The sequence below is a fragment of the Papaver somniferum genome, chromosome 1 (genome assembly GCF_003573695.1).
Source record: "Papaver somniferum cultivar HN1 chromosome 1, ASM357369v1, whole genome shotgun sequence".
Classification (NCBI taxonomy): domain Eukaryota; kingdom Viridiplantae; phylum Streptophyta; class Magnoliopsida; order Ranunculales; family Papaveraceae; genus Papaver; species Papaver somniferum.
In genome coordinates, this window is record NC_039358.1 from 136,860,489 (window position 1) to 136,932,577 (window position 72,089).

The 72,089-nt window shown below is 38.4% G+C and overlaps 1 protein-coding gene and 1 long non-coding RNA gene across 6 annotated transcripts; one reads left to right on the forward strand and one right to left on the reverse strand.

The window, feature by feature from the left end:
* Positions 1–3,068: 3,068 nt before the first annotated feature.
* Positions 3,069–17,422, reverse strand: LOC113301975 (E3 ubiquitin-protein ligase UPL1-like). 5 transcript variants are annotated; one of them, XM_026550822.1, is made up of 18 exons: positions 17,223–17,422; positions 17,047–17,126; positions 16,663–16,821; positions 16,456–16,551; positions 16,167–16,373; positions 7,961–15,952; positions 7,572–7,892; positions 7,224–7,425; positions 6,841–7,124; positions 6,465–6,757; positions 5,234–6,359; positions 4,985–5,131; positions 4,809–4,889; positions 4,448–4,673; positions 4,192–4,331; positions 4,006–4,112; positions 3,720–3,889; positions 3,069–3,555 (listed from the first exon to the last, which is right to left on the reverse strand). In XM_026550822.1, exons 6-17 carry the CDS (start codon positions 15,863–15,865, stop codon positions 3,787–3,789), a joined length of 10,935 nt encoding a protein of 3,644 aa, XP_026406607.1. In that variant the 5' UTR covers positions 15,866–15,952; positions 16,167–16,373; positions 16,456–16,551; positions 16,663–16,821; positions 17,047–17,126; positions 17,223–17,422; the 3' UTR covers positions 3,069–3,555; positions 3,720–3,786. The 5 variants fall into 5 exon arrangements, with proteins under 5 accessions (XP_026406607.1, XP_026406594.1, XP_026406601.1 ...); XM_026550809.1 differs by lacking the exon at positions 16,663–16,821; XM_026550816.1 differs by lacking the exon at positions 16,663–16,821 and having other exon boundaries at positions 7,961–15,949; positions 16,167–16,376.
* A 1,673-nt stretch (positions 17,423–19,095) lies between these two features.
* Positions 19,096–37,248, forward strand: LOC113333003. The gene is made up of 3 exons (XR_003351763.1): positions 19,096–19,225; positions 25,484–25,486; positions 37,239–37,248. It is a non-coding gene; the product is annotated as an uncharacterized LOC113333003 (long non-coding RNA).
* The last annotated feature ends 34,841 nt before the right edge of the window (positions 37,249–72,089 follow it).

Sequence of the window (72,089 nt, forward strand, 5' to 3'; positions counted from 1 at the left end):
GAACCGCTTGTTCACTTCTTCAAGCTGTTAATGTTTTTAAAAACACTTAAGTACATGGGCGCTTATTAAATATTAGAAAATAATTGTTCAAAAAATCAAGAATGCTTACCTTCTTTTCAGGACCCCATCCAGTATGATACTCACCTTCCACTTCTGCCTCTTTTGCCGAAAATAACGCCACATCTTTACTTATTCCCTGATATCGTTTTTGCCAGGAACTCCAAGACCACTCTGGATTATTAGATAAATGAAGTTCAATATCATCCTTGATACGAGTCCACAGCGTCGCCTCTGATTGATCAGCTCCAACACTAGAATCTTGAGATATAGATAAATGAATTTTACACATTGTTACATCTTCAATTGTCGTAAAATTTGGACCTCGTGCTGTTCTTGGTGCCATTGTAAGCGAAATGCAGAAAAATTTCCAAATGATTTGAAAGCAGAAATAATATTTCTTCTTATTGGTGTGATAGATAGTTTGAAGTATTAGTTGTGGGAAAATGTTACAGCCTTTCATGTGTATATATAGGTGTTTCCTCAGTAAATTTCCAACGTTCGAAAATGTCTTCCAAACTTTCCAACGTTCCAAATTGCCAAACGTTCGATTTTCTTCAACGTTCGATTTTCTTCAACGTTCGAATTACCAACGGTATAAAAAAATTTCAAAAACAAATTTGTCTAATAACGTTTTAAAATTTTCTGAAGCTTTAAATGGGGCGGAGCTATTAAGTCCGCTCAACAACAGGCGTTAACTATACATACGCCGGGCTGGGGCGTTGATATAATCTTCGTCTCATTGGGGCGTAAAGTTTATGAACGCCTGGCGTGGGGCGTAAACTTTACCAACGTCCCATCGGGCGAACATTTCAGCAACGCCTCATTCAGGCGTAAATTATATACACGCCTCTTTGTGGGGCGGTGTCTTTACGTACGTTTCACAACAGGCGTAGTTTATATACACGCCCGATGACAAACGATGATTATACATCCGCTCCACTATATATAGTTTTGGTCTTGGTCCCAGACCAAATATGGTCCGGAATTTGGTTATGGTCCAGCTTTTAATCTTTACTCCGTCCCGCTGCGTCTCGTCCCTGGACCATAATTATAGGTTTGGTCGTCCACTGTAGTTGCTCTTAGAGCAACTGCGGTGCGATCAAAACCAAAGACTAAAGACCAAATAAAACGACCAAATTTGAGTTTAATCCGTGGTGTTACACTAGGATGGAAGAGTAAATTTGGTCAGGATCACATATAATGTTCGCCCCATCACAAGGATCACATATAATGTCCGTCCCATTTGGTCAGGATCACATATAATGTCCGCCCCATCACAAGGATCACATATAGTGTCCGCCCCATCACAAGGATCACTTTATACGTTCGCCCCATCACAGGATCACTTTATACGTTCGCTCGACTATATTTGGGTTTGGTCTTGGTCTCAGACCAAAATATAGTTTGGGATTTGATTTTGGTCCAGCTTTTACTCGATAATCTGTCCCGCTGTTTCTCGTTTTTTGACCAAATATATAGATTTGATCGTCCATTGTGGATGCCCTTAGATGTTACGTTTCAACCTGTGACGTGTTTATGAATGAAATATCGGAACTTAACTAATGGATTTTGATCATAGCGTATTGGTTGGTTTTGGGAGTCACTTTTCTCATCTACCACAGTTTTTTTTTACCCCGCCACGCACTTGACTGGATTACTGCATCGGCCGGTAACTGAAAAACCCTTTACATATAAATGCCGCAGACCGTAAGATCGTCATTTGATTCGCGAAACTACTCTAGTCAAACATATAATGAATGAGGTTTTAGAGGCAGTTTAGCAACTCTGGCTGCTAGTTCACGGTTGTTCATTGAGCTTTTGACCAGAAGGAAAAGATCATAGGCAATATTTGGTGTCTTTTTGGTGAGTGTCAATACCTGCCATGGTTGGTAGGGGCAGCATCCCTTTTTTTTATTACGAGCTTCATTTGCATGAATATGACCGTTGCTGGTTCAGACTGCTGCTGGTCGACTAATCATCCGAGATTATGATATCATGAGCTATATCTGTGTTTTTAGCCACATGTAATCTGATGACGAAGTAAGTATATCTGTCTTGAGTCGTATATCTCCAGATGCCGACTATCACTGAATCCACCACGTTTTGACAAACAACAGCTTTCATCGCTAATACTTTATTAACTCCCAGAGAATACCAAAAAAAAGAAGAAAAAAGAAAACAGCCAACCCCCAGAGGGAAGCGTGCAGCAGCAGCAACAAACCAAAAACAACATATAAAAATCAAAAACAACTTGTTCGCTCATTACCAACTTTGGTCTGGATCTGCAGTGTGTTCGAACTCACCAGCCCTCATTAATTGGAAGATGCTATATTCTGTCTGCCAATCCCGACCGGCCACTATAAGATAAGCAGGAAAAGACAGTTTCTCGCCACTGATGACGGCTCACATCGAGGAAAGCTTGACAAACAGAACGCACGCTGACAAACCATTTTTCATTTAGGCAGCCCCAAAAACACATCTGTTCAGATGATTGTAAAAATATTGAAGAAAGCTATTGTATTCAAATGTTGGATTAAATAGAAGACAAGTGTACACCATATTTCCACTCATCTCCGTTTTTTTTTAATAGGCCAGTTTCTATAAATAAAAGTTTCAAAAAAATAGGCCAGTTTCCTAATTGGGAAAGTCAAATGTTATTTTAATTTTTTGGGACCACTTTTCTCTTTTAACTTCTTTTGATGACAAGTGTCATGTGGACCACTTCACTTTACTTCTTTTGCTAACAAGTATCGTGGGGACCATTTCACTTCATTTCTTTTATTGACAAGTGTCATGAGGACCACTTTCAATGATTAGTTCTCTTAATTTCCTTAAATTTCGCTAAAAACAAAACTGGTCTATTAAAAAAGAACGGAGGGAGTAGTATTTAGCTATTAACATCACATTAATTAATTACTTACCAGGAGCAACTATTAAAAAGCTGCTCCTACTGCAGTTACTTATCCAGGGTGGATGGATCCCATCTAGAGACAAACTGGAGAGGAATATAAAACCAAATAAACCCGCCTTTTTATTCATTATATAGAGAAAGTAATTCAGCATTCACAATAAAATAAAAAAGGTAGATAACCCCCCCGAATAAGGAAAAAAAAAGCGAGAGAAACTGCCGATAGATGGATTATGCCACAGCGATATAAACAAGGTTGCGGCAGATATATATGGTTTGCTAGGTTATACTAGTATTCAGGAAAACAAAGAATTTGAGTTAGATAAGAACGACTTCTCAATGCAACTTGCAAATTGTTGCTGCCGCTGCTATGCCATCACAACTCCCTCCGAACGCAGAATAATAAAATCTGCCGCTCAATAGAAAGTGAGGAAATTATCTATTGTAAATAGTACCCACAGTCTATATAAGCTTCCAAACTTAAATAAACTTCTGATCCAGTTGACACTTAATCGCCACAGTGTTCACGAGCCTTTTGGTGAAAGTTATATCTCTTCTCTGTCAACCTCAATGGGTCACCTCTGTATCTGCAGAAAGCCACGCTTTTAGAGATCGGGACTCCAATGAAGTATACATGATAAGAACAACTCCTAACAAACAAGGTGCTAATAAACAAAAAGACTATCCTAATGCTGAAGCTCATTGATTACACAGTCTAGAGAGTGGTGGGAGGTATTTGAAGGTAGCTTACATGTACATAGCAACACATGAAGAACTTGCTGGCTTCTCTGGCTTAACCTCATTTTTTATCAACTTTGTTAACCGAAGCCAAAACCCTCACTAGCTTCATGAATTGCAAGCAACAAGCGTTCTTGAAGCTGTTCCTTGGAGGAATACTCGGGGAGGTCCAGTTGGTTAAAGCTGAAGAAACAGAAGATCATTAGGGCTACAATATACTTCAAGGCCAGCAACAAAAAAGATGAATTAAGGAGAAAAAACAATTTGTGTGATCAACTAGAAAGCAAGTCAACACTAACCAGGTATGAGCTGATGGTAACCTCTCTGGTGCCCCATACGCCTTGTGAATCTGAAATCGCTGAGGACCAGATATTCCTTGCAAAGCTTTAAAACCATCCAAAGGGACCTGAAAGAACCAAGTAGAGCTTTAAACAAGCCGTGGAGAGTAGTATCCTTTATCAGCAATCTCAATTACTGGCACGTACCTTGGATGTCCCAGTGACAAACTGAAGCAACCTTGCCATGTCTTCTTTGCTGAACGCTTTGACAACTTCCCAGAACCACTGAACCACATTAGAAGCAGCACTGTAACCAGTATACTCAGCATTGGCCTGTAGGTCATCCACTGAACAAGTAGACTTTTCAATAAGAACACAAATCAAACTAAAAAAAGGAGTTACAAGTGTAACCGGTTTAACATGCACAATACATGATTTATAGTTTTACTTTAAGCAAACTTACAGTCAATTTCTGGAAGCCCACTAATAAGCAGTTCAAGCTCTTTATCGTTAAAAATTGAAATAAGCTCTCGGGGTACCAATTCATTGAAACCTTCCAGGAAAGAATTGATCTGAGGGCGAATGGCATTTGTCAAGATGTGGCCAGCCACAAGATCTACATACTCATGCTTTGTCTCTTCTGTGACCCTGCAGTTTCTTCCTCCAGGTTTAAGCTCATAATCGGTAACCTTTTCAAAAGTGTAAGAAAATAAAAAGATCAGCCAATGCTAGAATGTGATATGTAAGTCGAAAAAATAGACAGATGCTAGGTGCATGGGAAAATGCGAAAAGCTCGCTCTGTTTATGCTAGGCATATCTTATACCTCAGTTTTCTCGTAAAGAATGTGCTTCTCCTCATCAGCATCCATGCTAAAGGTCAAATCAGGTATTTCACTCACGTCATTCTGTGAACAAGACAAACAGTGATTTATATTTTACAATCTTGTGGGACTTTAGAGTAAAAACAAAGATGAGCAATATCACCAATGAACTAACTAACCTCCAGCATCCACTTTAAGTTCTTATAATAATCAGGATCAACAGCCTCTATGTCATGGTAAGTCACCTTTACACCAAGAATGTGCTTGTAGAAGGAGCGCGTGAAATAAACGTCCAAAAGTTGACCATCAAATAGAGCCTTAGCAACCTGATAAGAGATATCACGTGCGGATATTGGAAAAGGTTTGAAACCACAATTAATGAAAATGAGAATTCATGATGATACAATGTAGTTCAGGCAGAATATTACCACACGGCCCACGAATTTGAAGTAAGAAAGATGCTCAGTTTGGTACACCGAATTAGGATTTGGTTGAAATGTTGCATTGTTTCCCACAGTGGTGAAAAGCAAAGCTCCCTTGTCAAATATGACCCTGGACAACAATTGATACCATTCTCTAGTTAACCCACCAGCATCAATTCCCTCCTCACCTTGAAATTGCACAGTTAGGCGCCCCTTCAAGTCCTGAGTGGGGCGCATCCGTAACTGATTATAGGAATCTTCCAAAACATATGCACGGCGAACGCTAATGCGTAATGGGGCAGATGGGTGTTGCTCATGGTGTTGCCTGATTCTAGAGCGGAAATACGCTCTCTTATTGTCAAAATCAATTAGTCTTGGTGCCTTCAGCATCATACAAAGTGATTTCTCCAGCAAGCCTGGATTTTGTCTGATGAAAGCATTCAAAAGCCTCCGATGTTTCTCAGAAAACCGAGCAAATGTAACAGCACCATCAGGTCGCCTTTGGACAACCCCATCAAATTTCTCTAACGCAAATGAAGTCCATGCACCATCTTTAACTTCGCTGGCAGTAACATTGACTTGATCTTGCTGTCCAGTTGCATTTGTTTGTAGCTTCTCACACAAAACAAAAAATGCCTCGATAAAAGGTAAGAGTCTCTGGGTTCCAGGAGGAAGTGGTGGAGACAAAGAAGGGTTACCTCCCACAGGGTCCCTGGGATTTGGATTTGATATGGGAGAAGACACCAGGCTCTGACCTAGTTTTACCTCAGTCGTGCTTATGCAGTCGCTCAGTTCTTGCCATAGTGGCTCAAGCGCTACATTTAAGTTCAATACATCAGTTAGCTTTTCCTGCTCCGCATCGTTCTCTTGACCTTTACTCCCTTCCGGAATCGGTGAAGTGAGGTTACTAAGTGCTTGTAGAACACGTAAGATAGCAGCCCCAGCCATAGAACCAGCACTCAGCCCTAACATGTTTGTGCTCCTCAGGGTAACAAGTTCACTCACCGCTGAGCTACTCAAACTATGAGCTAAACCTGCTAATTCTGCTGTAAACAGCTTCCGATGTGGCTTTGCAGTGGAAGCCAATTTCTTTACCAGCTCAGCAGCAAGCAAATGTACTTTGTCTGAAAGCCTAATCATTTAGAAGCCCAGATTAGAAAGAGAATGGAGATAAACTAACAAAGAGCAGACTTAAACAATTGATATCTTTGAATTAATATTAGTTGATGGAAGTTACCCCTCGCGAGCCAGAAGGCCACAAATGTTGCGCAAATCAGACTCTGGAATCTGCAAGAAAATATCATAAAGATTGGTGGTTCTCTTTGGCTCCAGTGTGGATATATTAGCACTGGTATCTTTTATCAACTCTTGGTTGGAATCTGGTTCTACTATAGGAGATTCATGTTGAATGTCCTCTGCTCCTTCATTAACAGGCTCAGCCTGGGAAGTGGCCGCAGGTTGTTCAGATTGGGTCTCACACTCTAACCTCAAGGCTGCCTTAAAAACAACTACCTGGAGCAGCCCCATAACCTGTATATAATATTTAAGTCAAGTCACTACAACTGTTTTAGATAACCGAGAAAATGTCTCTACTCAAGGAGTCAGAATCATACCTGTTCAAGGTGAGCATTACTGCGTAAAAACAGTGGTCGACTCAAGAGCTTCAGTAAAAGGATTAGAGGTATATCCCCGACTTGAGATGCTTCGAGCTGGTTGGGCACGTCTGTTCCTTCAATTAATTTCCCTTTTCCTTTATCATTCTTATCGTCCACGGAAATTGGTGAATCAGTGACCAATCGATGATCAAAATAGAAAAGGATATGTGCCACTTCTGGATGATTTGTTGCTAGATATGTCAATATCTCAAGGATTCTGCGAGATACCAGGGGTGGAAGACCTACACAAAAAGACAGTTAAAATACAAAACCCAATACTATATATATATAAAAATACACACTACAAATAAATGAAAGATCGGAACAGGGAAGAGTAGTACCATCCAAATGCTGTGACCGACCATATACAACATTCCATCGGCAGCCATAAAGCCGCTGAGCAGAAACTGATGCTGGACCACTGACTAAACCTTCAGCTTCAGGTTTTATCATACTTAGCAAGAGGCGGAGAAGATTCGCTCTCGTAATACTATGTGAACAAAGATTCAACAACAGTCTCTGAAGAAGGCCTTTTCCAAGGGGCTTTCCATGCAAAGGAAAAATGAGAGGTGAGAATAAATTTTAAAAGAAAATATCACATGTAAGCTGAATATTCTAGTTATAAAAGTGAAATGACCAATAACAACTTGAAATCTATCCAAACTGAAAATACTCAAACAGAACGCTACCTGTGCTAGCCTCAGGAGCCGGACCAAAGCTTTCAAGGAATCTGCATCCAGAAGAGGTGCACCTTCAATTTCTTTCACCTTCAGACGGTCTGCATAAGCTGAAGCCGTCCTTCGACCAATTGAAACACCAACACCCCTATCCATCAATGTCTGCCTATCGAATCCTAAACTATTCCTCCTAGCACTACTAAGCCTATGGGTGCTTCCAAAAAGGCTGCGGGCTTGATAGTGGCTCATTGCTCTATCTCTCAGCATCTGGGCTTCAGCAAGTAATGGAGAAGGTAGCGCAGATAGTACCGCTTCGGAAGAAGTCAAAAGAACCTGGAAAGGATATGATAAGATTTCATTGGCACGGCGAAATAAGAGAAACAATGTTTCAAAATACATACCTCTTCACGCAGATCAGCAGGGAATGTAGCTATAATAGAAGCATTATCCATGTCAGCTGCTTGACCTTCAGCTTGATGAGATTGTATAACTCTTTGTGCCCGTTGTTGTGCTAACACTTCTGCTTGGATATCTGGGGGAAGAGCAGCTAAAAATTCAGGATCAATGTCTTCTGCAGAAGGAGGTGTGTATGTGGTGGCTTGAACGGGTTGGGCAAGCTGGGAAGCCAGTACTTCTGCCCGCAAATCTTCTGGCAGTGCCTCCAAAAAGGTTGGATCAATAGTATTCGCACTTGAAGTTTCATTATTAGAACTGGTTTGATCACCCTGATTACCATCCTCGGCCACTGGAACGCTCGGTCCAGCAAGCGATTCATGTACCCTGACATCAGAAGCAAGAATAACACGTTCAGCCTGATTCTCTTCAGCGTGAGTACCATCCATCTCAACATCGGCAGTTAAATGAACTGAAGAAGCATGACCATCAACAGCCTCAGGAATTTCTGAGCCAGAGTCTAGACGTGCATAATTACTGGACTGGCTATCCGTCCTTGAGGATCCATAATCTAATCCACCCTGCAGAGATGAATCCCGGTTACTTGAATCCAAATTGAGAATGCCATCTGATGAGGTAACGAAATCAGGCACGGCCTGCAACTGTTCAGCAGAAGCACCACTATCCTCGCCAATTTCCATGCTTTCACTCCCATCTGGGATCCTGTTTAATGCATCCGGATGTGTTAACATACATTCCACCACTCGTAAACTTCCATCCTCGTCTCTGCCAGCAACCTGTTCACTTTCTGTTGGATTCTCTTGATTATCTGTTAATTCAATATTAACATCCTGATGTTGCACTTCACTTTGCTGACTATCAATGATATCACCAGCTATCAGTAATTGACTATCAATATGGGATGGTGGAATATCTGCTTGTGGCTTCTCCTCCGGTCTTGAGATCTCCGCCGGCCTTTGAGATAGAGGGCTGTTGGCATCAGTCACACTGCGCAACTGTGATATGAAATGATCCTCTACTGCATAAGCAATAGCAGCAGCTTGATTACTTCCCTGAGGCTGACCATCATCAGTCCACCGTCCATCACCCGGTCCTCTTCGTCCTCCTGCCAAGTGCTGCAAGGGATCCATCCCAAGAGAAAAATCTATCAGAGGTGGTGGTGGAGCACCAACAGACCGTTCACCGAAGAGAGTTGCCGATGCATGATCAGATGTAAGAACAGGAGCATCAAACATATAAAAGTGCGCTGCATCAAAACTTCCAACCTGTAAACTTTCCAAATCTCTAGATGAGTTTCCAGATGAAGACCACACTGAACTAACTGGATCCCCAGATTGGGATGGTCTCGTGAGGAGCGGATGTTGAAAACCACCAGTATCAAGACCACCAGACCGCTCAAGTAGAGTCCTATTAGCAGTTTGACGGCGTCTCTCAACACCTAGAGGCCTTCGAAGACCAAATATGTCATCCACATTTACCCCCTGGAAAGGCTCGGCAGCAACATCGATGAGGCCTCCTGCAGCTCCAGGCCGGCCAAGAACCTGCAAATGATCTAAACCATCCAAGCCTTCCCTCCACCTCACTTCTATAACACGATTTTCATGGAATTCATCATCTTCTTCATCAATGATCTCGTCATTGTACTCATCCCCGAGACCACTATCGTCATGGTCCTCCACATCAGTATCTGCTAGAGACATCAGCGCAGTACCATCTTCTGCTATATCCTCTTCCTCCTCATCCTCGTCTTCATCATCCTCGTCATCATCTCCCATATCCTCATCATCTTCATCACCCATTTCATCATCTGCCCTGTGTTCAACTCGGAAAGTCATCTCAATTCCGTCACTGTTACTGTGTAATGCACCAGTTTCTTCCATCTCCTCCCGTACGAACTCTTCCCTATGCTCCACAGGCGGGTTAGCAGTGGTTTCTTCTCCTTCTACTCTTGTATCTTGCTCCATGGACTGATCTGGACTCCCACCTTGATCCCCGTCAGTATTAGAAGTACCCTGAAGCTGATGTTGCTCAAGTTGTGGAGCATCGTTACCCTCCTGTTGATTGATCTGATTCTGGTTGTTCTCCACAGCTTCACCAGCTGAAAATGCATTTGTTTGATCTCCACTTCTCCCATTTGTTACAGCAACTTTTTTCTTGGACCCATCCGACCTGAGCTGTTCACTAGCATTAGCAACCCTTGTTAAGCTCTCTAAAGCCTTGATTATGAGATTCACAACTTTTGGAGCATCAGGATGATCCAAATCAATAATCCGTACAATACTAGTCAGTGACTGAATCATCCCTCCATCAATCATTGTCTTTGCTATGTCTGGTGAGCAACCAGGACCAGGTAAATTGCTTGAGGATGAATTCTTTGACAATATCGAATTAACCAAGTCGGCAAAAGCTAAAACACTTCTATTTGGCAATAAGATGTTCTTTGATGAATTGTTCTCCAGGTTTGAAAATGAAAATAACGCTCGAGCAATTTCATTGATGACACGTCTACGCCCTTCACTAGAACGACCAGAGAGCACCACTAAAAACCATGAGGCTTTTTCAGACAGCTTGTCACTCCATTCATCAGCTGCGCCAGCAGTTTTATCAGAAGATAGCGGGAGTAGCCGATGCAAAATATGATACAGTACTCCACCTTGCCCAAAACCATCCACTGAAGTGTATCCTCGTTGTTGGCATATTTCCAGATCCCGTTTTAAAATCACCCCGACTGCGTGTACATACATCAGAAGAATATCACTCAACAGCTTAAGGACAAACGTCACTTTTGCTAACCCAGTCGATCTTTCTGAGAGGCTATTCATTTCCACTTTCTTTGTATCATCAACTTTTGATTTACCCTTTTTCCTCATAGCAGGCTCATCTACTTCCATAGGAACCGATGAATTTGTTAACTCTTCCTGGTTTTGTGCTGAAGGGTAACTCATGACTATTTCCAGGAGCTGGTCAATCACTTGTGTGAGGTTAGCAGGAACCTTCTTGTGGCCTTTAGAACATTTGCCTGGACCATCAAGTTGCTGCTTATTTTCAGATATCCGAACACCATCATTAGAAGATAGTCCAGCTTCACCACAAGATGTTTTTGATTTGTCTTTTTCCTTCTCTTTTTCTTTTTCTTTTTCTTTAGATAAGACCACGTTTATCCGGCTTCCTGACGTCTCCAATTGACAAACTGCAGCTGTGGCTCTCATGAAGACCACTGGATCTCTAGAAATAACAGGTGCCATAGCTGACAAAAAAATTCTAGGTGAAAGACGACCCGCATGACGGCTAAGAGTACCAGAGATAGTTTGTCGAATCTCCAACTCCATAGCTGTTTGTAAGGTTTGGGGATCTTCAAGTAGGTGCCTAACGATAGCAGATGCTACACTATTGTATCCAGGGAAGAAACAACTACTTGGGAGGCTAAAAAGGGCCACCAAACCTCCATTTTCAAGAAATTGCATGGCTACAGTATGGGTTTTTGTCAAGCGAGCACATAACTGCAGAACAGCCTGCATGACCACAGCTGGGACATGCTGTTTTATAAACTCCAAAGTAACTGAAAGTACCCTTTGGCTCTCCTCAAGAGTCAAGTAACCAGTAGACTTCCCTAATGTTTTCTCAAATACATTACTACTAGCTTCTTTATCCTTGGCCTCCTCCGAAGCAGGTTTGTTCTCTTCTACACCTGTGGAGAGTGATTGTGGAGGTTGGTCTTCAGCAGACTCTGTCATAGATTCAGTAGACTCGGGTAAAACTCTGGGCTTAGATTGCAACATGTTATCCAGGATAAGTAATAAAGCACTTATACATTTTGGGACCGCAACCTCTTCTCCTGACTCATTCCTCGCCTTGAAGTTCGTCAAGATATCAATTGCAGCAGAGACGATACCATTTTCTGCAGCAGTTTCTCGAGTACCACCATCTTCAGAAAGAAGCAAGGCCAAAATATGTGATAACGTACACAAGAGACCTGTATCTTTTGAAAAATCTGAAGGACAGAGCTTCAATTGCTGAATCAGATAGGTAACAACTCTTGGACGTTCTTCGCCTTTGTTTCGATTACAGAGTGTCACAAGCAAATCTGTCAATGAGAAAGCTATCGACTCACTACTTTGGAACAACTTCATAGAAGAAGCAAGAATATCATCAACTGGAGGTGCATCTGTTACTCTCTCCTCTGTAAGCACATCTTTCGCCTTATCAGTGTTATCCTCTTTTGATGTTTCTGACGAACTTCCAAGTGACAAAGCAAGTGCCCGAGCCAACTCATCATCTTCCTGCACAGGATCTTCGGCATGACTGAACAACCACTCCATGGCCATCTCAACACTATTTGTTTCCACCCGTCGCAGTGCTTCAACTGCCCTCGTACGAGTAAATCCCATTTCAACAATCGTAGAAATAGTAGATTCATCAGGAGGTGGGGCGATGAAACGTTGAGCTGCACTTCCTGTGGTACCATTTCTTCCCCGCTTTACATCTCCTACACCGGAATATATGTGTGTAATAAGAGAAACCATTGAAGAGATGAAAGCAGAGCTGCAACTAGGAAACATGGGGTGATTCCATACAGGAAGGACTGCATCAAGAACCTGAGACTGTAACATACGCACAAAAACTTCGGGATCCCTTGGAACAGGAAACAGGCCAATTGACAATCCTGATGCAAACGGCTGAACAAGCATCTGAGCTTGATATGAAGACGTCGGGGACAAAAGGAGAGCAGAATTTACAAAATATTCTAGCATACGGCAATAACTTTGTAATGTACTAATCAACCAAGATGAGCGACACAGCTTGTCTTCTTCACCTGCCTTATCTTGGTCAGTCCCGGATAAAGGAACAGAAAAAGGTAAAGTCCAGAGCAATTGGCTTGTAGCCTCAAATGTGGTTAAAAGTTCCTTGAAGGTTCCATGAACATAAAAATTATTCACCAGGACTGTATTGCATCCACGCCGTTTGCTATCAAAAGTGAGAGCCACCATGTCATCCACAACTTTTCCAAGATAACGACACTTCACTGACAGAGACATGTCAGGATCAGCTGAAGTAGAGTGTCCAGAAAAACTCAGAGCCTCATGAAAGATTTTTGAAAGGGATGTAGCAAGGCTCTTAGAGGCAGCACTCACAGAACCAGAGTCAGCTCTACGACGGTTCGGACCTGTAAACCCCTTAACAAGAGCAGCAAAAAACAAACGCATCGTAAGAGCAAGTTTATTTAGATTTTCCAGTAAGACAACATCAGGACTTCTTGCTTTGACATCTTGGACAGAAAAACTCTCTGATGCACTTCTAGGACCTTCTATGTCAATGCTTGAAGACTCCATATGTCGAATAAGCCTTTCACCACGAATCCGTGCTAACCCATGTCGTCCATGACGATGTATGCCTTCTCCAGAACGAACCACAGACAAAAACTCCTGCTCCGCATTCCATGGTGAGCGAGAACCATTCCTCATAGTGCCATGACTCGTGTATCTTACCATCGGAAGAAGATTAGAATCATCTTCAGTTCCAAGACCACTTGATGCAGAAGCATCTTTGGATCCTGATTCTTGATCTCCTCGCTTCTCTTCCACCTTGATATCACTGGATAAAGATATTTGCCATTGTATTTCCCTGTAAACTCTCCCTAAATCTTTCACAACATCAGCATCTGCGTTTCCCAGTTCAGGCATCATACTGCTGGACAACTTCAAAAGCGAATTGGAAAAAGCCAGAAGACCTTCCAGACTAGAAAGACATCTCAAGACTTCACTTTTCTTTGCTGACTCTATCCTACCGATTTGAGATCCTGCCACAGAACTTAATAATTCATTAGTTAACTTCAAACGTTCCCTCAAGAACGAGCACACCACCCTAGCTAGAGCAGCAGAATGCTGAGGCGAAAAATTCTTGAACGCAGCAGCTACATTGTGACCAATAGAAACAAAAAGAGGCACTAATGGCAAATTAAATATCTGTAGAATAGCTTCAACACCCTTCTTCTCAATAAATATACGACATGTGTCCGCATTCTGAAGAACGGTTTCCAGAAGACGAGAAGCATTACTTATATATTCAGGCAGTATAGACTCGGTATCAGCCAATGGGCCCTCAGAAGAAGTTTCAGTAACTTGGTCAGAACTTTCCATTTTGGATGGTTCCCCATCCTCTCCTGAAACCACATTCTTTTCATCTATATCGGTTTCCATTGGAACAGGAGCGGAAGAGCACTGAGAATCAATCGCTGAAGAAGAAGCTTCCACCACACTGCCAATCTTCGAAATGGTATTCAAGATCTCAATTAACATGTCAACTCCAGGTGCTCTCAAGGAAGAAGCATGGCGCATCAACTCATCCAAACCAGTCGACAGAGAAGCAGGAGTATCGCCGGCCAGGGCATGTAGATAAGATTTAGAGGTGAATATTTTAACAAAGCACCTAAGAGCATTGCGATCCTTTACAGCCTGAAGACCGCTGTTGTTCAAACACAGTGCATCCAGGCATTGAGGGATGCATGTGACAGCTTCAGAAGAGCAAAGGATCCCATCCATAATAGCATCCAGGAAAGCAGCAGGAAGATTAGCCGCATCTAAAACAGGATAACAGGTTGGGTCTTTGTGAATGAGATCGCTCATGACAGTAGCTGCAAGAGAAAATACACCACCACCAAAACCTTTGGCTCTTCTGAAAATAATACACAAGCAATGAGGTAATAAGCTCTCTTCAGAGCCATAAATACGAGCAGCACTTCCAGGGGCATAAGTGCCAAGTGATATAGCACGCAGTAAAGCTTTCATAAGCAACCTGCGGTGATAAGCAACCAATGCATCGTTATATTGAGGATGTACATTATCTACCTCCGCTGAAAAATCTGAAACCACTTCTTTTCCCTTGCGACTACCCTGGGACTCTTCTCCAGGTTTTTTTGAACCTTTCTCCTCTACGTGAGAAACTTCAATTTTCAAACGGGCAATAGTGTCATCTAAACCTCCCAAATCTCTAAATAATGCAGCAGCCGGATTACTATAATCCATAAAGGCTTCTAGAACATGAACTGCAGTACTGACCAGGTGCAAGTGTTGGGGGTCCGTATCATTAAGAAGAGGAAGAAGAGTGGGTATGAATCCAGCTTCCTGCAAGGCCGAGCAGCCAGAAGACGATGAAACCAAAACAGTGACAAGAGATAAGAGAGATTCAGCAAAAACAACAGACCATCTTGAGACATCACTGGTAATAGAATCAATAGTCTTTTGCATGAGACTGGATAGAATTCCACGATGGCCGCCTGAAGTCACAGCACTTAATACTGTTGTCTGACGGGAACGATCTTGACAAAGAGCAACCAGAGCTTGTATACCCAGAATGCGAATCTTTTCGGGAACAGCCTCTTCGTAACTGATTAAGCTTACCAGTTCACTGACAAATTCAGGCTCATTAGTGAAAAATGCAGCCAAGTCTTCGGCATCATGGCTTGCTTGAGCAAGTATTATAAAAGCATAGAGGCGAATACATATATACTGCTGTCTTGCAGCTAAAGATCCAAAGGCCCTTGCAAACCGCAATCTTGTCAGCAAAGAGAATCTCAAACTAGGAGGTACCTTCCACTCTGATACTAGGTTATTAAGAAGCTCTAGGTCACTTTCTTCGTGGGTGTGTATGTTGGGCAAATGAATGAATTGTAACCCTTCAGTCATCTGGTTTGTTGTTGTTGCCTCATTTGATGAACCGCTTGCTGAATAGAACTCAAAGTGGAGGGTACAACCCAATTCATAAGATACTGGATCACAACCCTTCTCTACAGCACATGAGACGATGCCAAGGCCTTCATCCTTGCTCCCCCAGCCTTGTGAAAAAGTAAATAACTTTGAACCTAGTGATGCATCTCGTATAGAGCACTTCCCCATGGTTTTCTTCAAGAATGCAACCAAAGTTTGTAGACTTGCCTCGACAATGTCTGCATCAGTAGAAGCAAGCAGAGACGAAAGATGCTGCTGCATTACCAATGGCAACAAAAATAATCAGGAAAAAGAGATTAAACTTAAAGAAAAATGACAAGAGATTGATTTAATTAAGTTATGAGCAATAAATCTTGTAGTATCGAAGTATTCAATGTGGTCATGAAAAAAAAAAAAACGAGCTAGCACACGTGTTTTTTGTGATCGCCAAAAAAATAAGAATGGCAACACCAGTTCAAATTAAACATACCTCATAAGAACTATAGAAATGCTTGTTCGTGCAATTCTCCAAAACTATCCTTATAACACGGAGAATGCTGAGAACAGCTCCTCTTGGGAAGGGAAAATCGACGGCCAGAGAATCATCTTCAATATGCAAATCCTTCCTCGACTTTATGTGCTTCTCAAAGAATGAATCAAAATGATTAAAGAGATCGACCCAATGGTGAAAATCTCCCTGCTTTAAGAAAAACAAAGTGCTGTGAGTTTATTTGCAGAAACCACAAAATAAAATTAGGAAATCATACTCAGAATCCCACCTTATCATATTCCCAGGCAAACCCTTTTAGAGATTCCTCAATTTTCTCATGTGGAACAGCAGTGACGCTGTTAATGAATGATTTGATTTTAGGAGGCTGCAAACAAACACAAACAAACCTCAGCAAACCATAATTCTGCAATACAAATCAATATGCGAATGAAGAAATTAGGTAATCTCTCATGTCTTCTTAGCCATATGAGATTACCTTAAAGCTTAGTTCTATGTTGCTCTATCACAACTAATCTGCATTAGCTTCCCCTGATGACCCTTAGATGTATTTGACTTCCATATCAACCCAAACCAAGCCCTTGTAATGAACTGGATAATTCATAATTTTGCTAATTTTCTAAAACAATAGCACTCACTGAACACACTGAAGTCAGTAAATTTACAATTGATTCACTTGCTACATCAAAATCACTAAAGTCATGCATGCCAAGTAAGTAAAACTGAACTAATAAACACTCAACCCACAAAACTATTCATCATAAACCCTAATAACCCGTTTTCTTCTTACAAAACCTAAATCACAAAACGTAACAATTAAAAGAAATAAAAATCAAAACTTAAATAGGGCGTATCCACTTACCACTTCTAAAACCCTCCTTTTTTTCAACTTCATCTTTAATTAAGCATTGCCAGAGTTACAAAAACCTAAAAAAGATCGATCTTTGATGGAAAATCGATCATAATTGACAGTCAGTAACAAAACAATTTAACATATATAATTGATAACTTATGAATTAAGGAAGAAGAATTCTTTACCGAAAAGATTCTTTACAAAGATAATAGAGAGTTGATGGTGATAGAATGAGAGGGATAATATATACAAAGAGATTGAGAAGAAGATTGAATGAAAAAAATCAGAACTTTCTGACGAAATTTGGGGTTTTCAAAAGAGGGGTTTTCTTTTGATTACCGATCTGATCGAGAGAGATATATATTCTAGTTTCCAACTGAGAGAGAAGAATAGCTTACAGGAGTTTTTAGATAAAAAGTTGAAAATTTACCTCTTTTTAATTTATAATGACTAAATTGACCTTACAATTGAGGTGTATCAGTGCCTTGCTTCTCCAAAACCCTTCCCGGGACTAGTGTCCCAAAAGATTAATACCTAGGGGTGCACATATCCTACCCATACCCGCCAACCCTGCCCGCCAGTTTTTTAACTGTATTCTATCCTATCCACTATATGGAGGGTAAAGATTTTCTTAACCGCCAGTAAACGGGTAGGGTGGCGGGTAAAGCTCGAAATTATCCTACCCTACCAGCATACCCGCCTATTTATACTATTGATCTCTGTCGTTGGTCGTTTAATCTCTGACGTTGATCTTTATACTATTGATCTCTGCCGTTGGTTTTCGTTTAATCTCTGTCGTTGGTTTTCGTTTTCCTCTACCTAAAAAGTAAAAACTAAAAACTGAATTCATTTCTCAAACCAGAAGACTCTCTACGCAGAGAAACTCCCAGAACGCAGAAGCATAATCAAATCAAAATCAAATCTGTTAACAGATCTCGTTTAGGACCCTTTAATCGGTTGATTCAAGGTAAGATCTAACTTCAAAGTTGATTTTGTTTCATTTTTTTTTGTGTGTTAAATTGATTGCAAAATCATAGTGTTTCATGCATGTTGCAGGATACGAGGAATCTGAGTTTGCAAAGCTAATGAAGGGTTTAGTGAGTGGTTCTTCCTCCTAATTTAAAATCCAAACTAATTTTCAAAGGTATGAGTAAAACCCAGATTCCTTTTTTTACTTGGGGTGAAATTGGAAACCTTACACAGATAGAGCAAGAAGATAGAGAGAATGGGTATGCTTCTAACAATCCAATCCCAGTATCAGGTTTAGGGAGTAGTACGAATTCTCAAACAACCAAAAGAACAACAACAACTAATAATAAGAAGCTTAAAAAAGAAACCCCACCTTCAGTTGGAGCACCTGTCAAGGTAAAAAAATTCATCTTTGCATGTCATCAAACTCTTTGTAATTAGTCTCATTAAGGATTTAGATTTCATAAAGAGATATTTTATTAGTGATTTTGATAATGAATCGACAGGTAAGAAAGAAAAAATCGGAGAAAGAATTGCAGCATTGCAACAACTAGTCTCACCATTGGAAAGGTATAATCAATTTTTATTTTTTTCAATTTCAGTAAAAGATAATAGGAATTTTGTTTCATTTTTTATTTTTTTCAATTTCAGTAAAAGATAATACGAGGAATCTGAGTTTGCAAAGCTAATGAAGGGTTTAGTGAGTGGTTCTTCCTCCTAATTTGAAATCCAAACTAATTTTCAGGTGAAAATTCACTAAACCCAGATTTCTATTTTTGATCCTTGCAATTATTGATTTCTTTAAAATAGTGAGTTTTGTGTAGCATTTATAAACCCTAATTCACCTTCTACTTTTCTGATCTTTTTCACAGCAGTTAAGATCTAGGATACCAACACTGCTGCTCAATTTCAGGTGATTCAATGTCCCCGGTTGTTAAAAAGGTTAGAGCACATCTTGTGGAAATTACTTCAAAACTCAATCTATCTGATTGTCGAATTTAATCCTTCTCAGAGTACATCTTTGATGGCAAATTACGAGTTTTTATTTCCTTTTTGTGGCTAGTCTACTGCAAAATATAGTGTTGGTGGCAAATTTACTCACCAACAAAAGACAACAAAAATGGTTCGAAGTTTGATATACTGACTTGGTGGAAAAGCAATGCTGCAAGATTTGATATTCTATCACTTATAGCAAGAGATATACTTGTTATTCCCGTCTGTCATTATTCCTGTGTATGCTTGCACATGGTTTTGTTTGGCCATAATATGTTAAGGTTATAAGATAATGTCATGCTTATTCAGCACTTTTAGATTTAGGATAACATTATTTCTGAAATATAAAGCAACGTAAAGCACATGGTTACCAAGTCGTGTAGCATGTACCACTATGATCATGTCTGGGTTTCTGCCTTTTCTAGCTTTCCATACTGATACCGGCACATGTAACGGTGTCATTGTTACAATGTGGAATACAGTGCTCTGAGTTGCATGTTAGTTCTAAACCTATCAAAGGAGCAGTTTCTTCTTCTTCTTGTTCTGTACTTTTTTTTTTGAAGTATAGTTGCTATCTCGAACTCATAGAATTTAGCAATTTCCTAGCCTCTTATTTTGTCTTTCAAACATTAACAGATACAGAACTTGTTGTGATATTATTACTTGATGTTGGTATTATGACTGAACTTTGCATCAAATCATTCACTATTATCACTGAATCTAACAAGAGATAACTTGTATGCAGATTTATTTGGTGATCTTAGTACTTATTCCATCATCGTAGATGATGATTGAAGAAGAAGGTCAATATGAAGAGCTTTTGGTGATGATATTGTTATATGAAGAACATGGAATTGGGCTGGGATTCATCGTCTATTTCAAAAAGAATAGAACTCTTTTCTTGAGAATACTTTTGTTTGTACATTTTTTATGGTTATACTTTTGTTTCTTGAGAATAGAACTTGTTCAGAGTCTGAACTTCAGACTTCAGAAAGTCATGGAAAAAAAAACGGTTATACCCGCCACCCTACCCTACCCGACCCGCCAGAGAATTGGTTGGGTAGGATCTTACCCGTTTAATGGCGGGTAGGGTGGCGGGTAAAATTTTTCTTAACCTCCAGTAAACGGGTAGGGTGGCGGGTATAGGCCATATCCTACCCACCCTACCCGTTGTGCAGCCCTATTAATACCCGGGTCCTAATACAACTTAAGTTCATGTTGGACCAATGTAGTCGATCTCGACCTTCTCGACAAAATTATCGATGTGAAAAATACTATAACCCCTTTTCTATAGAACGATTTTTTTGGGGACCATGGTTTTATTTTGGGTAAAGACATTAGAAGTAAATCTAGGTCACCCATTATCTAGATATTTATATTAATACCTAAATTACCCTCCTGATTAATTTTGGGTGATGATTAGTGAATGATTTAGTTAAAAACAATTAGTGAGATTAAATTAAAAGATGGGTTTATTATTAGTTGAGTAGAATTATTGAGAGAGTAGAGTTAGAGAAGATGAAGGAGAAAAACATGGAAAATAGATTTTTTTTTCCAATTCACTAAGTTTGAGTATTCAAATGATGAAAACTCATCTGATTCTTCATCTCCATCCTCTCCTAGAATATTTGTTAATCTTCAAAATGATCCGGATTTGAACTGGATTTTGAACAGTTCGGTTACTTTATATGAAGAACAAGTAACCGAACTCATATGAAGTTGTAGTTCGGTTGCCCCGTGAGATGAACAAGTAACCGAACTCATCTGAAAGTGTAGTTCGGTTACTTGTTCCAAACACGCAGGTTACCGAACTCTCTAATAATAGAATTTCTAGGAGTTACAGTGTTACACCAAAGTTCGGTTGGTTCGCAAACTGCATGCACTTTTGATCTAACCGAACTTTACGTAATATAAGAGTATATAAGTTTACAAAGTTCGGTTCTTTCGCAAACTTGAACCTAACAGCTAACCAACCGAACTTTGAGTTCGGTTTCTGCGATAAAATTGTGAAGTTACCGAACTTAACAAACAAAAAAAAATGTGAAGTTCCAGTGTCTATTGGCTAAGTTTGGTTACTTTGTAGTTTTAAAATTTTTTGCGAAAAAACCGAACTCTATTGGCTAAGTTCGGTTATTTTGGAACTCAACATAGTGGCCACAACAACACAGTTCGGTTAGACTGGATTTGTTTTTTTCGGTTCTAAGGGTGGAGTTCGGTTACTTTGTAGTTTTAATATTTTTGCGAAACAACCGAACAGAGAGTTCGGTGACTTAGTTTTAAATCCAATAGAACCGAACTGTTCTTCGTGTTCTTCATTTTCAAGGAGTTCGGTTAGTAAACTAGGGTTTTTTGGAAAATCGGCCTAACCGAACATGGCTCTGTAACTCCTACTAAAACCCTATTTTGATGATTTCTATTCGATTGAAGCAATCAAAATCAAATTAAAGTGAAGGGTTTGTTGGAAAATACCTCCGGAGTGGTCCCATGACAGAATCAGGCTGCGGCTGGCGTCTTTTATACTCGATAAAATTATCATGTAACAGAACTTAATTGTGATTGCATTGATGTTGTTACATTTCTTAAATAGGCGGTGGTGGTGGTGGTGGTGGGAGGAGGTGGTGGTGGTAATCGGTGGTTGGTGGTGGTGATAATCGGAGGTGGTGGTGGTGGTAATCGGCGGTGGCGGGCGGTGGTGGTGGTAATCGGTGGTTGGTGGTGGTGATAATAGGAGGTGGTGGTAATCGGCGGTGGTGGGTGGTGGTGGTGGGAGGAGGTGGTGGTTATATATATAGGTGGTTACTAGGTTAGTTTTAAATTAAATTAGGTTAAGGGTAGGTTAGTCATTTCAACGTTTTAGGACACCCCTTATCACTATAGGGAAGGTGGCCTAATAAAACAATGGTCCCCTCAAAAAAACCATGGTCCCTAAAAAATCATTCTTTCTATATGGGTTCAACATATAGAAGCCCCACTAAATGGATCCTTCATTGTCAGCTCCATACTTTTAGATTTTGATATTACTATGCCCAAAAAATCAAAATTTCTTCAAATCTGGCCCATAATTAATTGTTACCGAATTTTAATAATGACAACACTACCCTTTTGTATTTATACAAGAGGAATATCACAAGATATTTTCATTTCATTATTCTCTTTCTCTGTCCAAACCTTTTTCTCTCCAAAATCTCAGCCTGTAATCGATCTCAAAACCTGAACCATCTGCAATCGACTCAACCTTAAAACATAAATTGAGATTAACTCAAAGCTAATCGATCCTTCAAACAATCAATCCAATCCAGAAGAAAAGGAGTTGCGACTTTAAATTTTCACTAAATCTTCAACTGTAATGGGTTACTGAGCCTGCAACGAAGATTAATTGAATAAACACGCCATCAACAAAGAAATCTGAAGATTGCATCAACAAAAACAACATAAAAGATAAGTTTCCTTTTAACTTTTTTTCATATTTCGGTTCTGAAAATTTATATTAAGATTTTGAAACCCTAAAACTTCGATTTCACTTCGATTTTATTATCTGATTCATAATTAGCCTTCAAATATACTTGCGTCTCTTATTTCTCTTCATTTTGAGTTACAAATTTCGCAAAAAATTTAGTGTTCTTCGTGGAGAATCCATTAGATCTTTCAATAATTTTATCCTGATTGAAAATCAGATTCCATATTTGTAATCCGCATGTGTAAATTTGTATTTTCAATTTGATATTTTCGAAAAGCAGTATTGATTTTTGACTAGATCAGAGTTTGTTGATTTTGTAGATTTTTTATGTGTGAGATTTGTGAAGACTAAGAGCAGAAAAGAGGAGGTGTTACTAGGGAGTAAATAGACTGTCTGCTTAGTGTTACTAGGGAGTAAGCAGAAGCCAATCTGTACAAACGCATTCATCGATGGTAAGTACTCAACACACACCTGAAAATTGTTTTCCTTGTTGTTTGAACTGAGTTTAAGTGTGTGCTTCAAAAATATTAGGAGAGTGCGCAATTTTGATGTGTTAAATGTATGTGATATATTTATCAAAACTGAGTAAACTTTGGAATTGCTTCCATATGCTATATTATCTTGGTTGTTTATTGAATGTCTAGTTCTTATTTTATTTTCTTCCAACCTTGAAACTTTTTGTTTGTCCTTTCATTGAAGCTTTAGTATAAAGACGGAAAATGTCTCTTCTTGATTATGTTTGTTATTGACTATGCTGAATTTCAGGCAGTGAAACTGATGGTGGTTGCAATTGAAGCTGCAGAATGGACTTGGTGGTGAGATTAGATGTATGCTTAGGTTGCAGTTACAAAGTTCAGGTGCAAGCTAGCAAGGCAGCAGTTTCAGCTACTATTCCAAACATGGAGAACCTCGGTAAGCTATTGCATTCAATGATAATAATTTGATGATTGTTCATTTGCAATTTGATGATTTCTGTCACTGTTTTCTAAATTCTGCAGGGTAATGGCTTATGGTTTCAGTTCAAGGACTTAAAACGTACCGTATTATGGTGGATACAATCTCTTAAAAAGATGTGGCTACAGGTGTCCAAGACAGTAAGAGTTTGAATTGTCTGAAGTTTAGATAATGTGCAATGAGCATTGTTTGATTTTGACTGATGATAAATTTTATGGTGATCTTCTTAAACAACGGATCAAATCTCTATTTCTTGGAGTTATTTGGTATTTTGGTTATTGATTTCATTTCACTGATGAAACATTTTGATGCCTTGTGTACAAGTCAAGCGTAGGAGATTCTGATACATTTTGGTACCTGGCCTCCGTGCTCGAAAACATGAGCTACCTTGTGGATTCATATGCTTTGAAGTCAGTGTTTGATTTTCCTGAGCCTTTCAAATTCAGGTGGAATGTGTAGTTTGATTGCATCTGTTGGTGCACCCAAAATAGAAGATCTCATGTTGTATTATTTATTCTTCCGCCAGTAGATATGTCGTCCTAAATTCAGTATCTGTTTGGCATATAAAGTAGCTTCCTACGTAAAAAATGTGGTAAGAGCATTCATATTCGAGATGACACTGTCACTTGAAATCACATTTAAACTGCACAAAAATGTTTCTTACAGTTACTACATTGATTGATAAACAAATTCCATTGCATGTTTCTGACAAGCAGTTAGGTTAGGGTACCCAGTGAGACTACCGTCTCGGAAAATTTCAAAATTGCGAGTCAGTTGGTCTGTTATACTTGATCACTCATTTATTCTTTCTTTTGTATATAAAGGTAGTGCGGTTTATGTTGTCACTGCCATTCTTGACTGGCTTCTTGAGTTTTACTATTTAAACTGCACGGAAGTAGCACCAAAAAAAAATTAAGTACTAAGTGGCTCGTGAGTTTTCAACTTCGGTTGTTTGCTTGATCTGAACTAGTAAGTTGTTATAATAGTTTATCTTATTCTTGCGGATGCAGGTATTTAAATTCGTTGCAGAGTGGGTGCTTTGCTGGTTGTTACTTCTCTGACATGAACATGGTCATTTCGGTGCCAACTGGAAGCGGCAAAACGGCGTTATTTGAGCTATGCATCTTAAAGCTCCTTTCCAGGTTCCTTTCTCAGGACAGAAGGTTCCTTCATATGAAGGGTACATGAAAACAGTAAGTTTCCCTACTCCTGTTACTGGTACCGATAACGCGATTTATTCTATATCATTTATGTCATACGCCTTGCACAAAATAGATCTCTCCATTTATTGATATCCGTGTTAAACTGTTAATACATATTCTTCGTGATAGCAATACTTTAGATACTTATGTCCCATATGTTGTAGTAAGACAAACTGATTAATCTCCTTTAATTGATCAGAAAAGTGTTATTTGTTTTCACTTTTTGAGTAGTTTGTGTATTACGGGTGCATGTGTAACTCACAATTACACATGTCATATGCATATGTAACTCCAAGTTACACATGCACATGGTATGTGTAACTCCCAATTACACATGCATTTTGTATGTATACCAGCTGATTACACATTTTGTATGAGTTAGGAGGTATGATTAAGTAAGACTTGAGATGATAGAGAAGAATATGAAGATCAATTGATGTTTTGGATTGGTGTCTCAATCTGTAGATGTTGATTATTATTAAGACAACAATAATAGTAATACTACCTCTCTGGTGGTGGTGGTGCTGCTGTTGTTGACAACTCTCTCTTGTATTGAAGCAAAAATTACGGCTCCTATCGAAAGTAACTACTTCTGCATAGTTGACACTAACTCATCTTCTTTACCATGATATACTAATTATGACCATAAACAATCAAGTTATAGAGGACATACCAAGCATCGTTCACAGGGAAGTAAACTATTCCATATCTCACTTTTACTAGAAGATTGTTTGGAATGTTTAATTTTGTGCTATGAAGTTATGAGTGGTGTTACAAATGCTTGCTAGTAGGAAGTAGCATATACCTTGAAAACATTGATATCTTGTTTTATGCATTCACCCTATTCTGTCATATTCTGCGTATATTATAGCTTGTTACTCATACCTGGATGCAGAATGAGGGCTCTGACTCAAGATACATTCACTTGCTTTCAAGTTTCTTTATTGTGTTGTGAAGAAACCGGTCTCTTTGCTAAACTGGTCACTTTCAAGTTTCAAGATTTTTTATGTTTAATTTAGTTTTTTAGGTAATTTTTGCATTCTAAAATTGGTACAACAAATAGGAAAGCAAGGTGTTAGGTTCAAGATACTGCAACACAATTATCGGAGGTAAAAACTAAACTCCAAGAACTTTGATTCTCTTAGTTACATTAGGAAAATGCATGTGTAACTCTTAGTTACACTTGGAAACTGCATATATAACTCTTAGATATACTAGGAAAGTGCATGTGTAACTACCAATTACATTAGGAGATGTTAATGATTTTGCTAGATTCAGTGTGTTTTCTAATGAAACTGTGGTAAAAAAAGGAAGAAGAAGTAGAAGTAGAACCAGAACCAGGAGTAGTGGTTGTTTCTGGTGCTGAAAAAGGCATGGATGTGTAACTGTTCACTACATATGCATATTGTATGTGTAACTTTTGCGTACACATCTATATGGATGTGTAACTGATGATTACACATGACGGATGCATGTGTAACTCCCAGTTACACATGCTAAGATAGGTTATCATGTGTATTTTCTGTGATCTTTGTTCTAGAATTTTGCCTTACAATTGTTCTATAATTTTTTTTTTTTTTTTGCTTTTTGTTCATCCAACCTAATCCATGGATGTTTATTTCGTTGCAGATATGCAAGCATTTTGGAGGGAGGAAGACAAGAAGGAAAGACAAAGATTTAAACTTCATAAAAGCACAAATCAGACGCATGTATAACTCTCAGTTACACTAGATAGATGCATATGTAACTCTCAATTACACTAGACAAATGTGTGTGTAAATTCTAGTTACACGTGCTAAGAAATTATTGTAAATGAATATTAAAGTGATACATGTATTTTTTGTATGCGTTCTTTTTGATGTCTATTTTTTGATGCGTAACTTTTCATTACACATGGCATAAGGATGTGTAATTTCTGGATACACATGCCATATGCATGTGTAACTTCTGTTTACACATTCACACTGTATTTTAATAATTTTGGGCCTAAATTTAAATTTTATTAATTATGGGCTTGACAATATATAAAAGGGTATGAATGTCCTTTAATAACTCGGGGCCTAGATTTAAATTTCTTTTAATTAAGGGCCTCGTATGATGGGTTATCCATGGGTTGGGCCTTAGCCTAATTTTCCCATTATCGATCTCGGATCAAGGGCGAACGAATCTTATTATCTCGCCGAAACGAGATTTTACCGGTGATTTCGACCGCATCGGTTTACTCGGATGGTATCGGCTTGATTGGCCGAGAATTTCAATTTTACAGTTTTCCAAATTAAAAAAAAAAACAATTGAACTATACATCCATGAAAGACCATATTACCAACAATTCAAGAAGGTAGCTAGATTTCAGAGCAGTATTGGTGCCTTTAAAAATGATACAAGAATTAAGACTACGCAAAAAAGATAACTTGCATGAATTTATTAAGTAGAGAAAAAAAAAATTGTGAGGATATGAAGGTGTCGTAGATCTGATCATGGGAGGTGATATTGATGACATAGTCCTGAATCTAGTGAATATAGCTTTCAGCAAGTTTGCTTTTATTATCACCCCAAAGTCGAAGACTTATAAACAAATCTGTCTCCCACATATATGACTATTCTTTATTCGGTTTTTGTTCTGTCTTTTGATAAAATCAAGGTGAACAGGAATCAATTGATAATCTGGTCTTATAATACCGAAGAGCATCCTAGAAATATCGATCACCTCGAGTCACAATAATTCAACTGATTAACAGGAAAAGTTATTGCGGAATCACAAGAGTCTGAGACGGAGAACTGTTGTGATTACTTTTTATATCTACCTATCGGAGATAAATCTCGAGTAAATCTTAGAGAAGATAAAACTCAATACAATTGAACAAGTAATATCAGAATACGCAACTACAGAGAAAATAGTTGGATCTGGCTTCACGAATCCAAATGAAGTCTTCAAGTCATTAACCTAGGTTAAAGAAGAATCGACTCTAGTACGCAACTAGGAACACACAGAAGTGTGGGGATTAGGTTTTCCCATTGCTAGAGTTCTCCGTTATATAGTCTTTCAAATCAGGGTTGCTTTCAATCAAAGCTAAGATAGGTTAGTAACAAAGCATTCAGTATTCACCTTTAGATGAAAACCTGATTTAAGATTCAATCTAAGTCTGCTTAAAAATAAAGCAATCAATCTCCACCGTTAGATGGTCTTAGCTTGTTACACACAAATGAAATATACCTTCATTTAGATATGGGTTACTGTACCTAAACGTGTATATTGAGTTGGCTCAATAATAGTTAACCGAAGTTAGCCATATGAACACTTTTGTCTTAGCCGTATTTATCAAATATAAAGACCAATCAATCATTAAAGATAATCAAATGAATCTAATTGTGTTTCAAATAGAGTTGTTCAATTGTTCACTATCTCATAGAAATATACATGAACAAATTGAATTGAAATTGGTTTGATTCGTATCGTACAAAGTACTTATACAAGAATCAATTCATGAACATTAAGCAACGGTTTGCAAGCATTCCTTAGATCATAAATGTATCAGTTCATGAGTACATGACCGATTCTAGAACTTTACCACTGTGTTCGCCAACCAGGTACGCGAACAATAGCTCCGGACCTTATCCTAGTCAAGCCGTTCGCAAACCCGGTTCGCGAACAACCGTCTCGGACCCAACTCAGGTAAAACCGTTCGCATACTAGGTACATAAACAAGGTTCCCGGACCTTCTCGGGTAAAACCGTTCGCATACTAGGTACGCAAACAAGGTTCCCAGACCTGAATCATTACAAAACAGTTCGCATACTAGGTATGCATACCGTGTTGTATCCAGACATGGGTAAACGTTCCAAACTCTCATTTCAATCATTGAAACATCCTTGGAAGACGACAATGGTTGTCTCACACAAACCATTAGCTTCAAGTAATTTTCAAGTGATCGAATGATCAATACGAAACTTCCTAAGCTAACATCAAATGATTGTCTCACACAAATCATATAAGATGTTCAAGGTAATTTTCACATGATCATCTTTTGACTTATATTTAGTTTCCAACAATAAATTGTTTCAAACTAAACTCGACAAGAATATGATGAACATAACTAAAGCAAAAAGCTTCCAACACATATTTCGAGAAAAAGATAAGCAAGATAAACTCGACTCGAAATATCAAATGTGTATAATGTAAAAGTCTATATAGCTATACGACTTAGTCTCGTTAAAAGATAGAATAGAATAGACTTCTGAGTGATAGATAAGTTTTAGTCTCCACAGACCTTTTGTTGATGAAGTTCCTCCAAGCTCCTCAGTAGATCTTCGTCTTCAATTGGTGAACGTCGTGAAGTCTAAAGCTCAACTACACATTTTATCCTAATCAGAGATGTAGCTATAAGTAGACTAGAAAACAAGTATATAGTTTTGATCAACTAAACTTGACAAACAAGCTTGAGATAGCATCGCTTGCGAGTTCGACTGAGCAGTGCTCTAACAATCTCTCCCTTTGTAAATTTTAGTGACAAAACTATCAATGCATATGGATTACAATATAAATAAACTTTGTAGCTTCTCATCCATCATGCTTGATTTCCTTGGCTCTTCAACATTCCTTGAATTCTTCGCTACTCCAAGTATTTCAGCGATTCTGAACGTGTTCAACTCAGTCCGTAGCCATAACAATAAGAAAAAAGATGTTCTTAATCATTGTTATACATTGTCATAGTATTACTATAGATAATCAAAGTCCAATTGTATCACAACTTTGAAATAATACTGTAGTGATATGTATCACTCCCCCTTAGTCAATACTTCATCTTACAATGAAAACCACCCCCCTTACATAATGATCCGTAAACCATATGTATGTAGTGTGAACTACCAAATAATTATCCCCCTTTTTGTCAATATAAATTGGCAAAGGTACGAAAACTACTAAATCATAATGAAATTTAAAAAAATAAAATACTTCATGACTAAAAGAGAACATATCAACTTTGTTTCGATGATTTCACGTAGTCGAAACTTAGTGTATTCATCAAGGAGTTTATAAAGATATAAGATAACTCCTACAATATTCCACAACCGTACTCCCCTCAAAGATATGGCAATTAATCACAAGTTCAATTAAGAACTCTCCCCCATTTGATGTCATTCCCAAGATAAAAACATGAGCGACCTTACTTTTACAAGAAAAGAAGGATTTCTTTGGACATTAACAATTCACATGGATTTGTATCCAGTAAACTAGAATAAATTAACCACAAGAAGATCTTATTGATTAATTTAATCGGAAATGCTCAATATAAGAAAACTTACGGAGCCATACAGTACTTTCACATAAAAGTGGATCAGGGAAAGATTAATATTGTGGAATATATTCACAAGTTCATTTTATCTTTCATCAATATTTGTATAATGACACAATAGACTTAACTTTTGGACATATATGAGATAAGCATAGTTCACAAACGTAAACACATATATATCTCATAAGCAATTTGCAATATATGAAATCAAAAAGATTAAATACTTCAAACATCATCTTTCAAATAACTTTAGAATTTAAATAAATAAATCTAAAAACATTGCAAGATGAAAATCGTTGAAATAGCTATGTGTAATCACAAATAATGTTATTCCAAACCCTAGTTATCCTTCTTAAACATAAGAATAAATTCTCATAAGAAGTTTCCTAGACATTAGGATTCTTGAAAAATTCTTTATCGTCTCCAAACTCCTTGTCGTCAACAGACATTGGAACATATGGTTCATGAAGAAAGGAGCCAATTCCAACAAACCTTTTTGACTGTTGTCGAACCAGGGCCTTCTGAATTTCAAGAGTTATTAGAACAACAACCTTTATTTGTTGAATCTCCATCCTTGTTTCTTTCAACTCTTCAAGAACAACAGAAAACTTCTGAAGATTTGAGGTGTTAGCCCTTGGTTTCTTCATAATCTTCCCTTTTCTCTTCATAGTTGTAGAGGAATGAGATTTTTCTTTTTCCTTCATGACGGATGGCTTAACAATCATATTAACATATTTTCCATCAGAAGAGATGGTGCTTGGAGTCTCCATAAAAATATGGGGTTTGTGAAAAAGCACACAAGAGGAATAGATCAACAAGAAACCTTTTGATGAAAAAGAGTTTCAGAGAAGGAAGGGTTACCGAACCTATATATATAGTAATAGGGCTCACATACGATCAACACACAGAACCTTAAAAAGGGTAGGAATGTCGATTCTCACCCTCCTTTTTTTATATTCAAATATTGAGCAATATTTTCAATATCATTAGTTGTTGATATGAAAAGAATAACCAGAAAATTAGAAAAGAAACTTCAAGAAAATAAAACAACCTAGAATAGCTTCTGATCATATAGCTCAACTGTGCACAACTCTTGTCTCTTTTCGAAATGTGGGTATATGAGACAAGATGCACTTTCAACACAATTAGACTGTGTTGGGGTGAACAATAATCTTTTCACCACATGGTTCATGCACCGTATTTTCTATACTCCTTTTTATAGGTCCTAGTTCTTTTCTTTAGATATCTAACATTATTCTTAGAAATCAACTTATTAGGAGATGAACTAAAAAGACATACCTCGTATGAATTTTACTTTAGCATAAGTTTGAGCTTGTTTGCTAATCGATTAGCTCTCCGGTGCAGTTTGTTGACATGTCTTACTTTATGTTTGTACTCCAACCAATTAGACAGTTGACGACCCTTAATAGTACAATAAGAACATGTCAAAGTGGAGGACGGTTCAGGCACCATAGCCGAATATGCTGCTAAACAAAGTGAAGTACCTGAAACATGTGAGGTAGAGTTTTCATTAGTCATAACAAAATCCATTTCATCCTCCAATGTGGTCGAAGATATTTCTCCAAGAAAATTATCAAGGTTGATGTGAGTATTGCTACAATTATCAAAATTAATGTTGTCGCCAATGAGTGCTACACTTAATTTTTCATCTTCAGTTGAATCATAGTGATCAGATGTTTCATCAAGAGTTGCAGCAAGACCCGTGTTCCCAATGTATTTTCTCATATTTGGACATTCATTGGCAAAATGACCAAAACCCTTACACTTAAAGCATTGTGCCATATCCTCATCATCAGTGTCGACAATATCCCTATTTTTAGGAGGGGCACAATCATGGGGTTTAACTGATAATCTAGGTTTATCTCTGGTAAATCGTTTACTTCTATTCAAAAGTGAAAAAGTGGGGGTCTAACAACACCACCCAATATTTCTTTTAGCAATCTGTATGGACTAACTCCGAAATACTTTCTAGAGAGTCAGACTCAATCTAGGTAAAATTATCTCAAGGAGTTAATATATCTCTCTCTTGTTTTGATTTACTCAAGCTAATAGAAATCAGTGATTCACAATCAAATACAAGGAATAACTCGGATGGTAAATATCCGAGGATCAATCAATGACAATCAACAACCAAAGGTTGGATTACTCTAATTGATGATCTAACACCAACCTGTATTATTTCAATTATAAAGATAAAACAATATATTGTGGAAATTGAAATAACACAGACACCAGAAATTTTGTTAACGAGGAAACCGCAAATGCAGAAAAACCTCAGGACCTAGTCCAGATTGAACACACACTGTAATAAGCCGCTACAGACACTAGCCTACTCCAAGCTAACTTCAGATTGGACTGTAGTTGAACACCAATCAGTCTCCCACTGATCCAAGGTACAGTTGAACTCCCTATGCCTCTGATCCCAGCAGGATACTGCGCACTTGATTCCCTTAGATGATCTCACCCACAACTAAGAGTTTCTACGACCCAAAGTCGAAGACTTGATGACAAACAAATCTGTCTCACACAGACAAGTCTATCGAAGGATTAATCTATCTCCCACAGATAAACCCTAAAAGGTTTTGTTCTGTCTTTTGATAGTAATCAAGGTGAACAAGAACCAATTGATAATCCGGTCTTATATTCCCAAAGAACAACCTAGAGTTTTCAATCACCTCACAACAATCTTAATCGTACGGTAGCAAAACAAGATGTTGCGGAATGACAAACGATGAGACGAAGATTTTTGTGATTACTTTTTATATCTTGCCTATCGAAGATATCAATCTCAAGCCAATCGATATGATTGTACTCGTACGATAGAAGATGCAAGATCAGATTACACAACTACGATAAAGTAGTATCGGTCTGGCTTCACAATCCCAATGAAGTCTTTAAGTCGTTAACATGGTTTTAGAAGAAGAAAACCAAAGGTTAAAGGAGAACCGACTCTAGCACGCAAACTAGTATCACACGTAAGGTGTGGGGATTAGTTTTGCATTGATACTAGATGTCCCTTATATAGTCTTTTCAAATCAGGGTTTGCCATTAAGTTACCTTGGTAAAAAAGCAATCAATATCCACCGTTAGATGAAAACCTGATTTAGATTCAAGCTAATATTTCTCAACCGTTAGATCGAAAACTTAGCTTGTTACATACAATTGAAATGCACGCTTCTAGGTTTGTTAACCGTACCCGAACGTATGCACTTGTTGGTTCAATAATAGTTAACCAAAAGGTTTGCCATATGAGCATTTTATATCAACCGTGTTCTTCTTCACCATAACTAGTTCACATGACTCAAATGAACTAGTTAGAGAGTTGTTCAATTGCAAGGAATTCTTATGTAACCACACAAGACACAATTGAAGCAAAGATGATTTGATTCACTCAAATCGTTTCATGAACTTTTATAGCCACAGTTTGCAAACTGCATTCCTTAGTCTTTTTAAGTTTAAGTTCAGAAATCATCTTCAGATATATAACCTTCTTAAGTTCGCAGACTTGGTTCGCGGACTTAAGTCATTGGGCAGAGTTTACAAACTCCAGCAGAAATTCTCGGGATGAGAACTTTGCCGGTTCGCGGACTTAGCTTCACGCACTAGTTTGTCAACTCCAGCATAAATTCTCGGGTTTGAGAACTTCGGCAGTTCGTGGAATGAGTTCGCGGACTTGGCTCACGCCATTCTTCCGGTTCTCTTGATCAACAAAGTTCGCAAACTTTGGTTCAAGGAATATGACTTATACATAAATGTGTTTCCACAACAATGCTTATGTCCACATTGGTTATGTAATCTAAACTCTCATTCAAATCATTGAAACATTCTTCGTCAAAGCAATTTTCAAAGTGATTAAAACATATCATGACTTTCGCCACTAGGTAAAGATAAACTTGGTCGAAGCGAAAAGCTTACAAACACATATTTCGAGATATAGATAGGCGAGGTATACTCGACTTGAAATACCAACTGTGTATAATCAAAGTCTATATATAGCATACGATTTTTTGTCTCAAGAAGTAGGAGATAGAATAGATAGACTTTTGAGTGATAGATAAGTTCAAGTCTTCACATACCTTTTGGTCGAGAAGTTCCACCGGTTCCTTGAGTAGTTCTTCTTCTTGTATGATGAATCGCCATGAAGTCCTTGAGCTCAACTACACTTTCGATCCTAGTCCGAGACTTAGCTATAGTAGACTAGAAATCAAGACTTATAGTTTTGATCACTAACATTGACAAACATGCTTGAGATAGCAACGCATGCGAGTTCGACCGAGCAATGATCTAACAATCTCCCCCTTTGTCAATTTTAGTAAAAAAACTATTAATACATATGGAATACAAAAAAAAATAATGAAACTTTAGTAGCTCCTATTCCACATGTCTAATCTTCAACGTTCCTCGAAATCTTCGTCATTTCCAAGTACTCCAATGATCCCAAAGGTTGTAAGTTTAGCATCACCGTTTTTGAAGATCCGTAGCTATAACAATGAGAAAAAATAATTCTCGATCATTGTTATACAGTGTCATAGTATTATTACACAGCGTCAAAGTTCAATTGTATCACAACTTCAACAATAATACTATGGTGATATGTATCACTCCCCCTTAGTCAATACTCCATCTCACATGGAAACCACTCCCCCTTACACAATGATCCGAAAACCATATGTATTTTTTAGTGTGAAATACATATTAATTCTTCCCCTTTTGTCAATAAAATTGGCATAGGTACAAGAACGGGATCATAATGAAATTTTCGTAAGAGACATTTCATGACTAAAAGAAAAAATACCTGCCAACTAATTTAGATGCAATCATAAAGCCGAAGCTAAATGCATTCATCAAGGAGTTTAAAGATACAAGATAACCCCTCTAAAATTCCACAGCCGCACACCCCTCAAGATATGACCATTAAGCACAAGTTCAAAAGAACTCTCCCCCATTTGATGTCATTCCCGAGAGAACAACAACGAGCGACCTTAATTTCAAAAGAAAAGAAGGATTTTTATTGGACACTAAAATCATAAGAATGATTTTTATATCCAAAAACTCAATCAAATTAATCACAAGTAAACCCATGATTAATTTAATCGGAATACGCAACCAAATTAAACACAAAAAGTGATCAATTTAATTGATTATGCTCAACATAAGTAAACTTACGGAGCTACGACTAAGTTTAACCATAAGGAATGATTAGCTTAACCGTTCATATACTCAACACGAGAAAAACTTATGGAGTAATAACTAAATAACCAAACAAGATGATTAATTTAGTTCATAATGCTCGACATATAGTACCTTCGGAGCAACAACAAAGTAATAAAAAATAATCAACTTGGTTGTTTAGTGCTCAACATAAGACACATTACGGAGCCTCACATTATTGCATAAAATATGGATCAGTAAAGATCAATACTGTGGAATACACAAGGATTCATTCTATCTCCCATCACTATTTGCATAACGACATTCAATAGACATAATCCTTGCAAACAAAAGATTTTAACCTATCTTCCGTCAAAGATTGACAATATAGGCTTAACTTTTGTAATTGTCAAAAGTCCATTCATTCTTTAACCAATACATGAATATCGATCACAAACGACTTTACTTTTGACAAGGTATGGGACAAACATAGTTCACGGACGTAAACACCAATATCCCGTAACAAGTTGCAATATAACAAATCATAAAGATTAAATACTGCAAAAGCACCATCCTCCAAATATTTTTAGAATTTTTTAAACCAAAACCTAAAAAAGAACATGAAGATGAACAATAATAGCTATGTGTAGTCACAATCATTGTTATTCAAGCACTAGTTATTTTTCCAACTAAACAAAAAAGAAGACATACTAGGCAAAACAAAAATAACACAAGAAACTTGATTTAAAACACCTTAAACCCTGTCAGCAACGAGAGATTGAACATGGAAGAGCTCATCAGTTGCCTTCTTTATTTTGCTTTTCAGAAAATTAAGATTCCTTGTTGCAATTCCGAGTTGTTCACGTACTACTTCAAAGTCTTGAAGCATATTTCCTACCAGTTGTGATGATATCTGAACTGGTAGTTTGTTTTCATGATCAACAACATGAAAGCATGTTATAGAAACAAGATTCACCTCAAGAAAATTTCCCTTGTCAACTTCATCAACCTTGTTGTTTCCATCCATTGTTCCCGCACAAAAAGAATCAAGTAGAATCTTTTGACCTTATGGAACACTGTATTTAAATGGTGTTCCAAGAAACCCTAGGCACAATGACGTCTGTATGGGCCTGGTACGTGTACTTGGTCAACACATATGTGAGACCCGGGAAAAGGAGAGAAACAAGAAATATATGGAAGAAAACAAAACTTAACAAAGAACTCAATACAACCCTGAAAACTTTCTCAAGATAAGCAAATCCTAAGAACAAAGAGCATCCATCTTTTGCTTAAAAGAAGGATGCAACTTTAAGCAGTCATAGTGTATTAAGATGAACATCTTGCTCATCAATATTCACTTCTTATTTTCCTTTTTCAAAGGTATTTAGAGATACATTACTCGTCGAAGCTGAAGAAGTTTTATCAAGAGAAGATTTAGGAATACCTGAGTCGACTGCTTTCCATGTTTTCTTGATGCTTCGTTTGAGTCTGTTTATGCTGATTTTCAGATCTGAGACTCGATTGTTGATATGCAAGAAGTCTGGAGCAGAAGTCTTGGATTTACAGCTTCCTTCAGGGAGAGATGAGGAACATAACCTTTCCATTTTTCTCCTATGCCTTTTTTTCTTTGCAGGGTCAGTATCCTGTCGTCACTCTTTCTTCTTTCATTGTAGGCATTTTTTGTTTTGAACACACAATTGAGAAATGACTTATCACGGTACATTTCTTGAATGTTGAAGGTGCCTTTTCTAACAATGTGTGAAATCGGTTTAATGACTTCCTTAGACATCCAAGTAAGAATGTTATGAAGCTTTTCATTCCTAAACCGAAAACGACATCTTAGCTCAGAATGTCCTTTATTCCCGCAGTAATAGCAGTTAAAGGAATTACTTTTAACCGTCCTCTTGTGAGCAAATTTAGAAGAAGTAGACTCCTGTTTTTTAGGACCATTGCAGGCTGCCAAAGGTTTTTCACATGGAGAATTATTAGTAGCTTTAATAAAATTGATCTTACTAGATTTTGGAGCGTCTATTCCTTTATAGCCCAGACCACGTGTATCACGTTGTTCTTTACATGCTCCAAGCATAGAAGATAATTTTGTAGGGATAAAATTGATCAATCTACTCAGAATCTTTTACAGTGATTTTACTTTATTAAGAGCAGTTGCAAGCTCAGTCTTCAAGGATTTTTCTTTGGAGAGAAGACTGTGCTCTTTGTCACTAAACCGTTTTTGTTGAGATTCATGTCTTGCTTCAGTTTCTGCAAGTCTTTCTTTCAACACGAAGAGATTTCGAAAAAGAGTGTCACACTTAGATTTTTTTGTGCGAATATCTTCTTCATGATCTTTAAAGGTAGATTGTAAGAGTTTATATCCACTATCATAACCTTTAAAGAGTTTTCTCAACTTTCTGTTTTCTTGACAAAGAGGACCCATATATTTTCTCAAGCAGGATGTTGACTTCTTTTCCTGCAAAGCACGGTCAAACAACTTGATATATTGAGAGACTTCCTCATCAATACTTTATCCCTCTTCTGAATCACTATCATCTGAAAGATCATCCAACTGTTCATCAATAGATTTTTTCCAGTCGAAGGTGGATTCAATTACTGGACAAGTTTTAGAGCTTTTCTCAAAAATCCTTTGAGATTCACGTGAGTGGATCTGAACTGATGTTGCGTTATCAGAGATGCTCTTGTCCATAGAGTCAGATCGCTACAAACACAGACTTGTAAGGTCTTGAACGTGTTTGCCTCCTCTGATACCAATTGAAAAAGCGGGGGTCTAACAACACCACCCAATATTTCGCTTAGCAATCTGTATGGACTAACTCCGAAATACTTTCTAGAGAATCAACTAGACAGTCAAACTCAATCTAGGTAAAAGTATCTCAAGGAGTTAATATCTCTCTCTTGTTTTGATTTACTCAAGCTAATAGAAATCAGCGAGTCCTAATCAAATACAAGGAATAACTCGGATGGTACCAAAGACCAATGTCCAAGGATCAATCAATGACAATCAACAACCAAAGGTTGGATTACTCTAATTGATGATCTAACGCACAACCTGTATTATTTCAATTATAAAGATAAAACAATATAATGAGGAAATTGAAATAACAGACACCAGAAATTTTGTTAACGAGGAAATCGCAAATGCAAAAAAACCCCGGGACCTAATCCATATTGAACACACACTGTATTAAGTCGCTACAGACACTAGCCTACTCCAAGCTAACTTCAGACTGGACTGTAGTTGAACCCCAATCAGTCTCCTACTGATCCAAGGTACAGTTGTACTCCCTACGCCTCTGATCCCAGCAGGATACTGTGCACTTGATTCCCTTAGCTGATCTCACCCACAACTAAGAGTTCCTACGACCCACAGTCGAAGACTTGATGACAAACAAATCTGTCTCACACAGACAAGTCTGTCGAAGGATTAATCTGTCTCCCACAGATAAACCCTAAAAGGTTTTGTTCCGTCTTTTGATAGTAATCAAGGTGAACAAGAACCATTTGATAATCCGGTCTTATATTCCCGAAGAACAGCCTAGAGTTATCAATCACCTCACAACAATCTTAATCTATGGTAGCGAAACAAGATGTTGCGGAATCACAAACGATGAGACGAAGATGTTTGTGATTACTTTTTATATCTTGCCTATCAGAGATATCATTCTCCAGCCAATCCATATGATTGTACTCGTACGATAGAAGATGCAAGATCAGATCACACAACTAAGATAAAGTAGTATCGATCTGGCTTCACATTCCCAATGAAGTCGTTAACCTGGTTTTAGAAGAAGAACACCAAAGGTTAAAGGAGAACCGACTCTAGCACACAAACTAGTATATCACGCGTAAGGTGTGGGGATTAGTTTTGCATTGATGCTAGATGTCCCCTCATATATTCTTTCAAATCATGGTTTGCCATTAAGTTACCTTGGTAACAAAGCAATCAACATCCACTGTTAGATGAAAACCTGATTTAGATTCAAGCTAATATTTCTCAACCGTTAGATCGAAAACTTAGCTTGTTACACACAATTGAAATGCACGCTTCTAGGTTTGTTAACCTTACCCAAACATATGCACTTGTTGGTTCAATAATAGTTAACCAAAAGGTTAGACATATGAGCATTTTATATCAACCGTGTAATTCTTCACCATAACTAGTTCACATGACTCAAATGAACTAGTTAGAGAGTTGTTAAATTGCAAGGAATTCTTATGTAACTACACAAGACACAATTGAAGCAAAGATGATTTGATTCACTCGAATCGTTTCATGAACTTTTATAGCCACAGTTTGCAAACTGCATTCCTTAGTCTTTTTAAGTTTAAGTTCAGAAATCATTTTCAGATATATAACCTTCTTAAGTTCGCAGACTTGGTTCGCGGACTTAAGTCATCGGGCAGAGTTTACAAACTCCAACATAAATTCTCGGGATGAGAACTTTGCCGGTTTGCGAACTGGGTTCGCGGACTGAGTTCGCAGACTTAGCTTCACGCACTAGTTTGTCAACTCCAGCATAAATTCTCGGGTTTGAGAACTTCGGCAGTTCGCGGACTTGGCTTACGCCATTCTTCCGGTTCTCTTGATCAACAAAGTTCGCAAACTTTGGTTTAAGGAATAACACTTATACATAAATGTGTTTCCACAACAATGCGTATGTCCACATTGGTTATGTAATCTAAACTTTCATTCCAATCATTGAAACATTCTTCGTCGAAGCAATTTTCAAAGTGATTGAAACATATCATTACTTTAGTCACTTGGTAAAGATAAACTTGGTCGAAGCGAAAAGCTTACCAACACATATTTCGAGATATAGATAGGCGAGGTATACTCGGCTCGAAATACCAACTGTGTATAATCAAAGTCTATATATAGCATACGAATTTTTGTCTCAAGAAGTAGGAGATAGAATAGATAGACTTTTGAGTGATAGATAAGTTCAAGTCTTCACATACCTTTTTGTCGAGAAGTTCCATCGGTTCCTTGAGTAGTTATTCTTCTTGTATGATGAATCGCCATGAAGTCCTTGAGCTCAACTACACTTTTTATCCTAGTCTGAGACTTGGCTAGAGTAGACTAGAAATCAAGACTTATAGTTTTGATCACTAACATTGACAAACATGCTTGAGATAGCAACGCATGCGAGTTCGACCGAGCAATGCTCTAACAAAAAGAACATCTCTAAACTGTCTTGTGATCAATGAAACTGAGTTATCAAGATCTTCATATGATGACTCAGTCTCAATAGGATCATCCACAGAGTTGCCAGCACTTTTACCTTTATCAAGTAGTTTAGTGTTATTTTGTGCTTTAAAAGGAACATCCTTTCCAGATTTTGATGAATGCTCATGATCAAAGATATTTAACTTTCCAACAAGTGTATTTCTAGAAAGTGTTTCAAGGTTATTTCCCTCAACGATGACATGTTTCTTAGAATCGCATCTAGCTGGTAGAGATCTGAGAATTTTCATCACAATGTTCTTTTCAGGAATTGTCTTACCCAATGCAAAAGATGCATTAACAATTTCAGACACTTTATGATTAAACTCATCAAATGGCTCTTCATCAGCCATACGAAGGTTTTCCCAATCAGAATTTAGGTTTTGAATCCTAGTTTCTTTCTCAGAGGTATTCCCTTCAGATACGGTTTCTAAGATATCCCAAGCATCTAAGGTTTTAGGTATTTTTCTAGTACAAGAACCATTATTGTCCTAAAACCCTGCATGGTAAATATCTTCTTCATTAAGACTCATATCTTTTTCACAATAATTTTACTTGTTTGAGCAACATATTCGTGTTTCCATAAATCTATTTTATTCTTACGAATTATGGAGACTCAAAGCATGACATCTTCTATTGAAGTATATACTCCTATGGTTGTTGTAGAAAGGAAAAAGAGATATTTATCCTTATGATTCATCTCTTAAAAGGAAAAGTAAGAAAATGAAAAAACCTAGAGCCAACCTCTCCAATCATCAAAGGTTTGAAACTCTTCTTGAAGAACTTAAGAAAACCAAGAGGGAGATGCAGGGACTGAAAGTGATTCTACAAAAATCTCTTGAGCTACAAGAAGCACTTGTCAAACTAAATCCTAACATGTTTGAAGGAGTTAACTCTCTTATTCATGAATCATATGTTCATATGCCTATTATTGATAAGGAATTCAGAGATGATAAAGAATTTTTTTAGGATTTTAAGTACTAGAAAACTTCTTGTGAGAATTTATTCTTGTATTCAACAAGGATAACTAGGGTTTGGTATAACATATATTTTGAGTACACAAGCTATTTCCAACTATTTTCATCTTGCATGTTTTTAGGTTTATTTATTTAAATTATATAGTTTTTGGTAGATGAACTTGGGGCATGGTGCCCTTCCATATATCATGCGCCGAAAAATTCCATTTTATCTCGCGTAACCCGCTTGTTAAGTAGTCACCAGCCTTCATAAGAAAAATTTACGAAAAAACGGCAAAAAAAACAAAAAGGCAATCAACAAGAGGACTTCCCAAGATATCGGTTTTATGTATTACAAAGTCTTATGAGATATATGTGTCATTTACTTTTTGTGAATTGGACTGATATTTCATATATGCTCAAAAGTTAAATCTATTAAGTTTTGTGAACTAAAAATAAAATAAGCTTTGTGAGATTTTTCGAAGTATTGATATACTTGTGGTCACACTCTTGTGTAATTACTGCATTATCAAACTCCGTAAGATTTTCTTATGTTGAGTCATACCGATTGAATTGTCTCCTTGTTCGTAACTAGCGCTGAGATTAATTTATGTCGAGGTTTAGGATACAAATTCGTGTGATTTGTTAATTTCTGACAAAATCCTTTTTCTTCATTAAAATAAGGTCACTCATGTTGTTCTCCTGGGAATGACATCAAATGGGGGAAAGTTCTTTTTGAAATTGTGCTTAATTGATATATCTTTATGGGAAGAGTGGATATGGAATATATAGGGGATGCTTGTATCTTAAATCTCCTAGATGAGACACTAAGTATTTTATAATTTGTGATATATCCAAATTAAAGTTGATATAAGCTTCTTTAGTCTTTAAATATCTTTTGTTAGTATTCATTACGATCCCATTGTTTTCGTACCTTTGCCAATTTTTATTGATAAAAAGGGGAGAATTAATTAGTAGTTTCGCACTACATCATATGTGTTAGAGCATTGCTCGGTCGAACTCGCATGCGTTTCTATCTCAAGCATGTTTTTCAATGTTAGTGATCAAAACTATAAGTCTTGATTTCTAGTCTACTATAGCTAAGGTCTCGAACTAGGATAGAAAGTGTAGTTGAGCTCAAGAACTCCATGGAAATCATCATACAAGACGAAGGACTACTCAAGGAACCGGTGGATCTTCATCGACTAAAAGGTATGTGGAGACTTGAACTTATCTATCACTCAAAAGTCTATTTATCTCCTATCTTGAGACAAAAGTCGTTTTACTATAGACTTAGATTATACACATTTTCTATTTCGAGTCGAGTTTATCTCGTCTATCTATTTATCTAAATATGTGTTGGTAAGATTTTGCTTTAACCAAGCTCATCTTTACGTAGTGACGAAAGTCATGACAAGTTTCAATCACTTTGAAAATTGCTTACTTTGACGAAAAATAGTTTGTGAATAACAACTATATAATATCAACATCCTCTAAGAATGTTTCAATGATTGAAATGAGAGTTTAGATTATATAATCATTGGAGGATATAAACATTATTTTGGAAACACATATATGTATAAGTCTTTATTCCTTGAACCGAAGTTTGCGAACTTTGTTGATCAAGAGAACCGAAATGGTGGCGTGATCCAAGTCCGTGAACTGGTGGAAGTTCTCGTCCCGAGAAATTCTGCTGGAGTTTGTGAACACCGTCCGGGAACTTAAGTCCACGAACCCAGTCCGCGAACTTGAGTAGGTTATATCTAAAAACGATGTTTGTGAACTTATTCTTATATAAACTAAGGAATGCAAATTGCAAACCGTGGCTATATAGTTCATGAACCTATTCGAGTGAATCAAATCGTTTTTGCTTCAATTGTGTCTTGTGTAGTTACATAAGATTTCTTTGCAATTGAACAACTCTCTAACTAGAGCATTTGAGTCACTTGAACTAGTTATGGTGAAGAAGAATATGGTTGATATGAAAATGATCATATGGCTAACCATTTGGTTGAATATTGTTGAACCAACAAATGTACAAGTTTGGGTACGGTTACAGAAGCCTAGAAACGTGCATTTCATTTGTGTGTAACAAGCTAGTTTTCGATCTAACGGTTGAAAGATATTATCTTGAATCTAATTAGGTTTTCATCTATTGGTGAATATTGAATGCTTTGTTACCAAGCTAACATTGATTGCAAACCTTGATTTGAAAGACTATATAAGGGAGAACTCTAGCAACTGGGAAACCTAATCCACACACCTTCTGTGTGATACTAGTTGTGCTAAGATAGAGTCGATTCTCCTTTAACCTTTGGTTTCTTCTTCTAAACCAGGTTAACGACTTAAAGACTTTATTAGGATTGTGAAGCCAGACCGATACTACTTTCTTGTAGTTGTGTGATCTGATCTTGTTGTTTCTATCGTACGAGTACAATTATAATAATTGGCTTGAGATTGATATCTCCAATAGGCAAGATATAAAAGAAATCACAAACACTTCGTCTCATCGTTTGTGATTCCGCAATATCTTTTTTCGCTGCGTCGATTAAGAATATTGTGAGGTGATTGATAATACTAGGCTGTTCTTCTGGAATATAAGTACGATTTATCAATTGGTTCCTGTTCACTTTGATTAATCAAAAGATGGAACAAAACTCGTAGGTATATTCGTGGGAGACGGATTTATCTATTACCGTAGACTTTTATGTGTGATACAGATTTGTTTATTAAAGTCTTCGACTTTGGGTCGTGACAACTCTTAGTTGTGGGTGAGATCAGCTAAGGGAATCAAGTACGTAGCATCCTGCTGGGATCAGAGATGTAGGAGCATAACTGTACCTTGGATCAGTGTGAGATTGATTGGGGTTCAATTATAGTCCAGACCGAAGTTAACTTGGAGTAGGCTAGTGTCTGTAGCGGCTTAATACAATGTGTGTTCCATCTGGACTAGCTCCCGGGGTTTTTCTGCATTTGCGGTTTCCTCGTTAACAAAATTCTGGTGTCTGTGTTATTTATTTTCCGCATTATATTTTATTATATAATTGAAATATCACAGGTTGTGCGTTGTTCAATCAATTAGAATATCCGACCTTTTGGTTATTGATTTAAATTGATTGACACTTGGATATTGGTCTTTGGTACCATCCAAGTTATCTCTTTAGTATTTGATAAAGACTCGCAAATTTCTATTTGCTTGAGTATATATCAAATCAAGAGATTGAGATATAAACTTTTTGATATACTTTTTATCTAGATTGAGTCTGACTGTCTAGTTGATTCTCTAGAAAGTATATTGGAGTTTGTCCATACATATTGGTAAGCGAAATATTGGGTGTGGTTGTTGTACCCCCACTTTTTCAATTGGTATCAGAGCAGGCAAACACTCTAAACCTAATAAGTTTGTGTTTGTTCGTTCCTTAAAAATTATCCCATGGGAAATTTGTTTGAAAAACTTGCTCTTGGCATCTGTAACGCACGCTAGAAGTCCTTAAAGATTGCTCAAGGATTATTATGGTTAAAACCTCAGGGTTCACATGATAATCTCATTTCATCTAAAAAGGAAAATTTAGATGATGATATCCAATCTAAAGGAAAAAATAAAAAGAAGGAAAGGTTGAGGAAACGTTCGTCACGCTCAAGGATATGGAACCTCACTAGATTAACTCTTGATCTTTTTGAGTAATACTATCGTAATTGATCAATTGATAAAGATCTATTTAGAGCGTTCGAAGGCGTTTTTAAACTCTTAGAAAAACTTAATTCTGTTAAGTCTAAGAATCCTTCCGAAAAAGGTTTTGTACATATTAAACCATCGAATAATATTGTACAACCTAGGAATCGGAAGAATTTCCCTTCTAACCAGATCAAACGAAGGATAAAAAGTTCTGACTGCCCCGATTATCATCATTATGTTGATTATATCACGGGGACTGTTCACACATATCAACCAGAAATGTTGCATGAGAATTCCTCTGCACATTATGCCTCTTGTGACATTCCTGGCACTACCCCATTTGTATATATCTTGGAATGGGGCAGGAAATGTTTGAGTTGTGTACAATTTTGTTATTCTCTTTTAGAATACCAAATAAAGCTTTCTACTGCATCCATCGTCTCTCACAAAAGTATGTTGTCAAGGGATGCATAACCTTTGATGTGCAAACGGATAAGAAAATCCAACTTTCCTTGTGTAGGTCGCGGTTCACAAACGGGTTCAAGCCCATTATTGGTCATATAACCTGTTCTTCATCACCCGTCCGCGTACGTGAACCTCTAGGGTTTTGTGTGTTTCCTCCATTGAAACCTTCTTGGAGAAATTGAAACAAAGGGTGTTCAAGATTCACTCCAAGTAAGTAAATTCCTCTTGTTCCTTTCAATTTCTTAGATCTCATGATGAATTCTAAGGGCTCCAAAAGAAGCTCCAAAAGCTCAAATACCTCTAGCATGGATTCTCCTTGTGACCAAAATTCTCTTAGGATTAGGTTTGTGGATGATTCTTGTGCTAGAATTTTTGAAAAGATTTCATCTAAAGGTTTTATCCTAGAAAAGAAATTGGATCTCTCTAGTGGGAATGAAGAGGATTTAGCTTGCTTCAAAAAATGCAAGCTTGAAAATATCTTTGATGGTCATGGTCAAGGATTGGATTCTCTCACAAGAATTTTCCATGACAACATTCATGATGTTGATCTTAATAAGATGGAATTCAAATCCAAGATAAATAGAAAAAGATTTCTTGTTGATAGAGAATTAATTTCAAAGATCACCAACATTCTGTTGGGAAACGTGCGTCTTCCTAGACCACGTGATGAAAGTCCATCATGTGATGAAATCTCTATTGGGCTTTGTGGAAAGAAGGCAGCTTGGAATCAAGAAAAGTTCCCTACTAATGATATTAGTATTGCATTGATGGCATTTGGAAAACTTGGTATCTCGAATCTTTGTCCCATTGAGAATTCTTGGTGGAGTCATGAGTCTGCACAATTGGTCTATTTCCTTGAATCGGGTGTTCAAAGTCTCGATATTTGTGGTTTCATCATCTTTCAAATGACTTCAATGACTTCAACCATCAAGATGTTAGGTTACCTTGCTTGATTGGTCAAATTTTTCGTGATCCTGGTTTTGATCCAATTGGCAACTCTCTCGGGGTTCCCAAACCAGTTCGTCCCTGTACCTTCAGACGCATAAGGGAGAATGTGTGCAAAAAACAAAGAGATGATTCACTTAACGATTATGACCCTAACACCTTGAGCCTTCTTCAAAAAATTCACAAGGGCGTGTGTAAGGTCGATTCAAGGGTGAAGTGCGCACAAGAACAATTGTCGTTGGTTGCAACTAAGTTTCCCGAGCTCAAGGAAGAGTTGAAAAAATTCAAGCATCTTGGAGTACCTCCGATGAGGAAGACAATGAGTAAAAGATGATTTTATTTCCTAGTAAATCTTCTATTTTCTTGTTTTGTTAGAAGAATAACTAGAGTTTGGAATAGCCATTATTGTGATTACACATAGCTATGTTCAACGTTTTCATCTTCATGTTTTTTTAAATTTATTGGTTTAAATTCTAAATTTGTTTGGAAGATGATTTTTGCAGTATTAATCTTTATGGTTTTATATATTGCAATATTGTTATGGGATATGTGTGTTTACGTCCGTGAACTATGATTGTCCCATACCTTGTCAAAAGTAAAGTCTTTCGTATGTCGATATGCATGTATTGATAAAAGAATGAATAGACTTTTGACAAATACAAAAGTTAAGCCTATTATGTCAATTATTGATGGAAGATAGGTTAAAATCTTTTGTTTGCAAGGATTATGTCTATTGAATGTCGTTATGCGAATAGTGATGGAAAATAGAATGAATCCTTATGTATTCCGCAGTATTGATCTTCCCTGATCCATATTTTATGTATTACTGTGAGGCTCCGTAAAGCGTCTTATGTTGAGCACTAAAATGACCAAGTTGATTATTTTTATGATTAGCTTAATTGTTGTTCCGCGAGATACTTTATGTCGAGCATTTTTAATTAAATTAATCATCTTGTTTGGTTATTTAGTTGTTGCTCCGTAAGTTTTCTTATGATGAGCATGACCAAATTAAATTGATTACTTTTGTGATTAGTGTGGTTGTGTATTTCGATTAGATTACTTATGGGTTCTCTTGTGATTAATCTAATTGTATATTTTTGAGTCTCCATAAGTTTACTTATGTTGAGCATTTTTCGATTAAATTAATCATGGATTCTCTTGTGGTTAATTTAATTGAGTATTTTGGATTCAAATTCATTCTCGTATGTGATTTGTTATGTCCAAAGAAATCCTTCTTTTCTTTCGAAATTAAGATCGCTCTTGTTGTTTTTTCGGGAATGACATTTTATGGGGGAGAGTTCTTAATTGCCAAATCTTTGTGGGGAGTGCGGCTGTGGAATATTATAGGGGTTATCTTGTATCTTTATAAACTCCTTGATGAATGCATTTGGCTTCGACTTTATGATTGCATCTAAATAAGATGATATGTGTTTCTTTCTTTTGGTCATGAAATGTCTCTTTCGGAAATTTCATTAGGATCCCGTTCTTGTACCTTTGTCAATTTTATTGACAAAAAGGGGGAGAATTAATATGCAGTTCACACTACAAATACATATGGTTTTCGGATCATTGTGTAAGGGGGAGTGGTTTCCATGTGAGATGGAGTATTGACTAAGGAGGAGTGATACATATCACCATAGTATTATTCTTGAAGTTGTGATACAATTGAACTTTGACACTGTGTAATAATACTATGACATTGTATAACAATGATCGAGAATTATGTTTTCTCATTGTTATAGCTACGGATCTTCAACAAAGGTGATGCTAAACTTACAACCTTTGGGATCATTGGAGTACTTGGAAATGACGAAGATTTCGAGGAACGTTGAAGGTTAGACATGTGGAATAGGAGCTACTAAAGTTTCATTATTTTTTTGTATTCCATATGTATTGATAGTTTTGTCACTAAAATTGACAAAGGGGGAGATTGTTAGAGCATTGCTTGGTCGAACTCGCATGCGTTGCTATCTCAAGCATGTTTGTCAATGTTAGTGATCAAAACTATAAGTCTTGATTTCTAGTCTACTATAGCTAAGGTCTCGGACTAGGATAGAAAGTGTAGTTGAGCTCAAGAACTCCATGGCAATCATCATACAAGACGAAGGACTACTCAAGGAACCGGTGGATCTTCATCGACTAAAAGGTAGACTTAGATTATACACATTTGCTATTTCGAGTCGAGTTTATCTCGTCTATCTATTTCTCGAAATACGCGTTGGTAAGCTTTCGCTTTAACCAAGTTCATCTTTACCTAGTGACAAAAGTCATGACAAGTTTCAATCACTTTGAAAATTGCTTACTTTGACGAAAAATAGTTTGTGAATAACAACTATAGAATATCAACGTCCTCTAAGAATGTTTCAGTGATTGAAATGAGAGTTTAGATTATATAACCATTGGAGGATATAAGCATTGTTGTGGAAACACATATATGTATAAGTCCTTATTCCTTGAACCGAAGTTTGCGAACTTTGTTGATCAAGAGAACCGGAATAGTGGCGTGAGCCAATTCCGCGAACTGGCGGAAGTTCTCGTCCCGAGAAATTCTGCCGGAGTTTGTGAACTCCGTCCGGGAACTTAAGTCCGCGAACCCAGTCTGTAAACTTGAGTAGGTTATATCTAAAAACGATATTTGTGAACTTATTCTTATATAAACTAAGGAATGAAAATTGCAAACCGTGGCTATATAGTTCATGAACTGATTCGAGTGAGTCAAATTGTTTTTGCTTCAATTGTGTCTTGTGTAGTTACATAATATTTCCTTGCAATTGAACAACTCTCTAACTAGTTCATTTGAGTCACTTGAACTAGTTATGGTGAAGAAGAATATGGTTGATATGAAAGTGATCATATGGCTAACCATTTGGTTGACTATTGTTGAACCAACAAATGTACAAGTTTGGGTACGGTTACACAAGCCTAGAAACGTACATTTCATTTGTGTGTAACAAGCTTTTTTTCGATCTAACGGTTGAAAGATATTATCTTGAATTTAATCAGGTTTTCATCTAACGGTGAATATTGAATGCTTTGTTACCAAGCTAACATTGATTGCAAACTCTGATTTGAACGACTATATAAGGGAGAACTCTAGAAACTGGGAAACCTAATCTCCACACCTTCTGTGTGATACAACTTGTGCTAATCTAGAGTCGATTCTCCTTTAACCTTTGGTTTCTTCTTCTAAACCAGGTTAACGAGTTAAAGACTTCATTGGGATTATGAAGCCATACCGATACTACTTTCTTGTGGTTGTGTGATCTGATCTTGTTGTTTCCATCGTACGAGTACAATTGTAATAATTGGCTTGAGATTGATATCTCCGATAGGCAAGATATAAAAAAAATCACAAACACTTCGTCTCATCGTTTGTGATTCCGCAATATCTTTTTTCGATGCGTCGATTAAGATTATTGTGAGGTAATTGATAATACTAGGATGTTCTTCGGGAATATAAGTCCGGTTTATCAATTGGTTCCTGTTCACCTTGATTTATCAAAAGACGGAACAAAATTCGTAGGTATATTAGTGGGGACGGATTTATATATTACCGTAGATTTTTCTGTGTGATACAGATTTGTTTATTAAAGTCTTCGACTTTGGGTCGTAGAAACTCTTAGTTGTGGGTAAGATCAGCTAAGGGAATCAAGTACGTAGCATCCTTCTGGGATCAGAGACGTAGGAGCATAAATGTACCTTGGATCAGTGTGAGATTGGTTGGGGTTCAAATACAGTCCAAAACGAAGTTAATTTGGAGTAGGCTAGTGTCTGTAGCGGCTTAATACAGGTTGTGCGTTGTTCTGCATTTGCGGTTTCCTCGTTAAAAAAATTCCGGTGTCTGTGTTATTTCTTTTCCGCATTATATTTTGTTATATAATTGAAATATCACAGGTTATGCGTTGTTCAATAAATTAGAATATCCGACCTTTTGGTTGTTGATTTAAATTGATTGACACTTGGATATTGGTCTTTGGTACCATCCAAGTTATCTCTCTAGTATTTGATAAAGACTCGCAGATTTCTATTTGCTTGAGTATATATCAAATCGAGAGATTGAGATATAAACTCGTTGATATACTTTTTATTTAGATTGAGTCTGACTGTCTAGTTGATTCTCTAGAAAGTATATTGGAGTTTGTCCATACAGATTGCTAAGCGAAATATTGGGTGTGGTTGTTGTAACCCCACTTTTTCAATTGGTATCAGAGCAGGCAAACACTCTAAACCTAATAAGTTTGTGTTTGTTCGTTCCTTAAAAATTGTCCCATGGGAAATTTGTTTGATTTCCCCTCGCGAATTACATGCTTCTTGATTGACCATGTCTCTTGTGATGAAGAAGTTCTTGACTGACGGCGAAGGAATTTCATGATGAGCCTCAGTCCCCAAGCATGGTCTACGTGGCTCTATCTTGTATGCCTGATGGGTCTACCATAATAAAGGTATCGCCATCCAGCCTTCGTACTAGTAATCATATTACTTCTCCATGGGTAAAAATATGCAGAAGTTTTTATATTACTTTTTGTACGTAGTGTTCGTTGATATGGTGAAGCTCTGGATGGTATCAATCGACGAGCAACAACGGTTCTTGGCAGCAGCTGTGATTAGAAGAGACTGGCAGGGAGAGGCGTGGTGGCAACTTGCACGAACTTGGCACCTTTCATACAATGGTAGAGATCGTCTCGTTATTATAGGGAGAAGTTGGAACCGATGGTTTCTTGATGTTTCTTCATGGAATATAGAAGAGGGAGACAGTCCCCTGACCACGAGTATCCACTGAGCTTTCAACTTGATAGATGTTGTCACGCTAGGTTCATGAGGTCGTCTTTACGTATGCTCACTTGAGTATATCCCCGTCTTTGGACATCTTGGAATCATAATGATAGCGTGCTTGTATCTCTCTAAATTCACTATTTTTGAGATGGGCAGTGCTAAGCAGTCCCCAGTCATACTCCTTTGCCATTATCATCTTTGGATCGTGTCTTTGAGGAGTAGGGAAGTTCCTTCATGCAAATGACTTAACTAATAGGTTCAACAAATATGATGAAGCTCTTGACATGGAGGATCTGTATGTACCTCTTAAGTCCCAGGTGCGATCTCCTTTGGTTATGCAACTACTTCTTCCACGGGAGACAAATTCTAAAAGCGTCTCTCATTGATGTATTTGCCGTCGATCCAAATATGGAATATCTTGGACGTTGTTTCATCATTGTGGAAGTCGTGCATGTGGTACTAGAGTTGAAGTTGGCAATTTTGGACGCGCAAGATGTTGTATCTCGGTGGCTTTCCTCTTGCTTCTTAAACGAAACTGCTTACGGAAGGCTGAAGGTTGTATTGCCTGTTGGCGAGATGTATGCTGAGTAACGAACATCATGAGGCTCTTAATTACTGTCAAACCTGGTTCTTTCTAGCAGGGCAGATGCTGTTGTAGATGAGCGTTCAACAGCTTCACGAAGTCCATAGGATGACCAAAAGCGCAGATTCTCCAACATAGCACGATATACATGCACCATCGTCTTTTCTTTTCTTTGCTGATTACGATCAATGAAATTTCCCATAGAGTTATTCGCCCGGAACTTTCTCGACATGACGCGCGGACATCGTTATCTTCTTGAGGCTGCTCCCTTCAGGTATCGGCTCCATTGGAAGATTGTCGTCACAGAGCGTTGATACGTTGCACCAACATTCTTTAAACTAAATGGCATTACAGTATAATAAAAATTCCGAGAGGAGTTCGAAAAGTTGTCTTACTTGCGTCATGCTCGTACATCCTTATCTGATTGTACCCGTTATATCCATCCATGAAGAAGAACATGTCGTGTCCGCTGATGGAGTCTACTAACATGTCAATGTTAGGTAGATGAAAATCGTATTTGGGGCAGCATTTATTCAAGTCTCTGAAATCCACGCAGCACCTGATCTGTCCGTTTTTCTTTTCACCGGGACCACATTAGCCAACCAGGTCAGATGATGGATGAGCTTAATGAATCCAGCAGCAAGCAACTTCTGAATCTCAGTCTTGATTTGCTCTTCTGCCTCGTGCCTGAATTGCCTCGGAGATTGCTTGATCAGCTTGGCTCCAGGTATGACATGTAGATGGTGGGTCACCAATTTTTCATCTGAACCGGGCATTTATTCATACGTCCAAGCGAATATGTCCTGGTATTCTTTGAGAAGTTGTACAAGCTTCGTGCTTTCATCCGTACATAAGGTTGAGCTGGTGGAGATAGGCCTAGGAGATTTCTCATTCCCGATGTTTACGATTTCGAGCTCATCAGTTGTGGAGTTGGTGTCGTCTTGCAGTTGTCGTGGAGCATCCAACACCTCTTCTTGTGGAACGTTGTTGTAGCATTCCGTTGGGCGGGGAGATTGGGTAACAGTCTCTCCTTCTCATTGCTAACAGCGGCGTCAGTATACGGTTTTCCTTTTCTGGTCATGGCTTTCCACAAAAGTTCGTTCCCTCTTAGCGTGAGCGTGGGTTGCGGCTTCACCAGATGAAGAAGAACGCCTTGTCAGCAAAGATGCATCGTGGGGCTTAGCCCTCAATGATGCGATTCGGTCCTTCTCCTCAATCGACGCCCACGTGGGGAGTGGGATGCAATGAACTTTGTATGATCCTTCCTGCGGAGCTTCTCTTGGTTCAAACAATTCCACTCCACATGTCGGTGCATAGGGAGACAGCGATGCAGGGATACGAACGACTTCTTTATTCAGCATAGTCTTCAGGCACTGGTGATATGTCGAAGGGACAATCCTACTGTCATGAAGCCACGGTCTCCCCAATATCATGTGGTAGTCTGGCACTTTCTCTATGACTTCGAACTTCACTTTTGACTGAACATGCCCTACTGATAAATTCAGATTGACATACCCGTATGTGCTGGTCTGGTTTCCTTAAAAGTATGTCATTATGGTAGGTTGTCGTACGATCTTGCATGGGCGAACCTTGGCTGTCCTGAGAGTCTTGAGAGTAATCACATTCGAAGACGCTCCCGTGTCGATGAGGGCCCTCTTGAACTCTGAATCCTTGATGCATGCAGTAACATGTAGGGCCCGGTTGTGACCTTCTTCCGTCATCATGTCGTCCTCTGTAAATGTAACATTATTCACAGATGTTTCTGATGCGTTTAAGACTTCTGGAAGTGAAGGAGCCAGGTGCACGTCCAGGGATATCTGGTTAATTGCGGCAAACGTCTCCGCCCGCTGGTTCTTCGAGAGGTGTAAATTTCACACAAACTTTCTACTAGAGAAGTCACTTCCTGATCCACTGGCCTCTGGTTCGTAGTGAAGCTGTTGATTTGAGAGGGAACAGTCCCCAGTGTAGAAGTCTCCGTGATAGGACCGCTCATTTCTGATGTTATCTTGACGAGGAGGTCGAGTATGCCGTTTATCGCCTCTTTGATGAGTTCCATGTTCTTCGTGTGAATCTCCTGCACCCGTGCTAGCTCAATCAACGTTGGAAGTCTCTTGATTACACCGTCAGCTACGCCGTTGGGAGGAGGGGTATCTCCGTTGGAGGAATCACCAAAATTTGAGGATGTTGAGGCAGTCCTAAGACCAACCATCTTGAAATCAATCGAATGGGATTGGGTATTGAAGAAATTGACTTCACAACCGAGAGATTAATCTCCCATTGTGGTCGCCTATTGTTTATGGGTGAAAACTGTTTATGTGGTGTTTGGTAAATTTGGGTGTGTGTGGATGAGAAACGAATCTAAATCCTAAACAAATGCACTGCACGGGAGTGCTTTCTGATTAGAGAGATCAATCTGTACAATTCTGGCATAAACCAAGAAATGGCCGTTCCAGACTTGTTTCGGTCACAAAGTGAAGGAGATGGGGTTGATCTTAGGGAGGGAAGCGAAGAAGGTGTTGAGAGTGTGAAGGCGTTGGATGTTTATGACTTGTATCAGAAAGATGAACTGGCTTGCAAAAAATGTAAGCAATCAGCTCTGAGTGTTTGAATACGTTATATCAACACTTGGTTTATGTCTATTCTGGAAATAGGGAGGAGAACCTATTTATACAAGTCATTGAGCCTAACCCTCGTCTCTCGTGGGAAGTGGAGGAAGTGGAGTGATGGAGTAGTGGAGTCGTGTTAGTGTCTCACGATCAGTCTTGTCCCACTTCTCCCATCATCACTAACCGTCCATGTCTTCCTGAAACGTTCTTGTGTTGGCGCGTTGCACGCTGCACGTTGTAAACCGCCAGACCAATACCCCAGTAAGTATCCCCCATTTTGTGACATGCTTGATGTCTCGATTGTGTGGATCGTGGGACCCACAGAAGGTTGCATAAGGTGCTAGGTTAAATAACTAAGTTATTTGGGAAATCGATATTTATGAAATATCGTGTACATTTGATGTATGTAATGCATCGCAAATAGCATGCATGAAGCATTGCCGTTTCGAAGCCTGTCCGGATAAGTCGCGGACTAAGCGTCTTAGAATAGGATCATGTCCAACCATCTTCGAGTGATCGTTTGGAGGCTGTGCAGGCAAACCCTCCCTTGGACGATCATTCCATGTGGTAGGATGACGGATGGTGATCACCACGACACCTTATTGGCAACTTAACTCCTAGCTTGGGCTGTCCGACCAAGATGGTAGAGTTGGACGGACGAGATGATCTATGACACTCATCTGCGACCGTTGATAGTGTTTTAGGGTTTTGAAGAGGTGCGCAAGCATCACTCTTCAGCTTTGTCGAAACCAAGCATGGGAGGCGTTTTTGGAAGGACCGAACGGACATGCGTGTAGACAGTTTGCCGGTGTACACGTCCGTACCTCAATGTCTCATGAAGGTGTGATCTAATCCACTCAATTTGACTGTCAAAGTTGAGTGGTTGAGATCGGTTTGCAACATAAATCCATTGCCACAAAGGAATTGGAGACCACACAACATGCCTAGTATGGGCGCACGAATCGAGGCATTCGTCCATGATTGGCCTTGGCCGATCGGTCATGCGTGTAGATGGGCCCACAGTGATCATGTTGACATGCTCGGGACCTTTTAAGTCTATATCTACACCCTCCATCCAAGCTTGCGAAGATGGACGCTTGTGATCGATTAGCGACACATGTAACATGCCGCAAACCCTAATTAGGGTTTTGGATCGGTCGTGCGCATGCAACTTCAACCAAACGATTTGGCAAGCGATGCTCCTCGCTTGTGGAGGCCGATCGTATGGGTAGAGAGTGGGCCCTCCATAGTGTATAACAACACTTGACCGATCAGCCACCAGACGATCTATGCCGTCCAACTAGGCCGACGAAGTTGGACGGCCGCGATCTGTTTGAGACTGACATTGGCAATCTTGCGCGTAAAAGCTTTTCCAAGCTGCTCCACACCAACCCAACCATCCTATTTAAGGCTGGCGTTCGGTGGTTGTTTTGGGGGCGTAACATGCATTCGACCGATCAGGGGATAAACGGGCCCGCTGGTGGTCATTAAGGTGGTAGCCTGCTCCTGCTGGGGATCGTCTAGGCTGGTTAAATGATGCGCCAACTTGCGTGGTCGTGATTGTCTCAGAGACTGATATAGACAGTCCAGATTTCCCTTGGGGAATTAAATATGCTCAATCGCGCTAGTATAACACACCGAGTGATGTAACCTGTACGAGTATTTCGTGCATGCCTCACTATTGACACTTGGAGATTCGTGTTACTCTGCTGAGAACAACACTCAGTCGTCATGCCGCACCAATAATGAGAGTTCTGCGGGAACAACACATGAAACACAAGGCTAATCATGCATTATAAATAATGCTAAAAATTCACAGGGTATTTGGGATTGTTTCCACATGCTCCAACCTGGATGAATTTTGTGTATTTAATTAACAGAATACTGGGATTGTTGCCACATGCTCCATTCTAGGTGAATTAGTAAAGTGAAGAAGTATTCATCACTCAGATAGCCTTATCCTCTGCAGGATGTCAGCGTATTAAATTTGACTTTTACAATTTTAGCCCTGAACTAAAATCCACCATCAACATTAAGTCCCCTGCCTAGCGCATAATGGTTACACTATTGTGGGGTAGGCATGAGATGGTGACGTATACAACGTAAAAAGAAAAGACAAAGGAAGTTTACCTGGAAGGACTCTGGCTGGTGATAGACGCATTTATGTGTCTATTTTGATCTCTTTTATGTATTTTATTAGTACCCATTTGTTCTCATTATGGTGTTTTTATGTTTGTTTAGGTGTTTTTGGAGAAAATACCCTTGTATGGAAAGAGTTGCTCAAAAAGTGATGATTTACACCCCGGAGAAAAGTACTAAAGGCACCCAAGAAATGTCCTGGAGGCGCCCCAGAAATGTACCGGAAACGTCCCAGAAATGTCCCGGAGGAAACCAGAAAAATTACTATTTCAACCCAAGAATTACTATTTCAGCCCAAATTACTAAGGGGACACCAAGACAGGATAGGGGGACACCCCTCTTCTTCATTTGAATATCGATTTTGGCGGGAAAAATGTTCACAGCACAGGAGAATTTTCGATCGAAGAAATGAAGTAGTGGTAGGTCGATTCAATGGCTGAATTTTGGTATAGAGATGTGATATAGGTTGAGGAACACAGTATGGGTGACAGAATCGGTCAATTTTGGCTAAAATTCCTGGTTCGATTCACCAAACCAAAACAGAGCAACACGCACTGTAAGCGAGCTCAAGTGTGTTTCTGTTGTGCATGGAGTGATGTGGAGGTGCGGGAAAGCTTCTGAGGCATGAATAAACTAATTTGGAGCGTTTTGGGAGCGAGTTAACGTTTGGAAATTCTATAAATGGTAAGTATTCTCATTTTTGGGCAGCAAAGAATAATCGAATTAAAGAGAAAATATACGCAATCAATGGTCGGATTTCTTGCTCCAAAACACTATAAATACCAGTATCGGTCATTGGAAAGAGGCTGTCGAGAGTTTTGGGTCTAGAGGAGGTCCAGAGAAGCAGAAATCAAGATTTGATGAAACTCTGTTGCTGCTGCTGCTGCTGATGAAGAACACGAAGAACGGACTCGCGATGGCAGTCGTTTATCACCAGTGTCTAAGACGCACAACCGTGGGTCGCAGGGCAGTCTAAATATCAGCAGCACCTGTCTCTTATCGTTCTTTTTGTGACCCTCCTGTTGGTCGTACATTCACTGTTTTACTCATTTTTATCATTTTAATCAACTTTTGAGCAACATACATGTATTTTGAGATTATGATTAATATGAGAAGCTAAATCCCAACACTGGGGCAATGGAGGAAGCCTTATTTCACACTTGGGTAATTATATTTAATTCTTTTCATGACTTTTGCATTAATTTTAATTGAAATTATGATTTAAATTAATTAGTTGTGATTTGATTTGATGGGTCATGCTTAGCTTAGATGATTTTATGTCCCATGCTTAACATTTACACCTAATATTTTGAGAATCAATCTTGGCAATAAATTAGAGTCGGTATATTTAATATATCTTTTGAGCTATTATTGAGAAAAGAATTATTATTTGAACCTTAAGAAATGAAATTGGCGGAATCCTAGTCCCAGTACCTCTCGCCCATTGTGACAAATATTGTATATATATTTTTATTTTTAAATCTTTACAAGTCCGAGCAACGAACTTTTACTACCACTTTCAAAATTATAAAAAAATGGCGCCGCCGACGCGGACTTGTATATAGATTTTTTTTTATTTTTTTTATTATTTGTTCCTTTTTACTTTGTCTTTTTTTTCTTTGATTTACAGGTTCGAAGTGGAGCACTAAGGACTTGGAGAGGAAAAAACTTAAAGCGAAAAGCGAAAAGAGAAGAAAAAAGGACAATTTTAGGATTTAATTTTTAATTTTTTTTAGAGTGTGTGAGGAAAACTGTAATTTTTTTTTATTATTTATTTTGGACTTTGGACTTTAAACAATTGGACTTTATTTTTTTTAACCCTACGGAAGGGTATTATTAAACAAAAAAAATAAAAAATTATATAAATTGTGTGCAGGGAAGGACGACGATTACTATATTGTCTCGGCCCCTCGGGTTCGTACATGACATAGGTGTCGTGGACCGAGTCGACTTCAACGGTTCATCCCCCGTCTGGTACGGGAGGTAAGTCCATCGAAACACTCGCGAATCTCCTGTAAGCGAGTTACTGTATTCCTTAAGGTGATTCATTGATTGAGGACGAATTTGGACTGTTTTTAAATTCCTAGTAAAGGGCAAGGCCTGGCCAATACAAGATAAGGGTTTGGATTTCATCACCGCTCCCTTCTTGCCCGCCTTAGGAAAACAAAACCTAACGCGAACCCAAGCTTAAAATTTGGAATAGAACGAGACCGATAGGGTAACGAGCTTAATAGGAAACTCGTTCGAAAAATATTGGTTGCTCTTTAAGCACACTCCAAAGTTCATGATGGTTTCTGTGAGTTGAATGCGTGACTGCGCCGCCTTGTGATAGCGGTGAGGCCTTGGGTATCAAAGCTCCACTGAGCTTCCCTCGCCTCAATTCAACTTACTTTGACTCGGATTGATTCCAGAGGGGTTTGCTCAAATTGCAACGAATTGCCTTTCGAAAGATAGAAGCTGGTCTAGAAACATCTCAGGTGGAGCCATCATGCTTTTTGTTTGCTAGAAATCTTTAGGTTTGTTTTGGTGGAGTCGAGTCGGCCTTGTTTGTGATTGTATAGAATCCCTCTGTAGTTTATATTTCTTCGGTGATGAATCCTTTTGAGGAGACGCCACCTGAGATGACGTTGCGAGAATATATGTCTAGAAATTCTCGTTATCAAGAGACGTCTTCGGAAATGACTCTTGGTGAATATATGCGTGGGCAGCGATATATGGATACTCCAACTTTTATTGAGGAATCACCTCTAACGATCTATGAGAAGTATTATAAAAATAGACCGCTTAGTTTGGAACAAAGATTGAAAATTATTAGATGTCAAAAATTATATTATGATGATGAAGATAGTGCTGATGAAGAATCAGAAATGTGTGGGAATAGTGATCAGGAATTTGTTACCCCAGTTGAGCCTTATAATGATTATATTATTTCTGGTTCAGATCCTAATAATTTTAAAAATTATTCACCTATTCAAAAGGACGAGGATTTGACTAGAGATACCCCCGTTTCAGACGATGTAGTATGTCCTGTTTACGAAACCAAGAAAGGTTTAGAGGAACCGGTTTATCCTGAGAATACTGTTTTAGAGTCATACGATTTAGAAACTATAGTCTTAGATGAACTCGTAGAGATGAGTGAGGATGCATCGCAAGATTACAACTTAGAAGAATCAATTTCCCATTTTCAAGAATCTGATGACCTACAAATTAGGGAAGTTGTGACTAGTCTATCTAGAGACACTGAAAACTCTAAGTTTAGGGGTGAGTATCATCCTCCATGTGCTTTAACTCTTAGTAAGGTCCCTCACTTGGGACTTGACATCAATGCCTCAACCATCTTACAAGATTATCTTCATACTCGTTTTCCAGAACCTAATGATATCCAACAAGAGTCTCAACTGTTAGAAACCCATCCTCTGGTTGATGTGGTTTGCCCAGGCTATGATCCCCAGATTGACTTTGTTTTTCTACCAAATAGTTTTCTTCCAACTGTGGGAACGTTTATATTCCAAATGTGTCGAATATTAAGTTGTGAGACTAAACCTAAATGCCTTAGGAAATTAGAATCGACACATTTGCTTAAGAATGACCACTATTCTCATTGTGGTCAATTTTGTAAGTCATATCTGATTGGCTTAGAGGATCCGCAATTATTTAGGTTATTACTTTGTGATTCCAAGTTCTTATTTAAGTTTTTCCAGACTCTAGGACCTAATAATTTGGATCCAACCTATGAAGAAACGCAGCCAATGAAAATATTTTATTTAGACCCTTTCATAGAACCTGAACCTGAACCGCAATTAGTGATAGTTTTCAGGAAACTAGGTAAGGGCATGCTTTTCTTGTCCATTTTCTTGGTTCACTGCAGTTTCCCATGGTCAGCTCTTTTTGGTTTTGAAGACCCACAGTTATTTCGACTGTTACTTTATGGTTCGAGTTGACCATTCCTTTTCTAATTATGGCTGAAGACTTTAAACTTAGCACTTCTTGGGAGGTAACCCAATCTCATGCAACATGGTAATATCTTTCCTTAACTCTTTTTCTTTAAGTGGTAACAGTTTCTCCTTGTTCATGCTTTTAATTTTATCTTTAGAACATTGAGGACAATGTTAGATTTAAGTTTGGGGGTGGGGAAGAAACTTTTTGTTAGTTTTAAGTTGCAATAAGTAAACTCCAGAGCCTAGAAATTTACCCCTATTAAGGATAGCACTAACCAATCTAAGTGGATGGAAACATTTTTGTTTTAGGAGTTGAGGAACCAATCTGACTAGATGGAAACATCTATAGAGTCTATTCATAAAAGCACAGAGCTCAGGTGTTAGAAATAACATGATAGTTTCGCCATATCTCGTCGAGTCCTTTTCACTTTCTATTTTTTTTTCTTTTATTTCAAGTGATTTGGTGGGGCACACGATTCAAGTTGTTACCTTTGCTAGGGTTAAATAAAGTGACTGAGTTACCTTTAAAAAAAAAAAGACCGGACCAGTTAGACCAATCGGAATAAGTATTAACACTTGGATAGCAATATGCGTGTGTTCTCCCTGTTTCCGTCGCCTAAGCAAGCGTGGAATGCAGGACCCGTGGGAACTATCGTGTAATCTTCTGACAAGAAGCATGCGCTTGGATCAAAAAGATCTATTCATGCCGTTAAGTTAAAAAAAAAAAGTTATTGTTATATGTAGTCAACTGCTGGTTCCCTTGTATTTGCCAGTTTGTTGATCTAGATTTAAGTTATTGACCACTGGTTCCCTTGTATATGCCAGTGTGTTAATATTAGTCAGACCGGTATCTCAGTCATTTAGGTTAGGTTCACCTTGGCAGAGGCCTTCAGACATATATGGAAAACACCGTTCACTTTTCAACCATCTACATTTTTCTTTTTCCATCTTCTTAATCTTTTCATGTGATTAGTCTGTCTCCGAGTATGATGTACATCGTGAAACTATCTTAGTAGAGCTCTGTCACTTATATGAATTTTAGTATGCTTGAGTGAAAACTCGTGTACAACAATTGGAATTTCGCGTCAGGGTACTTCCTCCTGTAATTAATAAGTATGCCAACCAAGGAGGTTCTTTAGTGCTTTCCAAGATTTTTCGTAGATAGCTAGGGTCTGGGGTATTGGTTTTTGTGGGTACACCTCTGATAAACCCACCCGAGATTAACTCGGTCACTTTTCAAGAATAAAATTTGCTCGAGGACTAGCAAATAATAAGTGTGGGGGTATTTGATAGACGCATTTATGTGTCTATTTTGATCTCTTTTATGTATTTTATTAGTACCTATTTGTTCTCATTATGGTGTTTTTATGTTTGTTTAGGTGTTTTTGGAGAAAATACCCTTGTATGGAAAGAGTTGCTCAAAAAGTGATGATTTACACCCCGGAGAAAAGTACTAAAGGCACCCCAGAAATGTCCTGGAGGCGCCCCAGAAATGTACCGGAAACGTCCCAGAAATGTCCCGAAGGAAACCAGAAAAATTACTATTTCAACCCAAGAATTACTATTTCAGCCCAAATTACTAAGGGGACACCAAGACAGGATAGGGGGACACCCCTCTTCTTCATTTGAATATCGATTTTGGCGGGAAAAATGTTCACAGCACAGGAGAATTTTCGATCGAAGAAATGAAGTAGTGGTAGGTCGATTCAATGGCTGAATTTTGGTATAGAGATGTGATATAGGTTGAGGAACACAGTATGGGTGACAGAATCGGTCAATTTTGGCTAAAATTCCTGGTTCGATTCACCAAACCAAAACAGAGCAACACGCACTGTAAGCGAGCTCAAGTGTGTTTCTGCTGTGCATGGAGTGATGTGGAGGTGCGGGAAAGCTTCTGAGGCATGAATAAACTAATTTGGAGCGTTTTGGGAGCGAGTTAACGTTTGGAAATTCTATAAATGGTAAGTATTCTCATTTTTTGGCAGCAAAGAATAATCGAATTAAAGAGAAAATATACGCAATCAATGGTCGGATTTCTTGCTCCAAAACACTATAAATACAAGTATCGGTCATTGGGAAGAGGCTGTCGAGAGTTTGGGGTCTAGAGGAGGTCCAGAGAAGCAGAAATCAAGAGTTGATGAAACTCTGTTGCTGCTGCTGCTGCTGATGAAGAACACCAAGAACACGAAGAACGGACTCGCGATGACAGTCGTTTATCACCAGTGTCTAAGACGCACAACCGTGGGTCGCAGGGCAGTCTAAATATCAGCAACACCTGTCTCTTATCGTTCTTTTTGTGACGCCTCCTGTTGGTCGTACATTCACTGTTTTACTCATTTTTATCATTTTAATCAACTTTTGAGCAACATACATGTATTTTGAGATTATGATTAATATGAGAAGCTAAATCCTAACACTGGGGCAATGAAGGAAGCCTTATTTCACACTTGGGTAATTATATCTAATTCTTTTCATGACTTTTGCATTAATTTTAATTGAAATTATGATTTAAATTAATTAGTTGTGATTTGATTTGATGGGTCATGCTTAGCTTAGATGATTTGATGTCCCATGCTTAACATTTACACCTAATATTTTGAGAATCAATCTTGGCAATAAATTAGAGTCGATATATTTAATATATTTTTTGAGCTATTATTGATAAAAGAATTATTATTTGAACCTTAAGAAATGAAATTGGCGGAATCCTAGTCCCAGTACCTCTCGCCCATTGTGACAAATATTGTATATATATTTTTATTTTTAAATCTTTACAAGTCCGAGCAACGAACTTTTACTACCACTTTCAAAATTATAACAGCTGGCCGTGTTGGCAATCGTCCATGTGAGTACGCCAGGTGTGACCACGACCTTGGTGGGACCGGTTTCCTCCTTCGGGTGTTTGAGCCAAGAAGGGAATAGAACTTGTATGCTCCTCTTCCCATAGAAAACCGTGCATGTAACCCTGGACGAATATGGACCTTACCATGTATATGCTTCGACCAAACGTCACCCTGTTGCACCTGTTTGATAGGTATGTGGGCCCGCCTACTTCGCTCAACCGTGGGACTCATCATGCGCCTGTTTGATCGAACGTGGGGCTTGATGTGCCTGCTTCGGTTAAACGTGGGTCCACTGCGCGCCTGCTTCGGTCGAACGTGGGACCCGATATGAGCATGCTTGCTTCGAACATGGGCATCTGTGCATGCTTCGATCAAACACGGGTCCACCGTGTATATGTATCAAACGCCGGCCATGTCCTGTGCCTTCTTTTCCCGTACGGTTGATGTTCTTGCTCGAATGTCATCCTTGCTACTTCGACCAAACACCGACCCTGCTATCTTGACCAAACACCGGCCTTGCTGCCTGCTTCGCTCGAACGTGGGACCCACCGCGTGCTTGCTTTGCTTAAAAAAAGAACCTTGTGTGCTCAAATGTGAATGTGGGTCCAGCAGAGAGCGTTGAAGTGTTGAAGCGACTTTTTCTAGAGAGAGAGCATTGAAGCGGCTTCTGCTGGAGGGAGCGTTGAAGCGGCTTCTGCTGGAGGGAGCGCTGAAGCGGCTTCTTCTGGAGAGAGAGCATTGAAGCGGATTCTGCTGGAGGGAGCGTTGAAGCGACTTCTTCTTCAGTTTGGTTTCCCCTTGCAATTACATGCTTCTTGATTGACCATATCTCTTGTGCTGAAGAAGTTCTTGACTGACAGCGAAGGAATTTCATGATGAGCCTCAGTCCCCAAGCGTGGTCTACGTGGCTCTATCTTGTACGCCCGATAGGTCTACCATAATAAAGGTATCTCCATCCAGCCTTCGTACTAGTAATCATATTACTTCTCCATGGGTAAAAACATGCAGAAGTTTTTAGATTACCTTTTGTACGTAGTGGTCGTTGATATGGTGAAGCTCTGGATGGTATCAATCGACGAGCAACAACGGTTCTTGGCAGCAGCTGTGATCAGAAGAGACTGGCAGAGAGAGGCGTGGTGGCAACTTGCACGAACTTGGCACCCTTCATATAATGGTAGAGATTGTCTAGTTATTAGAGGGAGAAGCTAGAACCGATGGCTTTCTTGATGTTTCTTCATGGAATATAGAATAGGGAGACAGTCCCCTGCCCACGAGTATCCACTGAGCTTTTGACTTGATAGATGTTGTCACGCTAGGTTCATGAGGTCGTCTTTACGTCTGCTCACTTGAGTATATCCTCGTCTTTGGAAATCTTGGAATCATAATGATAGCGTGCTTGTATCTCTCTAAATTCACCATTTTTGAGATGGGCAGTGCTAAGCAGTCCCCAGTCATACTCCTTTGCCATTATCATCTTTGATGTATGTAATGCATCGCAAATAGCATGCATGAAGCATTGTCGTTTCGAAGCCTGTCTGGATAAGTCGGGGACTAAGCGTCTTAGAATATGATCATGTCCAACCATCTTCGAGTGATCATTTGGAGGATGTGCAGTCAAGCCCTCCCTTGGCCGATCACTCCATGCGGTAGGGTGACGGATGGTGATCACCACGACACCTTATTGGACACTTAACTCCTAGCTTGGGTTGTCCGACCAAGATGGTAGAGTTGGACGGACGAGATGATATATGACGCTCATCTGCGACCGTTGATAGTGTTTTAGGGTTTTGAAGAGGTGCGCAAGCATCACTCTTCAGCTTGGTCGAAACCAAGCATGGGAGGCGTTTTTGGCAGGACCGACCGGGCATGCGTGTAGACAGCTTGCCGGTGTACACGTCCGTACCTCACTGTCTCATGAAGGTGTGATCTAAGCCACTCAATTTGACCGACAAATTTGAGTGGTTGAGATCGGTTTGCAGCAGAAATCCATTGCCGCAAAGGAATTGGAGACCTTGCAACATTCCTAGTTTGGGCGCACGAATCGAGGCATTCGGCCATGATTGGCCTTGGCCGATTGGTCATGCGTGTAGATGGGCCCACGGTGATCATGTTGACATTCTCGGGACCTTTTAAGTCTATATCTACACCCTCCATCCAAGCTTGCGGAGATGGAAGCTTGTGATCGATTAGCGACACATGTAACATGCCGCAAACCCTAATTTGGGTTTTGGATCGGTCGTGCGCATGCAACTTCAACCAAACGATTTAGCAAGCCATGCTCCTCCCTTGTGGAGGGAGATCGTGTGGGTAGAGAGTGGGCCCGCCAGAGTGTATAGCAACACTTGACCGATTAGCCACCAGACGATCTATGCCGTCCAACTAGGCCGGCGAAGTTGGACGGACGCTATCTGTTTGAGACCGACATTGGCAGTTTTGCGCATACAAGCTTTTCCAATCTGCTCCACACCAACCCAACCATCCTACTTCAGGCTGGCGTTCGGTGGTTGTTTTTTTTTTTTTTGGGGGGGGGGGGGGTAACATGCATTCGACCGATCAGGGGATAGACGGGCCCGCTGGTGGTCATTAAGGTGGTATCCTGCTCCTGATGGGGATCCTCTAGGCTGGTTAAATCATGCGGCCAACTTGCGTGGTCGTGATTGTTTCTGAGACTGACATAGACAGTCCAGAGATTTCCCTTGGGGAATTAAATATGCTCAATCGGGCTAGTATAACACAACGAGAGATGTAGCCTGTACGAGTATTTCGTGCATGCCTCACTATTGACACTTGAAGATTCGTGTTACTCTGCTGAGAACAACACTCAGTCGTCATGCCGCACCAATAATGAAAGTTCTGCGGGAACAACATAGGAAACACAAGGCTAATCATGCATTATAAATAATGCTAAAAATTCACAAGGTATTTGGGATTGTTCCACATGCTCCAACCTGGATGAATTTCGTGTATTTAATTCACAGAATACTGGGATTGTTTCCACATGCTCCATTCTAGGTGAATTAGTAAAGTGAAGAAGTATTCATCACTCAGATAGCCTTATCCTCTGCAGGATGTCAGCGTATTAAATTTGGCTTTTACAATTTTAGCCCTGAACTAAAATCCACCATCAACACCAAGTTATCTCTCTAGTATTTGATAAAGACTCACATATTTCTATTTGCTTGAGTATATATCAAATCGAGAGATTGAGATATAAACTCTTTGATATACTTTTTATCTAGATTAAGTCTGACTGTCTAGTTGATTCTCTAGAAAGTATATTGGAGTTTGTCCATACAGATTGCTAAGCGAAATATTGGGTGTGGTTATTGTACCCCCACTTTTTCAATATGGTTCACGGATCATTATGTAAGGGGGATTAAATCAACATCTATAGGTTTCACCTATTATGCAAAAGATGTAAGTATTGACTAAAGGGAGAAAAATATCACCGTAGTATTACTTCGAAGTTGTGGTGCAATTGAACTTTGAAGAAGATAATAATATTATGTTCCGGTAAATCCAGATACAGGACAGTACACGTGCCAGCTTACATACTGGCACAACTTTTATAGTTCCAGAGCCATAATACATTACCCAGTACACGTAACAGTGTAGCTATTGTTCGACAACGAATTTTGGTACACATACCAAGTATTCAAACAAGGTTCTTGTGATATCTTGATTTCTAGTCTACAATTAGTCAAGTCTCGGATTAGGATAAAAATGTGTAGTTGAGAACTTCTTCAACAAAAGGTAAGTGAAGACTGAACCACCTATTTCTCAAGTTATATTCATCTTTCTATCTGTGAAACTATGTGGCATGACTAATTAGACTATTGCAAGCATATCAAGAATTTTGAATCAAGTTTATCTTGGTAATATCGTTCTCGAAATATATATGACTAAGCTTAATGAACATTTGTTCATACTTGATGAATTTCAGTTAAGAACAATTTATTTTTCATAATCCAAATCATCATTCAAGATTTTCATTCGAAAATAGCCTAGAACAATGATATGTGTCATTGATGTTATTTGGGAATGTTTCGAATTGATTTAGAGAGAAAAATAGAACCACTGTAAATCTGGATACAGGACAGTATGCATACCAGTTTCACATATTGGGAAAATTGTTATAGGTCCGGAGCCGCAGTACATGTACTTAGTACACGTAATGGCGTAGATGTAGTTTGGCAGCGATTTTTTGGTACGCATACCCGGTATCCATACCATAAAAAGTCTGTTGCTCGTGAACCAGGAATGGTTCACATACTTAGTATGCATACCTTAAAGGAACCGTTGGTTTTGAAACCAGAGTGGTATCCATACCCGGTACGCAAACCGGAAAAGTTTTCTGAGTTCCTAAACTTGTTTTTGTCTTAAGGGTATACATACCTAGTACATGTACCATGACAAAAATTGTCACGAAAAAGGTAGAGTGCACGTACTTGCCATATTGAATATTTTCAGATGCACAAAAATTATTTATGTGAGATAATTGGAATTTGAATAAATCTCTAAAGACACTATATAAACATGATTGATCACATTATAATCTATGGTTGTGACTCAAAGTCTTAAGTGCTATATAAAATGATTAAGCTTATGGTTCAATCTGCTAGTTTTGGCTAACCTTCCATGAACAACATCTTCATACACACTTCGTGAAGCCAGGTTCAACTATCTTTTTTTTGATAGTTCGAGTATCTTGATATTGTTTTGATTTTTGAGTTGCTCACTCAAACAAGATAGATAGAAATCGCAAAGTTCTCTTCGTCTCAGACTTTGTGATCCCACAGGTTTAATACTTATGAGGTGAATAAGAATCTAGGCTGCTCTTCGAGAGTCGTAAGTTCCGGATTTTGAGGTTTGCTATACTTTGTCTATTGCAATCGATTTTCAGTCTCACCAAGATCTACAATCAAAAAGGAAATCACATATAGGCTTATCTATGGGAGGCATATTGGTTTTAAAGTCTTCAATTGAGTTGAAGCAACTCTTAGGCTGTAAAGGACGTCAACTAAGGGAATCAATTGCGCGGAGTTCTGCTGGGATTCAAGAGGCGTAAAGAGCGCGACTTAACTGAATTGATGTGAGGTATTAATTCGGTCTCAACTGCATTCTAGTCCGAAGTTATTTGTAGTATGCTAGAGTCTGTAGCGGCTTAATACAGTTTGGTGTTCAATCTGGATTAGGTTCCGAGGTTTTTATGCATTTGCGGTTTTATCGTTAACAAAATTACAGGTGTATGTATTATTTCTTTTCCGCATTATATTTTTTATAATTGAAATATCGCAGGTTGTACGTAAATCAATCAAAGTAGATACATCCATCCTTGTTTGTTGGATACGACTTAATTGATTCTTGGATATTGATCTTTGGAATCGTCCAAGTATTCTCACGGGTAAATCAGGTTAACGGAATAGTCTCTGTAAACTTTCTGATTGTGGGAGAAAGATATATAACTCTGAATATTAATCCTTGATTGAGATTCATTAAGTTGAACTCTCAAAATTGTATTTAGGTTTGTCCATACAAGTTTCCTAAAAAACAATTTGTGGTGTATTTTGGTACCCCCGCATTTTCAGTTCTGTTGACTCGTGAACTCAGGTTGGTACACATACCTAGTATGCATACCGAAAAAGTTCTGTGGACTCCTGAACTCGTTTTGTCTTAAGGATATACAAACCCGGTACACATACCATGACAAAATAACTCACAAACTAGAAGTAAGTAACGTACCTGGTACACGTACTTACCATGTCAAATATTTTCAGGTCCATCAGATTTATTTCTATGGGATAATCGACATTTGAACAAATCTTTAAAGACACACATAGACATATTTGATCACATCATAACTTATGGTTGTGACTCAAGATTAAAGTCTTAAAGTGTTATATGAAAATGATTAAGCTTATAGTTCATTTGCTAGTTTCAGCTAACCTTTCATGAACAAGTCATTGTACACGGTTCAGTTACGGTTCATCCTAACCAAAGTGTGTATTCTATTATGTTAATCTCAAGTCAAGTTATTCATTTAATGGTGGATATTGATTGCTTGATTCCAACACTACCTTAGCTTATATTTAAAGCAACCTTGATCTTGAAAGTATATATAAGGAGAACCTCAAGCAACTAGGATCTTTGAGTCCCTCACACTATTCTTTTGTGTCCTAGTTGTAAACTAGAGTCGTTCTATCCTTAATACCTTCTTAGGTTTAAAGACGAAAAATTCTTCACCTAGGGATTCATGAAGCCAGGTCCAACCATCTTTATCTTGATAGTTCGTGTATCCTGATCTTTCTACTGATTGTTGAGTCTCACTCCGATCAGGCGATATAGATAGAAATCACAAAGTTTCTTCGTCTTAGACTTTGTGAATCCACAGGTATATTCCTCGACAATGATTCTTTGTTGAAATCGGAGTAGTAATTACTTGTGAGGTGAATAATAATCTAGGATGCTCTTCGGGAGTCGTAAGTACCAGGTTTTGAGGTTTGCTAGACTTTGTCTATTGCAAACGTTTTCTTATCTCACCTTGATCTTTGATCAAAATGAAAATTATATATAGGCTTATCTGTGGGAGGCAGATTGGTTTAAAGTCTTCAGTTGAGGTTAAGAAACTCTTACGCTGCAAGGGAACCAATTGCGCAGAGTCTTTCGAGATTCAAGAGGCGTAAGGAGCGCGACTGTAACTGAATTATTGTGAGGATGGATTCAGTATCAACTACATTCCAGTCTGAAGTTTTGATAGTAGGATAGAGTCTGTAGCGGCTTAATATAATTTGGTGTTCAAATCTGGACAAGGTCCCGGGTTTTTTCTGCATTTGCAGTTTTCTCGTTAACAAAATTTTTTGGTGTATGTATTATTTCTTTTTCCGCGTTATATTTTTTTATCTTTATAATTGAAATATCACAGGTTGTACGTAAATCAATCTAAGTAGATACGTCCATCGTAATTATTGGATACGACTTGATTGATCTTGCATATTAATCTTTGTAATCGTCCAAGAACTTTCACGGTATAATCATGTTCACGGACTTGTCCCAGAATACATATTGATCATGAGAGAAAGAGATATAAACTCTTCATATAATTCCTATTTGAGATTCATTAAGTTGTAACTCTCGAAATTATATTTGAGTATAGTTCATACAGGTTGCCTAAGAAAAAGTTGGTGGTGTATTTTGGTACCCCGCATTTACAGGTACTATCTAAACGCTTCTTGATCCCATATAAGTCTTTAACTTAAGAGATCTCGTCTAATTAGGTTACTCTACTATCCAATAAAATGAAGTGCCAGCCTCAGGATAAGTTTGTAAGAAAAACATACTTCACAATTGATAAACCATGGTAGTCTGGACACCAAGGAATTTCCATAACCAAAAATATTCTTAAGATATGCATCGGTTTTGTCTAATTCCAACCAATATCCAACTGTAATACTGAAACCCCTCATTGAATACAAGTCAATATTATCTAGCATACGAGTATACTTTACTAATATATCTTCCACAGATTTGTTTAACTTGCTGGAAAAATAAAACATATACATTCAAAAATCTTAATAAAAAGATCCTCAAACATTTCAGTTTGGGATTTCACCTTGTGTACCAAGGAATATTTTTGAACAATAAAAGATAAGATTTGTACACATGTTCAAATTACTTGCAATGTCGACATATTGAATTATCCTATTTTGCAGACCCAACTTCTAAAATCACACAAACCCTTAAGTATATGTCATATCGGAAATCAGTTTTTCCATGGGGATCGGTCCTACTATAGATCCTCAATAGGTAGGGATCAGTCCTTATAGAGATCCCTAATAGGGATCGATAATTCTATAGATCCCCAGTAGGAATCAGACCACCAATCCAATTGATTTCTTTCACATATGAAACAAGTGTCGTATGGTTACTTCCTTGAACTCATGTAGTCAAACATAGTTTTCTAGGCATGAAATCAATCCTTAGTTCAATACACAATCTAGCAACTACGAAGTTCAAAAGATAAGCATTATACTTCGTAATTCAATATACATAAGTGATAAACACGTAAGTGCGACGCTTTTTTGTTGTAGTTTTGAAAGTGGTAGTAAAAGTTCGTTGCTCGGACTTGTAAAGATTTAAAAATAAAAATATATACACAATATTTGTCACAATGGGCGAGAGGTACTGGGACTAGGATTCCGCCAATTTCATTTCTTAAGGTTCAAATAATAATTCTTTTATCAATAATAGCTCAAAAAATATATTAAATATATCGACTCTAATTTATTGCCAAGATTGATTCTCAAAATATTAGGTGTAAATGTTAAGCATGGGACATCAAATCATCTAATCTAAGCATGAACCATCAAATCAAATCAAATCACAACTAATTAATTTAAATCATAATTTCAATTAAAATTAATGCAAAAGTCATGAAAAGAATTAAATATAATTACCCAAGTGTGAAATAAGGCTTCCTCCATTGCCCCAGTGTTGGGATTTAGCTTCTCATATTAATCATAATCTCAAAATACATGTATGTTGCTCAAAAGTTGATTAAAATGATAAAAATGAGTAAAACAGTGAATGTACGACCCACAGGAGGCGTCACAAAAAGAACGATAAGAGACAGGTGCTGCTGATATTTAGACTGCGCTGCGACCCACGGTTGTGCGTCTTAGACACTGGTGATAAACGACTGCCATCGCGAGTCCGTTCTTCGTGTTCTTGGTGTTCTTCATCAGCAGCAGCAGCAACAGAGTTTCATCAACTCTTGATTTCTGCTTCTCTGGACCTCCTCTAGACCCCAAACTCTCGACAGCCGTTCTATGACATCCCAGAAGCATTTATA

Coding starts and splice junctions, on each gene's coding strand:
- LOC113301975 (XM_026550802.1), bottom strand. CDS start 17,079: ATGAAGTTGAAAAAAAGGAGGGTTTTAGAAGTG. Junction 16,552..17,046: donor AAAGGAGGGTTTTAGAAGTG/GTAAGTGGATAC, acceptor GTTTGTTTGCAG/CCTCCTAAAATCAAATCATT. Junction 7,893..7,960: donor CTGCTGATCTGCGTGAAGAG/GTATGTATTTTG, acceptor TATCCTTTCCAG/GTTCTTTTGACTTCTTCCGA.